We start from the raw sequence: 72,089 nt of genomic DNA, 5'->3' as shown, positions 1-72,089 counted from the left end.
ATGCAGGCTACACCCCACCTCCCTTTGTGTCACTGGCTAGAGAGGATTCACAAACAACCCAACTGTCAGTCTGACCCAGACAGGGAATACACAAGCACACAGAGTCACAGAATGGTTTAAGCAAGAAAATGCCTACTTTTTTAAAAGTGGCATTTTCAAACTGACAATTTAAAAACTCACTTTACCAAAAGATGTATTTTAAAATTGTAAGTTCAGAGACACCAAACTCCACATTTCTATCTGCTCTCAAAGGTAAACTCCACTTAGAAGATATTTAAAAGCAGCCCCTATGTTAACCTCTGATAGAGATTAGCCTTGCAACAGTGAAAACCACAGTTTACATTATTTCACTTTCTGATGGATACAACTACCTGTGGATTCCTCACCTTATGAATTCTCCCAGTGCGTCAGCATTCAATGGAAATTTTTCTCCTAGCTCTTCATGAGGACGCCACAATAGCACAGCTCAGCACACGACTCTGTCTGACGTCAATGGAGCCATAAGAAGTTCTCGCCGACATGTTGACGTCAGTTTCCTTTTTCTGCACCTTCGACGCTAACGGTTTTTTCCACCTCTTCGTAGTAAACTGTTTTGAGGGAATTGTTTTGGAGTGCTACAATGTCTCCACCGAAAAAATCGGGATGTAAACCTTGTTGCGAGTGCGGAGGCCACATGTCGGTGACGGATCAGCATGAAAATTGCCTTTGGTGCCTGAGCTCTGAACGTGACATGGAGGGTTGTGCGTCCTGCCAGCGTATGAACCCGAAGGCTTTGAAGGAGAGAGAGGCTAAACTTTTCTTGGCAAAAGCTAAGAAAGAGCAGAGAGGTCGCTGAGGATCGAAGACAACAGATAATACTTTGTCGCATAGATCCTCTAGGTCTCATAAAAAGCTACGCCGACGGCATGAGTCATGACGCCATTCATCCCGAGATCAGTCTCGGTCTCCTCCAAGACGGCGCCACACGGCGTGGGAGGTCAGCCCACCAGTGTCTTCTCAGAGCTCACAGGCTTCTCCCGACACCGACCTTGATTGAGATCTCCGAGTCCCCAGCAAGCCCAAAGGCTCATCTTTCTTCTGCATCCTCTCATGGTCAGGAGTCTGGTGTTAGAGCAACGGATTCAGCTCAGCCACCTCAAGGGAAACAAGGGTTTTCTGCCTTCTTCGCTCCAGGAGCGGATCCATCATCATTCCTCAATGCTATTTTTAGCATATTTAACAGCTCTGGTGCACCTACTGGTCCCACTGGTCCTTTGGCATTCACGCTGGGGTTGCCGGTGCCGTACAAGCAGGCCCCATTTCTGCCCTTTCTTCCAGTGACTGCTTGTGAAGGTACTGGCCTCGGCGCCGATGATGACACCACCTCTACCCCGAATGATGGCGCCAGCTGCGCTGACGAAGTCGATACTGGCCCCGGATGGATCCAATTCGCCGCGGAGTGTGGATTCGCCTCCCTCTCCTCCTCTGCCAGTGCTACCTTCTACTTTGAAGCCTGCGTCTTCGTGGGTTAACTCTCTGTCAACACCGCATTTGGAGTCCAGACTGAGTTCGATAAGGAGGGCCTTGAGACATATAGAGGAGCAAAAGTATCTAGAACAGCTTTTGGAGGAAGAAGAAATTCCAGAGCTACAGAGTCTGATGTAATTAACTCCCACTCGTGGAGAAAATATAACAGCCTTCCCCCTACGGGTGGGTCAGTACAGTCAGTACAAGTCAGTCAGTCAGTCAGTCAGTACAAGTCTTGACAGAAAACACTACCGCAGTATGGTACATCAACAAGCAGGGGTGGGTAGGGTCGTACCTTCTCCGCAGAGAGGCTCTTCAGCTCTGGTCCTGGGTGCAAGACCATCAGATTTGCATAGTAGCAAGCCATCTGGCAGGAGTTCACAACATATGTGCAGACAGTCTCAGTCGGCACTTCTCGACCGATCACGATGTGGTTCTTCACGTTTTCCAGATGTGGGAAGCTCCTCAGATAGACCTGTTTGCCACTTCAGAGAACGCATACTGCCCATTGTTCTGCAGCCTCCAGTATCCGGTGCAGGGGGCATTGGGGGACGAGTATCAGCTATCCTGGTGTGACCAACTTGTTTACGCATTTCCTCCCATGCCCAAGATCGGGCCTAAATCATATAAATAGCCCCAAAAAGGCCAAGAAAGGTGTGGTACGCAGACCTCCTTCAGCTCTCAATGTGCCCTCCACTCCGTCTCTCACACAGGGTAGACCTCCTCTCGCAGTCGCAGTCACAGGTTCTACACCCCCACCTCCTGAGCCTGCACCTACATGTCTGGAGATTAAACAAGGCAATCTAGTTCTTTTTCTCTCCCTCTAGAAGTGGTGGATGTTATCTTATCAGCAAGACAACACTCCACCAAGACTGTCTATGCCGGTAGATGGGCGAAATATGTTACTTGGTGTGGAGGGAGACAGATTGATCCCTTAAAGGCCCATATATCTGATATTTTGCTTTTTGCTCTTTCCTTGGCACAAAATTGTTGCGCAATTTCAACAGTGAAAGGCTATTTATCAGCGTTGTTGGCTTTTCTTTGCCTTCCTGATCAGCCTCCCTTATTTAAGTCCCCTAGAGTTCTTAGGTTCCTTAAAGGGTTAACTAACAAGTTTCCTCCCACTCTGTTTGTAATGCCTCAGTAGGATTTGAATTTAGTTCTAACTTTTTTGATGCGTTCAGCGTTTGAGCCTATGCATACTTGCCCGTTGAGGCTTTTAGTTTTAAAGACAGTTTTTCTAACAGCGTCACGTCAGCTAGACGTGTGAGTGAGCTTCAGGCTTTTGGTGTGAAACCTCCTTTTACTACCTTTCATGCTGACAAGTTGGTGCTGAGAACCAGGGCTGCTTTCCTTCCTAAGGTAATCACTCCCTTCCATCTGAGACAATCTATAACGCTTGTCCTTTTACCCTCCTCCCCATCCATCAAAGGAGGAGGAAAGACTGCACCGCTTGGATCCAAGAAGGACCCTGAGATTCTACATTGAGAGGACGAGAGATTTCAGAATTGATGATCAGCTCTTCATTGGATATGTGGGCAAAATAAAGGGCAAAGCCGTCCCCAAGAGGACTATTTTGAGGTTGGTCATTCTTTGCATAAAGATTTGTTATTCGCTAGCAAAGAAGATTCCTCTTGGGGGTATTACGGCCCATTCCACTAGGGCTAAGTCTGCCACTTCTGCTTTAGCTAGAGGTGTGCCAGTTGTTTATATTTTTAAGGCAGCAACTTGGGCTTCCCTCCACACTTTAGCAAAGCATTATTGCTTAGACTTGGAAGTTAGGAGGGATGGCCATTTTACCCATTCTGTTTTGCAAGACTTCTTGGTTTGACCAGTCTGGCACCCACCTTCGAGTTCAAGACTGCTTTGGGATTCTATTCATAAGGTGAGGAATCCACAGGTAATTGTATCCATCAGAAGAACAAGTTACTTACTTTCTGTAACACTTTTTCTGGTGGATACAGAATCTACCTGTGGATTCCTCACAGTCCCTCCCACCTCCCTGTTGCCTGTCTGGTCATACCAAGAGTTCAATTATTGTCTTAGATAGTATGTTTGTTTTTGTTTTTTTTAATGTTTATTTATGTAAACAGTTATTGTGATTTATATATTTGTAAATATATGTATGTAATATATATTTGTTGGATTGGCGCATGTTGTGCTTATGAGATCGGTATTCACCTGTTCTCCTCAATTGCATGGTAGAAAAAGTGGTGAAACTGACATCAGCACGCCGGTAAGGACTTCTTATGGCTCCATTGACATCAGATGGAGTCACGTGCAGAGACTTGCTGTTGTGAAGTCCTCTTCAACGTGAAGAGCTAGGAAGAAAATTTCCACTGAATGCTGTCGCACTGGGAGAATTCATAAGGTGAGGAATCCACAAGTAGCTACTGTATCCACCAGAAAAAGCATTACCGAAGGTAAGTAACTTGTTCGTTAGGACACGTAAAACACATCAGTACATGTCCCACCTTTAACATACACTGCACCCTGCCCATGGGGCTACCTAAAGCCTACCTTAGGGGTGCCTTACATGTATAAAAAGGGAGGGTTTGGGTCTGGCAAGTGGGCGCACTTGCCAGATTCAATTGGCAGTTTAAAACTGCACACACAGACACTGAACTGGCATGCCTGAACCATGTTTGCAGGGCTACTCGTGGGTGGCACAACCAGTGCTGCAGGCCCACTAGTAGCATTTAATTTATAGGCTCTGGGCACCTCTAGTGTACTTTACTAGGGACTTAGTAGTAAATCAAATGTGCCAATCATGGAAAAGCCAATTGCACTTGCACTTTAGCACTGGTCAGCAGTGGTAAAGTGCCCAGAATACCAAAAACAGCAAAAACTAGAGTCCAGAACACAGTCAAAACATGAGAAGCAGAGGCAAAACAAAACAGGGGAGACCACACCAAGGATGCCAGGTCTGACAGCGATGAATTCCCCAGTCGGCCCTCAGAGGGAAGAAAGGCTGTGGTGATGCTTGGGGGGCTTGGCCCAATGCTACCCTCACATATTTTTTTTTTTTTTTAAATAACAACTAAGCTGCTATAGAGCATTCTGATACTCAGCAGGGGTAAAGCTCCAATATACCTGGAAGAAAGACTGTTTTGTCTCTTGTTGGGGAAGGTTATGTCCATATACCAGGACGAGGCGCTCTATTCTCTTCTCTTAAAATAACTTCTCTGGTGGTCTTGTGGAATTTCTGCCTCTAGAGGGTCAGTAAGGCTGATGTGGTACTATTTGAGGTGTAGTCAGGCCCAATTTCAGCATGGGCAACCATGGTCACTTTTATTTAAATACAGTTTTTATTGCTCTAGAGCACTTTATGTACCACTAAGAGCAGTATCCTGGGGCTGATTGCACCCAAATATACAGGGACAGAAATACTGTTGCGTGTATTTTCGGGATTGAGGCCTAGCCTGATGCTAGAGATGACCTACATCAGTCCTTGTATTAAATAAATTCAATAGTGGTGTTCCCTCCCACCCAATGTAGTAATGTATGGAAATAAAGTCCTCTCCACCAGCCTCAGTCAATCAATCATTTGTAGAGCTCTTTGCTGTCACCCCTGGGGTATCAGGGCGCTGTGGTGCCCTACAGGTGTCCGAAGAACATTTGTCTGTCCTACAGGTGGCAGAAAGTCTTTTGTGTTGCTCTTTGGGCTGGGAGCCTGCCCCTATACAAGGAAAGACTACCCACACCTCTTTTTTTTAAATACATCCCCTGTTGGTCTACGTGGCTTATTGGTGGTAAACTCCCAGTCTGCCACAAATGGGTGTGGGCAGAACAAAACGTTTAGTTCCCTTTTTGGAGTGACGATATTTCCCAATGGCAAAGGCGGCCTCCCCTCCTTCTTTTTAAATAAAATCCCTGGTGGTTCAGTGGGATTTCTATGACCCTGGAGAGGACAGACTGGATGTAAAGCCAATCCATCATGGCATGCCTCAATTCAAGAATGGGCCTGACTCCATCCCTGGTGTTCCACTGGGATATCTGGCCTTCTCCACAGGCTACTGCTACATCTTTACTACTGCCGTGGACTGTCTGTTCACATCCATCATACTATAAAGCTAGACAGATGGCATGAACAGTTCATTCACCACATTTAAGGGGTGATTTAGTGTGCTTGCAACTTAGGATAAATGACTTCTTTCTCAGGGGGACATTGCTCCACGAGCACTCAAAACATTCCATGTTAATGCGGAGAGGCAAGGAAAGGCTCACCGCTCAAACTCTGCCACAAGATCAACTGGGGCAAGATTAGGGCCCTGCCAGTCTCGCAAGTGACTACCAGCACAGATGGATCTACCTACCCTGCCCTCATGTCTCAAATACCTGGGGATCTACATCAGTCAAGGCATGGATCTCATGGTGGCGGACATTCTTGACCCAATGCTGTAATGCACGATATAGAATTATGATAAGTGCTCTCACCTCTGTCTCTCATTATGGGCCAGATTGCAGGTGGTCATATTGTGCCTTTCATGCTCCTGTGTTTGGTATATAGGGGCATCATGTCCTTCGTCTGGGGGTCATCCTAGCCCAGACTGGCCTGTAGCCAGCTTGTAGCTCAGAGTTCATGTGGTGGATTAAGTTAACCTTCTGTTGAGCGTTACGCCCTGGCCTTGCACTTGGTGCAACTAGCATATATGCTCCCACAGACCCAGGTCCTGCCGCTTTTGCTCTTGATTGAGAATAACCTCCTGGAGCACGTTCAGGGGCTCTATCTCGTCTACCAGTGTGATGCCTCTGGCACTGGTGATCCCCCCATGAATGATGAGTGGCTCTTGGCCATGTACCAGACCAAGGAAACAGGAGCTGAATCCCCTACATTGGCTGTACGGTGGGTGGACCTGCTGGGTTATTGGGGTTCCCTGAGCTTTGTCATTGCATTTATGGACCTCTTTTTGGACCACATCTACACTTGTAGCCCTGTTTCCACTTCAGGCCCCTCCCTGTCTCCCTCTGCACTTTTGTTATCCTCTTCCCCATACTCTCTCCCTTCTGCTTCTCTACTTTTCCTTTCCTTCACCCTCCTTTCCACACTCTTCTTCTCCTCAGTTTCGTTTCTCCATCCTGCTCCTTCTCTCCTTGCTTTCCCCTCAACCCCTCCCCTTCCTCTGACCTGGGTCTGGTAAATTGTTTCATCTTCCCTTCCTTTTCTGTTCCTTTCCATCCAAATCAAAATGTACAAAGATAATATGGAAAGATTAGTGTGGAGAGATCATTCACTGGGATCAGGGGTACCATCTGCCATCTGGATATCTATGTTGATGACTCACTTGATTCTGTTCATCATTTCTTTCCATGCGATAAAGCTTGTATTGCACTCACCAAATTTCGAAACATCAGGTGTCTTCATTCTCCCATTCCATGCAATGTGAGTTCGCTTTTGGATGGAGCTTATAAAGTTTCAAAGATGTGAATAAATTCCCATGTGGGAAATCCTTTTTCAGGGGTGTGGAATTTATTAAAATATATACTTGTCCACGGCACAGGTTGCTTCTCAAATCTACTTGTCCTGTTAAAAGATCTACTTGTCCCTTTGGTGCCATGTAGTGTGGAGCCAAATTATGGCAGCAATCTCATTATGTAAGAGCTCTGATAATAGCCTCTCTGATTATGCCAGGGCAACTACCATAGTAGGGCTTGAATACTTGCAGTTTCAATCCCTACTGTAGCAATTTCCTTATTTTTCCACCTTTCTGCAGATCTGCATACTGGGGCTGGAGGAAGCGGTAAGCAATAGTTCCAGGTCTGGAATGCCTTTGAGTCTGCAAACCTACTAACCTGCATGTTTTAAAGATTTTCACCAGCTTCTCTCTAATATTTTTCCATAATAAGAAAGGTTGGACATTTACTCCTGACAATGGCAGAATTAGAACTTCTTCCAGGGTTGGGAAGAAAGTGGCTGGAGGGAAAATGAACTTGCAAATGCTCAGTAGATTTTCACATGAGCAAATCTACACATGCGTATTTACCCATGCTAAAATACAGTTCAAAAATATTTTATAGGGATACGACATATACCATGGGTGCACTTTTGTGACTTTCTTTTAGAATTTGGGACCACATGTAGGTAGGTTCAGATTTGCGAGTCGCAAATCCGAATGTAGGATGGTGTCCCTGACACCATCTATGATTCGCAAGGGCTTCGCAAATGCACACCTCATGAATAATCATGAGGTGGGTCGCAATTTGCGACCCCCTTGCGAATGGCGGCCTCACAGGGATGGTGGCCTGCTGGAGACAGCAGACCACCATGTCTGTGACTGCTTTTCAATAAAGCAGTTTTTTGTTTTTTTTTGTAATGCAGCCCGTTTTCCTTAAAGGAAAACGAGATGCATTACAAAAAAACGAAAAATGAAACGTTTTCGTTTCATTTTTTCAGAGCAGGCAGTGGTCCGCAGGACCACTGCCTGCTCTGAAAAAATGTTTACAGTGACATTCACAATGGGGAAGGGGTCCCAGGGGGACCACTTCCCTTTTGTGAAAGTGTTAGCACCCATTTGAAATGGGTGCAAACTGCGATTGGTTTGTGCCCGCGTTCGCGTTCACAAAACAATCCTACATTGCACTGCGAGTCGCAATTAGGAAGGGAACACCCCTTCCTAATTGCGAGTCGCAAACCCGTTTTGCGATTTGGTAACCAGGTTACTGAATTGCAAAACTGGGTTTGTGCATCGCAATGTGCTTTTTGCACGTCGCAAACAGCGAAAGTCGCTGTTTGCGACATGCAAAAAGCTACCTACATGTGGGTCTTGGTCCCTAATTAGGTCTGGTGTTAACAAAGACATTTTGTTTTTATTAAACTTCTATTTCTCTCTCTTTCGGCTGGCTTTACTGTGAGTGATCGCATTCTTCTCTTCCACAAGGAGCATATTGGCACACAAAGTAGTTTTGTTCAGTGTCAGGAACTACAGTGGCAATCAGTGACGTAACGAAACTGGAGGGTGCCCCTTTGCAAAGAACATGGAGGAGCCCCCTCTCCAGACTCACTCAGGGCAGCTGCTGTGCTGAAGGGGCCCCCTGGAGGGCGGCTGCGGGGCCTTTGTTATGCCACTAGTGGCAACGTGTGCTTTTAGAGTTCAAAAACGTTTTGGGGGGGTTTTGCCAGTGTTTGTTACAATGTTGAGGGCCTGGTAGCTCCCACAACAATAAAGTGTTACAAAAGCCATGTCAAAACAAGACACGCATTGATGAAACTAAAAGACTTATAAAAATATGTCAGATCAGTTGGCTTTGTCAGTGTTTGTTTATTTTCATGCTACCCATAATCGTGTTGAAAATGGTTACACTGATTTTCCATTAGAAATATTTTTGGGAAATACTAGCATGCATCAAAACATTTTACTAAATGACACTTCATTTGCATCTAATTAGAGAGCATTCTGGGAGCATTATACTTAGCCTCATAGCCTAAACTTTTCAAACATGTGTATACACGTTTTTTTTTTTGTACTGGAACCAATGTCAGTAGTGAAGTGTGACCTTCAAACATTTATTTACAGCACTCACCCTAATAATGAAGGTTTTCAAATAATGAACCATAAATACAAGTTCGAACAGCATTATCTTTTGGAAACACATTACCTCAACTGCAGAGAGTTCCACTCTTTGTAAACAGGCAGCCAAAGGGTTTGTGCTGCAGAGGGTTGGGCCTACTTGTCCCAAGGACAAAGTGAACATAAAAACTTGTTGCCCTTGACCCCAAACAAGATGTCCCGGGCATCGGGCGATAGGAATTCCACATCCCTGCTTCTTTTTTGGTGTGGTCACCGTAGATATTTTGCCTTTTACTGGACACTATATCTCCTGATATTAGAAATCTATGCACTCCTGCTATGCAGAAGTAAAATGCAAGTGCTCCTTCCTCAAACATGGTTACATTGGCAGATTCCTAATTGCTACATTTAACCTCCTTTTAAATATTATTATGTCATCTCAATATAGGGCTTGAAGTCTACAAGGCAAGTGCGTGCATTTAAAAGTGGGACAGATAAAAGTTATTATTACCATGTCCCCATAGTAGCAAGGACCTACTTGTCTTTTGTAGAAAATCAGTCAACAAAATAAACTACTAATACTATATTACAGTAATAAGACTAACTAGAGAAATATAAATTAAACAACTAATTTTAATAGTAAGTAAACATCCATTAATCGTGAAATAGGATTTTTAATAAATAGTAGGGAAAAGTATCTTGTAGAAAGTTATTGTTTCCCTGTCTGAAGTTCCCGAAGGCTAATCTGCATTAACTTTCCAGCAGATCGGTGGCTCAGCACAGCCTGAGAAGTGATGGGAAAGATGTGTAAAATTCCTCCCAGGAGCAAATAATAGGATGACCTGAACAGGCAGAGAAGGCTTTTTGGTGCTCAATAAAATACTATGGAGGGTGGGGGCTGTGGGAGTTTGTTTGACACCTCAGTGTCACATCCTGCTGGTCAGGTCGTTCGACATGGAACACTTTGTTGCACTTGAAAGGGAGAGATTAAGATGCCAGAACTATTCTTGTGCATACCCTGTCTAGATGCTGAAGGTCCTGTATTTGTACTACCAGACTTTCTTTTCAGGGCTTGTTGTGGGTATAGTACCTGCTTCAAACTGTATTTTAGCGTTAGATTTGGGAGCACACTAATGGTACCATAGTGCACTCTCCTACACACCCAAAAAAACTTAGAGACCAGGCTTAGTGAGGCTGAAAATTTTCACAATCTTGAAAATGCCCAGATACATGGCATATTGGGCCTGCCTGCAGTAAGGCAAACACTACTAAAATAGTGAGTGACGTTGCCCCTGGGAGCTTTTTCTTCATTGGTTAGGCAGTTTCTAAGAGTCCCCCCCCACCCACTAGCTGATGCTAGGCATAAATGTGGCATCCCAAAGAACCTTGACAAAAAACTTTCAGGACCTGCAGAAAAAGAGAAGAGGCCTAGACCTGTTTTTTATGACTTGTGAGGAGCTTTGAAGGAGTGGACCGGCTCCTCCATGTACCCAGAAAAAAGAAGTGGACTCCGAGAGTCAGTTGACTGGTCACATGTGTGGCTACAGGGACAATAAAGCTACAATAGGCCTGAGATGCCCTGAGAGTCCCTAGGCCCCCAACCTGAGGACCAGTGGGGGCTTGGAATGTGTTCTCCTGTGGTTGCTTGGCACGAAGAAAAACTATGGAAATGTTTGCTCTAAAGCTGCAGTTCCAAGGGGAACTACTGCAAAAAGTACCAGACTGGCAGTTCCACAGCAGTGCATTGAATTTCAAATGCTTCCCCCTGAAAGGCTACAGCATTACTGTAAAAAAATAGAAAAACCCTCTTCTGTTTTCAGACTCACAAAGTTTGTCAACCAAAGACCTCAAATGCTCCAGAGCCCAGGCAGTACCAACCTGAGGTAGTTATCCAATTGGCAGTATCACAGTGGTGACTACAATTTTCGATCTGTCCTACAGGGAAACAGCTTTTTCCTTAAAAAATTGCATATTCCCTTTTTGGATCAGAACTTTGAAACTTTTTCACATTTTTGACCTCTTGACTTTCACTAGGACTAATCCATTTGGTGTATTTGACCAAGGCTTCCATCTGGTTGACCTCAAATTGTGCCTAGGTCATGGTCTACTGCAACCGTTGACTACTGTTAGTGCTTTGTGGTACTATTTTATTCATGTAAATATTCTCTACTTATCTCTATAAGTTTGGGATTTTTATTGTTTGCCTTTTAGGTTTTATAACTGTTTTGGTACTGCATAAATCCTTTACACATTACCCAAAGTTAAAGCTATCTGCTTTGAGCCAAAGCTACCCAGTTTTGAGCTCAGGAGAATTTAACGATTTTGAGGTTTCACCCTGAGAAGAGTTCTGATTATTCTTTGAGGTAGACAGATGTCCACCCAGTCACAACCCAGTTGCTTAGACTAGGGAATATAGTTTATTCTATTATTATATTTCGAAAGGCAGGACTAAGTTGTTTGGAAAACTCCAGTGGTTACAACCATGATGTCACTCCTTTGAAAAAGTTTTTTCTAAATCTTATTTGTATTCACATTTGTTGTACTGCTGTTCTTTTTACAAATTCTTGCGCTTCACTTTCAGCAAGGATACTGAGACAACATTTCAGAAAAACACTTTGTTCCCTGATAATTTAGAAGGAACGTGATTACTTTCACTCACCTGAATGGGCCACAGGCAAACACATGTTTGACACACACGTTTACACTTGATGTTTTCTTGCTGGTGGCTGATGCGAGCTATCCATGACTATGGTCTGATCATTTCCACTTTAAAGGTGTAGGACCCGGGTGGTTACATAGCAGCATAAAATGCATTCACGTCAAACACACACTGGAACACCAGAAATATGCGATCATTTGTAAACTGGTGGAAGGGGGTGGGGGGGCAGGAAAGCCCTGTCTGTGAACAAAAATATACCTTATTAAAAACGTCACTATGACAAGTCACTAGTGAAAAATGTAAGGTGCAGTTGCACCTGTTTTATGGGAGCTGTATTCCTGTAACACAGACATGCATCCACGGAATTCATTAAAGTTAATTAGCATCTGTTCTAGGTTAAAAAGCACACATTGAGTGGCCCATAGAAGACCCCGTAATTCATTCCTTTTGCCTGGATATATCCTTACCGGTCCTAGAAAATGCAGAGGGGAAAACAATGAAATAATCTTCACTAAAGGACTGAGGGCCAGATGTAGACTTGGTATCCGATAAAAAGGGCCTCACATTTCAGAAGGCAAGTGCTACATTTTGAAAAAAAAACTCTGTAGCATTGTCCTCCAGATTGAGCACTTCCTCTAGATGATTGTTAGACCTGACAGCGTTAGGGTGGTCATCCCGCCAACTTTTTCTCACTTTTCTGACCCCGTCTTTGCCGGCTTTGGGTTCCATGCACTTCTCCACTGCTGTGAGGGAATCAGGGCTCTGCCCCTTCACTTTCACCTCCAGGGATGGCCATTGCAAAAGTGTAAAAAACAAACGTTCATTATCTGTTTTTTAATATAAAATGTACGCACACCTCTTGCTGTTGTGGTCTTGGCCTGTGATGACTGATGATGAGTCTCGTGTCACTGTAAGTGACACGGATCCGGTGCATTCCCTGATGCTGCCTGTGGGTGGGCCTGCTGAGTCTACAGTATTTGCTGGGTTGACGAGCTCACTGCCCTGAGGCCTGTGAATGAATCCACTTGGCAATAACTAGGACTAGTCTCCACCCCTGATGACGTTGAGATAAAGTTAGCCCCAGGAGCTTCATGCTGAGGCCTTGTTGTGCCAGGGGTTTCACAGCAGTCAGGGAGTGGAGAGGATGGTCACCTCACCCTTTCCCAACTCATCACAGGGTGGGGTGAGTCCCGCCCGGGTCCCGCCCTGTAATGAGTTGCAAAAGGGTGAGGTAGAGTTTGCAGGCAAGACAGGAAGGGTCTTCATGATTTTTGAACACACATTGCACAGTCTCGAGGGGCCTGGTTCCTGTGGTGCTGTTAATTGCAGGACTGTGTATGCCATTTGCAGCTCCAGCATGTGTGTTTGACTGGCAGCGGCAGCCAGAAGCTGAGGGGAGGCGTATAAGGGGGTACGCACTGCTGGTGTGTGTCAGTATCACCTAGAAGCGGCCTGATTCCTTGACACCCCCATTGGTTCCCTGCAGCCCCAAACCTGTGAGTGGACCAGGGATCAAGCAAAGGTAGGTAAGTAAAAAAAAAAAAAAAAAAAGGTGGCCCAGCAAAAATGAAGACGCGGCACCATGACCTCAGTCCGATCCTGCAGTGTCCATTGCGTATTTGGCAAATCACTTAATATTCACCTATCTCCATTCTGCTAACAGTTTGGCAGTTGACGTGGTAACTGCAGCACCAGTTTGGACCACTGCATCAGCGCAAAATCCTGTGATTTTGGGCAAATCAATTATCCTTCTATCTTTTCAATTTCTTTAATGAATTAATTAATTACTACGGCCAACATTTACCTGCAGTGCAGATGGCTATTTGCTTTTGTTAGAGTCCCGCCATGGTGGCGTGCGAACAATATGTGATCCTGGGCAAATCATTTGCACTGCCTTTTTTACTTCTTTAAAAAAACAGTCATACGGGCAGAGGTTTATCTTTTACTGCTTGTTGCCGTATATGTTGGTATCTGAGAGGCTGGACAATATCACTCTCTCACTGACTCAACCATTAAAGAAGTCGTTCCTCTGGTCAAAGTGTACTTTGAGCTGCACATTGACATTGATATTGATTGGCCATGCAAAATGCTGGTTCAGGTGACATGCACTGCTGTGTGGAGTTAATAAACTGAAACAAAGAGGTTAGTTAGCACAGTGATAACTCGGGCAGCAGACCAGAGCACATGCTTCTCTGCTCAGTGCCAGGCGCCTAGATTTCGTCCTTTCAGTATGGTGTAATTAGGGCCACAAGCTTGAATCCCACTGAGGGTGTGCAGCCATTCATCACCCATGATTGCAAAAAAGGGCTGCTTGTTAGCTCTATGGGACAAGCTTCACAAACAAACTTTGTGCATTGTGGGTCATTGTACTTGTGCGGGCCTTTGTAACCAAAGTTCAGCAGCTCGAGAGTCAATCACTGATGGCTGTACTGCAAAGATCCTGGGCTCTCAGCTGAAGAGTACGTTTTCAAGCTCACTTATTAAATAGAAAGGATGTGACCTTCGAGCCAGAGCTGCAGACTTTGAAATTGGGGAACTGGCTTTGAGTCTTGTCATCATCTTAACATCCTTTAATTGTGGGCCAATACCTAAAAGAAGACTGTGGGGTCATTACGACCCCAGCGGTTGGTGGTAATACAGTGGTAAGTACTGCCATATGATGACATTAGCAGGTTGGCTGAAGCCAACCCGCCAATGTACCACTCCACCCGCCACAGCAGTACCTGTCATTGTCATTGTTCCGGCTGTGGGATTATGACCCCGCCTACCGCCATGGTTTTCGTGGCTTTCTTAACAAGAACCATGGCGGTAGGCACTATCAGTGACCTGGAGTTCCTTCCCTGTCACTCATAGGGCCCCCCTACACTCAAGTTAGCAACTCACACCCCCCACCACTCCAAAGCCCCCCTCCCACCCCCCTATATTCACGCCCCCTTCACACACACACGCATACACACATCCATTCCCACATGCATCCACGCATTCATACATCCATTCACACACACATCCGCACACACTGTCACACATACACACAGACAACCATTCACATAACACAACATACACGCACTCACACCTCCATACATGCACATACACATTCAACACGCAACAAAAATACGGCTGGCGGCGGTCTACTGGCGTGGCGCTGCTTGTGGCAGCAGTGCCACCTTACCACCATCTGCTGCCATGGCCACAGCTGGATTTCTACCCTTCTTGTGGTGGAAATCCAGCTGTGGTCATAATACAGCAGACGGCTGGTAGCCGCAGTGACGGTCATTTGGCGGCCATCGCCGCAGCGGTAGGCGGCTTTTACCGCCATTGTCAAAATGAGGGCCTATGTCCTTGTGGTAATTTATCTGGTGCACATGCAAAGTGACTTTTGGGTTGGTTTGGGGTATGTAAATCTGCAAAAGTATCAAGTAACAATGATTATTTCAAAGGCAACAGCACTGAGATGCCAGGTCCCCTTAAAATGAATCCCAATGCAACCCGGACGTCGCCCAGCCCCACCACTCTCAAACTTCACCAGTCACCACTGTCTGGCATATGAGTCTTTAAAGTAAAAATCCAGTAGACTTCTCTTGACTTGCATTGTTTTATCCCATACACACCCATTGAGAGACAATGGGAGAAATTCCGACCCTGGCGGTCCAAGACCGCCAGGGCCGGGGACCACGGAAGCACCGCCAACAGGCTGGCGGTGCTTCAATGCCCATTCTGACCGCAGCGTTAAAGCCGCGGTCAGAAAAGGGGATCCAGAGGTTTCCTGCCGGATTTCCCCTGCTTGGGCTGAATCTCCGTGGCGGCGCTGCTGGAGATTCTGACCCCCTTCCCGCCATCCTGTTCCTGGCGATTTTTACCGCCAGCAACAGGATGGCGGGAACGGGTGTCGTGGGGCCCCTGGGGGCCCATGCCACTGGCATGGGCAGTGCAGGGGCCCCCTAACAGGGCCCCAGAAAGATTTTCACTGTCTGCTTAGCAGACAGTGAAAATCGCGACGGGTGCAACTGCCATTTGGAGGTGACCGCGCCGCCCGCCGCGGTCAGAATGAGGCCCAATATTTTCTAAATTTAGCCATTGAATATCATCTGCCTGATGGTTATTCTCAACAAAATAATTGATCATAGGGACAGCTACTCGATGGATTTTAATAGCTGATCTACGTTCGGTGAGGCAGGTTTGTAAGGTTCATCCTGCTCCCTCACATCCTTTTTCACATGGCCATACAAGGAGATAAACTACATTCGGTGTCCCGCAGTTCATCAAAGTTTTAAAAATAATGATGCAGCCCTTGTGAACATATCTTTACATTTCTATTTCTATATTACATGCGAGGCACTGACCACACTTATAGTTCCCCTGTTCCTGAGCATTAAAATTAATAAATGATGATACTGTAGGGTAAGGCAGGAGTTTTTCAGTCCATGCATGTGTCACCACCATGTGTCATAATGGGCTGTCAGCCAAGTATAGCAAAAAGTCGAGTTTGTCTGTGAATTTGCTTTGAAACAGCTTCAGCATCAGCAACCTATAGCTAAGGACTCTATGGCCCTCATTACAACCTTGGCGGGCGGCGGAGGCCGCCCGCCAAGGTTGGACCGCCGAGCGGCCGCAGACCGGCCCAGCCGCATTACAACATCCCTGCTGGGCCTTAACATTGCAGCCAGCTCCTAAAGGAGCCGACGGCGGTGGTGCAGCCGTGCGACGGGTGCAGCTGCATCCATCGCGCTTTTCACTGTCTGCTGTGCAAACAGTGAAAAGCATGGTGGGGCTGTGCCTGGGGGCCCCTGCACTGCCCATGCCAAGTGCATGGGCAGTTCAGGGGCCCCCAGGGGCCCCGCGACTCCCCTTCCTGCCAGCCTTTCCATGGCGGTCTCTACCGTCATGGACAGGCTGGCGGGAATGGGAGTCATAATCCCCAGGGCAGCGCTGCAAGCAGCGCTACCCTGGCGGATAATAACCGCTGGGACAACGATGGGGGGAAACCGCCGGTCCCGGCGGTGCGACGCCACAGTCATAATATGGCGATTTGTACCACCAGCCTGTTAACGGTGCAATTGCCAAAACAACCCTGGTGGTCTTTGACCGCCAGGGTTGTAATTAAGTAGCAGTTATAATTTGCAAAGAGGACAGGTCAAGGATGGAGGAACTCTAGTTGCAGGTGTGACTGGCTGGAGAGGTGAGGGATTACTGAGTGTATTTTCCCTCCATTGTTAGAATAAGTGGACACAAAACTGGTTCTAACTGATGTTTGCCATAGAAGTTTCTTGAAACAACTCTCATTGTCTCAGTCACTAACCGCTGGTAACAATACTCCCGGAAGTCACATCTTGAGTGTTTTGTTTTGTAGATTGTTTATCTTCACTTCTAGAATTCACTAGAGTGGTCATAAGGAGAAAAAAGGCACACCTGCCTTCAGAGCCCATAATTCAGGAAAGGTTATTCAGCCCACCAAGAAAACCAGCCTAAGTCCAGTTAGTAGGTTCTCTCAGGGGAGTTGGCAATTCACAAACCAGAATAACATAGCTTCAGGTAGGAAGCTAGCGATATTTGACAAATTCCCTGTCCAAGTGCCTGTGGCTAAGAAATAAGTGAAAATTCTATGTCTGTGTATCAGTGAAAACCTATCTGGAATTGAAAGAAGCACTATGTAGAACAACCAGTTAGCCCACTCTGCTTTGTACTGTAACTAGGTCAGTCAAAAGCTTGTAGACTTCTGTTCTAAATTCCCAATGTTTTATCTTTGCCAGTGTGTATGTATATATTTATATATATTTTTATATATATCATACAAATATAAGCCTCTTCACCCAAGAGACAGATACCTGCTATGAGAAAGTGGATTATTAGTTGAAGTGGGTGGTAGTCCACTTCAAGTAATAATGCATTGTTTCTTACTAGCTATAGTTGGATCTCAATAATCTAAACCTGAGCACAACTCTGGGAAGCTCTGACACAGAGCAAGCAGGCGCCCCTAACTTAGGTGAAATGTGTAAAGGATTTATCAGTTTCAAAACATTTAAAGAGTAGAAAACACAATCCAATAAAAGTCACACCCCAGTTTATAAAAATAGAGACAATTCTAATGAACAAATATACAGTAATAGGACAGAAATCGAATGCAGAGGACCAGACAGATGATTTTTCATAGTTTTGGATATTTACAGCATCAAAAAGCACAAACACCTATTGCAGGTATCTGGTCACGCTACACCTAGTCAAAGTCAAAAGTTAAAAATGATCGTGATGGAGCACAGGTTGGCTACTAAGAGCAGGTTCCATTCAGTGGAACATTTACCTCCTGACTTAGGGCCTAATTTAGATCTTGGTGGTGTTTCCTCCAAACTGCTACAGCGGCGAGCTCGAGAAGACCGTCAAGTCGACGGAGTTCCACCGATCAAATTGAGATGTTACAGTCCTGAGGGTGGTGTGCTGGTGGTGGTTTGCTGACGGAGAAAGGACTTTGCTGGACCCAATGGACACTTTACAATGGCAGTGGCTGTGGAATAAAGGTAAGTCACACACACACACTGTACCTACACATATGGGTCCCTCTGCATCACACACAACACATCACACTACATACACACCATTATCCATTTCCATTCCACCAAACAACACGTACATGCCGCAAACACACATTGATGTACATCCATGACACAACATACACACACTATTGACACTGCACTCACACACAACACAACAACTCAACTACACACTCATCTACACAAATATATGAACACACAAACACAACTACACACTTCACGACAACGTCCACTACACAACAGTCCCCTGAATGTTGCACTCAGCAACACAACACACATACACAACTACATCAAAGACATATGCAGGTGGCACACACACAGACAGTAGTTCATCAGGTTTAAATGATAATGACTGACTTAGTGCATCATCCAAGATCTTTTTAGCTTATTCATCTTTGGTTCCTGCTTTGCATGATGTAGCTGTTCCTAGCATTAGTGTTTTCTCTGCTCCTTTCCCTGAGTCTGTTAGTTCCTCTACCTCTGACAGCTCTTGCCAGATATCTTAAACCAGTTAGTTAATTGCCCTGCCAATGGTGTCACTATCACATCTATATTGCACACAGCATCTCATAGGGGTATGTCTTGTCACTTGGAAGGTGGCAGGTTTAAGATCCACTTCCTCCTTGCCCATTTTTGATCAATTTATTGAGGGTTATGATATCTGGCTCTTTCAGGAAACATGGGCAGTGGATCCGTTTTTTGGTCTGGTTTTCTGTATTTTCATATGGTAGACCCTCTGGTGGTTTAACTACATGGGTCAGAACATCATTAAACTGTCGTATATTACAGTTACCCATTGACTCTCCTGACATATTAGGCATTCATTTATCATTTGGGTCAAAGTCCGGAAGAATTATTATTAATATTTATGCAAGAGGGGTTAGGGGGGGCCTGTCCTCCGGTATGCTCCTCGTGTTGGAAGCGTTTCTTAGGCAGTGCCCTTGGTATGCAGGGGACTTCAGTGTCACTTTCGAGCCTTTAGACTGGGTGGATTTCGGCTCCACGTATGAGGAGGATCGGATGTGGTCTGTTCCATCCTTAGACATCCCTCCCATCAATAGGTGGTCACAGGTGGCTGTGCAGTTAAAAGCCTTGACTATGGAATTTGGGCTTAGAGTACTTATTGGCAGAACTAAATCAGATACTAAGGGCTGTGATACATATAATAAAATAAATCATACAAGCAGAATTGATTACCTCTTAGTTGATTTGAGATTGTGGTCCATGGTCGTTGACATGATAGTTATTGAGAGGTTAGAGGGTGATCATAACCCACTTTCTGTCCAAATGCTTGCCATATGTAATCAGTTGTCTATGTCTAGCATTCTCACTGTACCACTAATGGATATCAGTATGACCAACGACAAAAGTCATTTTAAGTGGTATCAACTAGCAACCACACCTTTGCCTGATATTTTAAGTTCTGTCAACGCTGATTTGAGGTCTTGGTTGGCACAATTAGAGGCGGGCTCCATAACTAATAACGCACAACTGATTACATCTCATGTTATATGTTTTGACAGCATTGCGGCACATATCATGGTATGTGGTAATTTTGGTGGCAAAAGACTCAAAGAGAAACATCCTTAGTATAATAAGGACTGTTGGGCTTCAAACAAATTACTGATTAAAGCTATCAAAACCAAGGATATAGCCTCTATCCGCATAGCCAGGAAGTCTTACAAGGCTGCTGCCTGTAAAGCCAAGTGCATGCAGGATGAGAAATGGTGGGCTGCACTGAATGAAGCTGAATCTGATAAGGATTGTGTAAGATTTTGGTCCTTGGCCGCACAAGGCCCTGATAATGGTGTATTGTGCATAAAAACAAAGATTGCTCCATCTGAGTGGATTAAGCATTTCAGTCAATTATACTCCGCTGATTCCTTTAGTGTGATTTACGAGCAGAACTGGGCTCTTCCTGCTATTATTGATCAAACCCCCAACTTTCTAACTCCACAATTGTTCACTCTTTCTGATGTTATACATTGTGCTTGCTATGCCACCAGATTCAAGCTAGCCTGGCTGATGAAGGGTGATACCCCGAAACCGTTCCCAGGATGCTTGTTTCTGGTCCAGGGAGGACCCCATGTCGCAGTTCGGGCTGGACTGATCCCATGGCGAACAGGATCCAGACTGATTTGCATATGGCTGGGCCCAAACTGGAATGGCATGGCAGGCACAAAACTGCTGGATTAAACCCAGATCTGTGACTGGGGGTGAATGTTTGATTTGTTCTGCATTCTGTCCATCATCTTTTGTTTTTGCATTTGTTGCCCCAAGTGGGAAGATTATGCCCAGACTTGGGTCCCGTGCTTTCTGTGCAACCAGATTCAAGCTAGCTTGGCTGATGATGGGTGATACTCTGAAACTGGTCACAGGATGCTTGTTTCTGGTCCAGGGAGGACCTGAACTGGCAGTCGGGCTGGACTGTTCCCATGAGGACACCTATGCACGTTTCAGGTGGGGTGATCAGGGGCAGCTTACTGACAAAATCCCAGTTCAAAGGGGAGTACGACAAGGATACATCCTTGCTCCAACTTTGTTTTCATTGTATATCAATGATATTGTCCCCTTTTTATCCAAGGTGGAGGCAGACACATCATGTATAGGTGCCTGTAAAGTCCCTGTGTTGTTGTTTGAGGACGACACTCTTTTGATTTCCAAGACACCGAGTGGTCTACAGAAACGCCTAAATCGATTTGAGGGGTTCTGTCTCTCGGGGACTGGAGATCAGTACCTCCAAAACTAAACTGATGATGTTTAATCCCCACAGATCATTCAAAGGGAAGATAGTACTTAGAGGCACACCACTTGAAAAGGTGAACTGTTTTGGTTACCTTGGTTTAACCATATCAGAGAATTTGTCTTGGAAATCCCATTTCACTAAGCTGGCATGGAAGCAAAATCAGTACATTGGGGTCCTAGTCAGGGACTTTGGCGCCTCATATACTAAACCAATCTGCCCGGTACTTCAGGTCTATGAGTCTAAGGCCGTTAGTTTCGCCCTTTATGGTGCAGAGCTATGGGGTTATGAAAAAGCTCAAGCAATATCTATAGTTGAAAATACCTTTTTGAGGAAACTTGTTTCTCTTCCATTGAGCACCCCTCTGTTTCCTCTTTTTAAGGATTTGGGTATCAAGGGAATAGGCCCCAAAGCCTGCTTGCATCCTCTCTTGTACTGGAGATGGCTCGGGACTGCTCTTTAACTCGCCTCTTATGCTGAAGCCCTTCAGTAGTTGAAGCTGATTGCTTTCTTAGTGTCCCCTGGCTTAGATATGTTAAAGCATCATTGTATTTGCTTGGCTGGTGCGAGCTCTGGGATCTCCCAACTACTGCTGCCTTTCCTTCAAAGCTTGACTTACTTTAAAAGCAGGTATTGGAGGATTGTAGATTCTGAGGAGTTGCGTGTAGCAATTTATTCCAAGCTGTCTCACGCCTTTGCTGATTTAAAAGATGCACGCAGTTATGAGGCATTTTGGGACATAATTTTAACCCCTAAGGACAGGAATCTGTATTTTCAGTTTTGTCTAGGAACCCTACCATTAAGATCATTCACTAGTAGTTGGTCATCTGATGGGACTATTGTCTGTTTGCTTGTAACACCCCTATTGAAAATCTGCCCCACGTATTATTTGTCTGTCCTGCAGGTGGCTTGCTCCTACCTACAGACTGCTCTGCGTCCACAGGACTGCTATAGCTCCGAATTCGTGGATCAGACACCCATTATGTCTTGATTACTGCTGTCACTACATTTCTTGGAGCTATGTTGACCAATAGAGCAAAGATTTGTCTTCACTTATGTGAAACTGCCTTGTATGTATAGCTTTATGTAATTGCAGGTTGCTCTTATGATGATGAATGTAGTTTAGCCCACTCCTGTGAAATGTATTTATAATACTACTGTGCTGATGTGTGTTTATATAGAGGGAGGTCCGGGAGGGGGATATCGTTTTAGCCCTTGTGGCTTTTTAAAAAAAAATCATGACCTTCTATTTAATCTTAAAAAGGGCGATATTGCAGCTGGTGGTTACATGATAACTGTTCCCTTGTGGAAAGAAATCACTGCTTGCATTGCTTTGGGGCCAAATAAGCTGTGCATTGATGTTGAATCTGTGGCCTTAACTGTGAAATTGTGTTATCGATTTCGTAAACTATCTGGGAAAGCGCTTGCTGTTTTTTTTTTCTTCTAGTACTGTATTTGCCGTTGACCTCTGAACAAACTATTGCGCTTTGCAATGATTTATAACTTTTCATATTTTTATGTGTGTGGTGCTAGAGTACTTTGTGTGCAAACCTTATGTTTTGAGACTTGGGCCCAGTGGTATTTACTATTGTATGGATTTTATTCTTGTCTTTATGTCTTTTTATCATATGAAATGTGGTGTTTTTTTGTCGATATTTTGTGCTTTTTATGGTTACCGAAATAAAGCTTATTTGAAATGAAATTTGACATAGCAGGTCTGTTGGACCTGGCTTTTTGACAGGGACATCCCCAAACTTTTTGCCTCCTTCCTCCTATTTTTTCTGACCTGTTGTTGTTGGCTTTTGACCTCTGAGCACTTTACCACTGCTAACCAGTGCTAAAGTGCATATGCTCTCTGTGTAAATTGTACTATTGATTGGTTTATCCATGATTGACTATTTAATTTACCTGTAAGTCCCTATTAGAGTGCACTACATGTGCCTAGGGCATGTAGATTAAATGCTACTAGTGGGCCTGCAGCACTGGTTGTGCCACCCACCTCAGTAGCCCCTTAACCTTGTCTCAGGCCTGCCATTGCAAGGCCTGTGTGTGCAGTTTCACTGCCACTTCGACTTGGCCTTTAAAAGTACTTGCCAAGCCTAGAACTCCCCTTTTTCTACATATAAGTCATCCCTAATGTGTGCCCTAGGTATCCCCTAGAGCAGGGTGCTGTGTAGGTAAAAGGCAGGACATGTACCTGTGTAGTTATATGTCCTGGTAGTGTAAAACTCCTAAATTCGTTTTTACACTACTGTGAGGCCTGCTCCCTTCATAGGCTAACATTGGGGCTGCCCTCCTACACTGTTGAAGTGGCAGCTGCTGATCTGAAAGGAGCAGGGAGGTCATATTTAGTATGGCCAGAATGGTAATACAAAATCTTGCTGACTGGTGAAGTCGGATTTAATATTACTATTCTAGAAATGCCACTTTTAGAAAGTGAGCATTTCTTTGCCCTAAAATCTTGTGGTGCCCTTCAATCCACGTCTGGCTAGGTTTAGTTGACAGCTCCTTGTGCATTCACTCAGACACACCCCAAACACAGGGTACTCAGCCTCACTTGCATACATCTGCATTTTGAATGGGTCTTCCTGGGCTGGGAGGGTGGAGGGCCTGCCCTCACACAAAGGACTGCCACACCCCCTACTGGGACTCTGGCAGACAGGATTGAGCTGAAAGGGAACTTGGTGCATTTCTTAGAGACTCTTTGAAGTCACCCCCACTTCAAAGGCACAACTTAGTATAAAACAGGGCCTCTGCCCTACCTCATCAGACACTTGCTGGAGAAGAAACCTGAACCAGAAACTACATCCTGCCAAGAAGAACTGCCTGGCGGCTCAAAGGACTCACCTGTCTGCTTTCTCCAAAGGACTGCTGTCTTGCTGTTGCCCTGCTGCCTTGCTGAACTCTTGTCTGGCTGTGAAAGTGCTCTCCAAGGGCTTGGATAGAGCTTGCCTCCTGTTCCTTGAAGTCTCAGGACCAAAAAGACTTCTTCCTTTCACGTGGACGCTCCGTGCGCCGAAAATTTCGACGCACAGCTTGTTTCGCGGCGAGAAAAACGCCGCACACCGACGCTGATCAACGCGACGCCCTCGGGACGATCGAGACTTCGACGCACAACCTCGCAAGGACAAAGCCGCCCGACTTCCAAGGAGAAATCGACGCGACGCCTACCATGAGTGCGAAACTTTGACGCACGGCCTCGCAAGGACAACGCCGCCCGACTTCCAAGGAGAAATCGACGCGACGCCTGCCGTGAGACCAAAATTTCGACGCACGGCCTCGCAAGGACAACGCCGCCCGACTTCCAAGGAGAAATCGACACGACGCCTACCGTGAGATCGAAACTTCGACGCGCAGCCCCGCAGAACGACGCGCAGCCGGAAAATAAGCAGGAGAATCCACGCACAGACCCGGGACATCTGGTAATCCTCGCGATCCACAAAAAGAGACTGTCTGCGCGCCGGAAAACGACGCCCGACTTCCCCGCGTGGAAAAGAACGACGCAAGTCTGTGTGTGCTGAGCGGAAAACGACGCACACACCCCTTTTTCCACGCATCTCTTCTCCTGTGGCCCTCTGAGGAGATTTCCCACCAGAAACCAGGTACTCTGTGCTTGAAAGACACTTTATTGCTTTTTAAAGACTTAAAGACTCTTAATATCACTTTTCAGTGATATCTTTACAAATTCGTATTGCAACTTTGATCGTTTTGACCTACAATTATCCAGATAAATATTCTATATTTTTCTAAACACTGTGTGGTGTATTTTTTGTGGTGTTATACTATGGTGTTGTATGATTTATTGCACAAATGCTTTACACATTGCCTTCTAAGTTAAGCCTGACTGCTCGTGCCAAGCTACCGGAGGGTGAGCACAGGCTGATTTTGGATTGTGTGTGACTTACCCTGACTAGAGTGAGGGTTCTTGCTTGGACAGAGGGCAACCTATCTGCCAACCAAAAACCCCATTTCTAACATTGGTGATCAGCGGTGAGGATAGGACTTGTGTTTGTGCAGTGACATACAGTAGCTAAGTATTTCACTACCTACCCACAGTTGAAGGTCAACTTGATTTTTCATCTTTTTTGGCTTTTTGTTCTCTGATGTCCTCCTGGATATACTAGTGATATTTTGGACTTTTGGATTTTGGTTTTTGCTGATAAGATCTTATCAGAATGGGATTGCTTACCAACTCATGCTTTGTTCGTACTGACCACCTCACTAAGGCTGACCTAAGGAAGCTTTGCAGACAATGGGGCCTTCCTGTAGCAAGGAGATCTACTAAAGCGGAGATGCTCCATCACTACATAGTCTGGGGGGAGGAAAGATGGGCAGAGAGAGAGGCAGCAAGAAACCAAATGACTAAGTACCCCTCAGATGAGGAGGAAGACTACTCAGATGAGGAGGAGGGCTACTCAGAGTTGGACAGTGACCCAGAAATAGATGAATGGCTCCGAAGTCAAAGGCGACAGGAGCAACAATTAGAGGAGTATCTTGCAGAGGTTGAGGCAAAAAGACTTTTAGCCCTGGAAGAAGAAAAGATTGCAGCTCAAGAGCTGAGCGGTAAAGAGCTGAAACTGGAGGCCGGAAGGGCTGAGTCCAGTTCAGATGGTGGCAGCAAAAATCTTGCATCTAGTACTGCTGAAGAAGGGCACAAGCCCAGAGATGTGGTGCCCAACTTGAAGAAGGGAGTTGACACACCCCAGGTAGTTCAAGGGTATGAGGTAGTTCCCGTTATGCACAGGGTCCCTGAGAAGGATTGGGGAACTGGCACAGGGAGTCATATTCCTACTGGGGGGAGGGACACTTTACTGACTCTAGCAGAGAGTGACAGAGAAAAGGGTTCCCCCCTGGTGGACGTCCTGGATATAGAGTGTAGAGACATCCCAGAAGAGTATGGGTTGAGTGTCAGGGACAGGCAGATACTGTCTCACCAGTCTCAAGAGGGTGACATAGAGTGCTTTTCCAAGGCTGAGTTACTGGGTGGTTGGGTGAAGGGTACTGTGGTTAATACATGTGAAGGGCAGAGTGATGTAATTGCTGGAGAGCATATGTCTAGTCCTTATTTTCCAGAGCTACGCCAACACCAGGTGGAGTGTGAGTTCTCTGACCCAAGGGAACTTACAGTGGAGGCAGACTTTTGGGTGAGTACCAGAGAGTCTGAAGAGGCATTTGGGGGTGCTCCTGAAGGGAGTGGTCTAGGTGGTTCCCGACCAAGTGAGGTGGGAGAGGATTGTAGTGTCCCAGGTAGGTCTCAGAGCCTAACCTGTACCGTAGGGCCACCTTTTGAGGGAAGCCCCGCAGTGTCAGAAGAACTTGGGGGGATGACTGTAGACAGCATCCCAACAGTTCTGGTGTCTGGCAGTACCACTCCTAGTGAGGGGGTGCAGAAGTCCAGACATAGGGTTGAGAGGGGGTGGCAGACCCCAGTGGAGGATCTTGAAAGTCAGGGGTCAGCTCTGAGAGCAGAGCCCCCCAGGAATGACCCAGGTGAGACCGTTTCTGGTTTGGGGGAAACCCAGACTCTGCCGGATGGGCAGAGGTCGGGAGACCTGCGCCAACCAGACTCTTGTGTGGCCCTTGGGGACGGCGTGTCCCTTGTGGGGGGTGAGAGTGCCCCCCAGGAAGTCCTGGCATGCCAGGCAAAGATTCAACCTCAGGGTGGTGACTCTGGGTTGGATAACCGGGTTCAGAGGTTAAACTTTGACCTGGTGGGGGGTAGATGTGCCCCCCAGAAAGTCCTGGAATGCCAGGCAATGGCTCAACCTCAGGGTGGTGACTCTGGGTTGGCTTACCAGGTGAAGAGGTCAAACTCTGACCTGGTGGGGGGTAGGTGTGCCCCCCAGGAAGTCCTGGCGTGCCAGGCAGTTGTCCAACCTCAGGGTGTCGACTCTGGGTTGGATGGCCAGGTTCAGAGGTTAAACTCTGACCTGGTGGGAGGTAGGTGTGCCTCCCAGAAAGTCCTGGGATGCCAGGCAATTGCCCAACCTCAGGGTGGTGACTCTGGGTTGGCTAACCCGGTTCAGAGGTCAAACTCTGACCTGGTGGGGGGTAGGTTTGCCCCCCAGAAAGTCCTGGCGTGCCAGGCAATTGCCCAACCTCAGGGTGGTGACCCTGGGTTGGAGAACCAGGCTCAGAGGTTAAACTCTGACCTGGTGGGAGGTAGGTGTGCCTCCCAGAAAGCCCTGGTGCGCCAGGCAATTGTTCAACTTCAGGGTGGTGACTCTGAGTTGAATGGCCCAGTTCAGAGGTTAAACTCTGACCTGGTGGAGGGTCAGTGTGCCCTCCAGGAAGTCCTGGCGTGCCAGGCAATTGTTCAACTTCAGGGTGGCGACTCTGAGTTGAATGGTCAGGTGCAGATGTTAAACTCTGACCTGGTGGGGGGTAGGTGTGCCCCCCAGAAAGTCCTGGTTTGCCAGGCAGTGATCCAGTCTGAGGGTACAGACCCTGGGCTGGAAGACCAGGTTCAGGGTGTCCCCCCGGACCTGGAGAGAGGGGCTACTGATAACAGTGCCCCTACCCTATTGTCTTCTGAGGAGGCCACTCCTAGTTGGAGAGTGCTGGACCCCAGAAGGGAGGGCAGGGGGAGGGAAGCCTCACCCCGGGCCCTAGTCCAACCTGAAGGTACAGACCCCAGGTTGGAGGGCCAGTTGCAGGTTAACAGCCCTGCACTGGTGGAGGAATGGTACAGGGCGACTTCTATAAGCACCCTGACCATGGTGGACTCTGGGGGTACCGCTCCAGGAGGGAGGGTACAGAGCCCCAGAGGGGAGGACCAGGTTCAGGCTGTCATCCCTGACCTGGTGGAAGGGAGAGTGGTTAAAGGGTGCCCAGCACCTGGGGCTACCGCCCCCCACTCTCCACAGCCACAGTGGTGGGAGAGCTTTGAGAGGCCTGGGGCCTGGCTCTCATCCCTGACAACTGTCAGTAACCACAGTGGCTTGCTGTCCGGGAGGACAGAGTTATCCCTGGGGAGGGGACAAGTGTCACACCCCGGGGATAGAATGGGTAACACCACTGTGTTGGTCCTGGTGGTACTATCCTGCTCCTGGGATACATCTGTGAGCAATGTCAGGTTAGGTGCTGCACAGATGGGATCCGCAGGAAAGGAGAAAGGTTCCCCATGGATGGGCTTAGTGGGCCCTGAGAGTATGGACAGAGGGATCCAATTGGAGTCAGGAAGGCGAAGAACTGGAGCATGCCCCTGCTGTTGTGGGCCTGGGTCCTTGTTCTGTCGCCTCAAACAGGGAAGTACATCAGGATAGTGATTGTTCTCCCCTGGCTTTAGGCTGGTGGGGGGTCATGTTGGACCTGGCTTTTTGACAGGGACATCCCCAAACTTTTTGCCTCCTTCCTCCTATTTTTTCTGACCTGTTGTTGTTGGCTTTTGACCTCTGAGCACTTTACCACTGCTAACCAGTGCTAAAGTGCATATGCTCTCTGTGTAAATTGTACTATTGATTGGTTTATCCATGATTGACTATTTAATTTACCTGTAAGTCCCTATTAGAGTGCACTACATGTGCCTAGGGCATGTAGATTAAATGCTACTAGTGGGCCTGCAGCACTGGTTGTGCCACCCACCTCAGTAGCCCCTTAACCTTGTCTCAGGCCTGCCATTGCAAGGCCTGTGTGTGCAGTTTCACTGCCACTTCGACTTGGCCTTTAAAAGTACTTGCCAAGCCTAGAACTCCCCTTTTTCTACATATAAGTCATCCCTAATGTGTGCCCTAGGTATCCCCTAGAGCAGGGTGCTGTGTAGGTAAAAGGCAGGACATGTACCTGTGTAGTTATATGTCCTGGTAGTGTAAAACTCCTAAATTCGTTTTTACACTACTGTGAGGCCTGCTCCCTTCATAGGCTAACATTGGGGCTGCCCTCCTACACTGTTGAAGTGGCAGCTGCTGATCTGAAAGGAGCAGGGAGGTCATATTTAGTATGGCCAGAATGGTAATACAAAATCCTGCTGACTGGTGAAGTCGGATTTAATATTACTATTCTAGAAATGCCACTTTTAGAAAGTGAGCATTTCTTTGCCCTAAAATCTTGTGGTGCCCTTCAATCCACGTCTGGCTAGGTTTAGTTGACAGCTCCTTGTGCATTCACTCAGACACACCCCAAACACAGGGTACTCAGCCTCACTTGCATACATCTGCATTTTGAATGGGTCTTCCTGGGCTGGGAGGGTGGAGGGCCTGCCCTCACACAAAGGACTGCCACACCCCCTACTGGGACTCTGGCAGACAGGATTGAGCTGAAAGGGAACTTGGTGCATTTCTTAGAGACTCTTTGAAGTCACCCCCACTTCAAAGGCACAACTTAGTATAAAACAGGGCCTCTGCCCTACCTCATCAGACACTTGCTGGAGAAGAAACCTGAACCAGAAACTACATCCTGCCAAGAAGAACTGCCTGGCTGCTCAAAGGACTCACCTGTCTGCTTTCTCCAAAGGACTGCTGTCTTGCTGTTGCCCTGCTGCCTTGCTGAACTCTTGTCTGGCTGTGAAAGTGCTCTCCAAGGGCTTGGATAGAGCTTGCCTCCTGTTCCTTGAAGTCTCAGGACCAAAAAGACTTCTTCCTTTCACGTGGACGCTCCGTGCGCCGAAAATTTCGACGCACAGCTTGTTTCGCGGCGAGAAAAACGCCGCACACCGACGCTGATCAACGCGACGCCCTCGGGACGATCGAGACTTCGACGCACAACCTCGCAAGGACAAAGACGCCCGACTTCCAAGGAGAAATCGACGCGACGCCTACCGTGAGTGCGAAACTTTGACGCACGGCCTCGCAAGGACAACGCCGCCCGACTTCCAAGGAGAAATCGACGCGACGCCTGCGGTGAGACCAAAATTTCGACGCACGGCCTCGCAAGGACAACGCCGCCCGACTTCCAAGGAGAAATCGACGCGACGCCTACCGTGAGATCGAAACTTCGACGCGCAGCCCCGCAGAACGACGCGCAGCCGGAAAATAAGCAGGAGAATCCACGCACAGACCCGGGACATCTGGTAATCCTCGCGATCCACAAAAAGAGACTGTCTGCGCGCCAGAAAACGACGCCCGACTTCCCCGCGTGGAAAAGAACGACGCAAGTCTGTGTGTGCTGAGCGGAAAACAACGCACACACCCCTTTTTCCACGCATCTCTTCTCCTGTGGCCCTCTGAGGAGATTTCCCACCAGAAACCAGGTACTCTGTGCTTGAAAGACACTTTATTGCTTTTTAAAGACTTAAAGACTCTTAATATCACTTTTCAGTGATATCTTTACAAATTCGTATTGCAACTTTGATCGTTTTGACCTACAATTATCCAGATAAATATTCTATATTTTTCTAAACACTGTGTGGTGTATTTTTTGTGGTGTTATACTATGGTGTTGTATGATTTATTGCACAAATGCTTTACACATTGCCTTCTAAGTTAAGCCTGACTGCTCGTGCCAAGCTACCGGAGGGTGAGCACAGGCTGATTTTGGATTGTGTGTGACTTACCCTGACTAGAGTGAGGGTTCTTGCTTGGACAGAGGGCAACCTATCTGCCAACCAAAAACCCCATTTCTAACAAGGTCCATGATAAGTTTGCAGCTTCATGATTTCCAATAGGGTCAGTAGCAGCTCAATTGAGAATTATAGACCATTCAGACGGCCCAAGTGTGCTTATCTAAATTACGGTTTTCTCAAACCTGACTCTCACATTATGGCAGCATATCTTATAGCAGGCAGGAACAATAAGCTGTTGATCTTAAGACTATTTGACTTTATTCTTGCCACCTGATTGCCTGCCCATTAGGTACTGCTTGGAGTTCATCTCTGGCCTCAAAAGGAGGATGTAACACTTAGGAAAAAAAATACAAAACAACAGCGCAGAGCTAGAAGACAAGATGGCGAAAATCTCCATGGCCACCATGTACTTGCCCTTGGTGCTTAAGTAGGTTGGGATGAATGACAACCACACGCTGAGGAAGGCGAGCATGCTGAATGTAATAAATTTAGCCTCATTAAAGCTAGTAGGTAATTGTCGTGCGAGGAATGCTACTATAAAGCAGATGGAGGCCAGAAGCCCCAGATATCCCAGCATGCTCCAAAAAGCAATAGAAGAACCTTCGTTACATTCAATTATTATCTTTTCAGGTTCAGAATGGGTGTTAAACTCTGAGGAAGGAGGGGCGACAAATAACCATGAAATGCACAGACAAACCTGTAGGAGTAAACAGACACTGATGACCTTGTACAGTAGCTGGTGCCCACCCCATCGCTTGATATCACTGTTTGGTTTGGTTGCTTTGAAGGCAATAACTACCATGATGGTCTTAGCTAATACACAGGAGATACAAAGAGAAAAAAATATTCCAAAGACTGCTTGACGGAGGAGACACTTCACATGGGTGGGATAACCTATGAAACTTAAGGAACACAGAAAACAAAGCGAGAGGCACAGGAGTAGCAGGTAGCTGATGGAGCGGTTGTTGGCTTTTACTATAGGTGTATTCCTGTGATGGTGAAAGAGCCCCAAGATTGCAATAGGGACTGTTGATAAGAAGATGCTGATTGATGCCAGGGTGACTCCCAGAGGATCCTGGAAGGAAAGGAATTCCTTGATCTTTGGGATGCATTGGTCTTGTCTGCTGTTAGGCCACTGGTCCCATTGGCAGTGGAAGCAGCTTGCAGAATCTGAGGTACAATACAAGAAAGAACACAATAAAACAGAGCAGATGTGTCCTGTGTTCTTATAGTGGCCATTATTCACATTTCACCTTATATATTAATAATAACTCTGTGACTATGAATAAATTACATACTGTAGAATTCTCTGTTACTTGGACAGTGCCACATTTTTTAAATACCCTATTTTGAAAGATTCTGATGCTGATATCCTTTACAAAGCTCTCTCCAACTGTTTACAGACAGGAATACATTTGACTGCTTCTTTCCTCATTATATTTGGACCCAGGCATGTCTGTACTTCACTATCCTAACATTCATATTTTTTGTCACAATATAATAAAAAGATCTGTCCCGATATGTTAGATCACTACTCACTCACAAGGTGGTATCTATCAGAGGAGGAGAAGTTCAATCTCCAAATAGTGTCACATCACCAAGTTGCTGCCCCCTTCAGTAACATAACCCTGTCTGAAGATTATAGCTCAGAATGTCTGTAGGACAGTCATCTGTTCTAATTCCACCGGTCTGCTTCTTTGTCCCAGTTCTATGGTGGATCTCTTGGAGGTATGGTGGTGCTTAATTTGTAAATAAAAACGTGCCGGTGCCCAAAGCCCTCCTCTTAAACACGTGGCTGCTGCAATTAAATGTGCGAGCACGGAATACTGAAGCAGCGTAATCCTAAAGCCATCTCGGACCTCTTCAATCCATGTACAGCCACTCCCTGCCCCTTCAGCTCGCTCTAGCAACTCTCTGCTTTCTACCTCTGTGTCGCTTTTTCGTTTTTCTCTTCCTAGTCTTTCCCATATGTGTCTTTTGCTCGCAGTAAATGCTTGAGGTAGAAGACTAAGCACCGGCCTTCAAAAATAAGTGCCGGTGCTCAGCACCGGAAAGAACAAGCACAGATTAAGCACTGGGTAGAAGACTTACAATCACATGGTTTTGGCCCACAGTCTGATAACAATTGAGCACCTGAAAATACTGTGAAATTACTAGAATAATGCCAGATCAACGCATCTCACAGGACAACACCCCACACACAAGACTACTAAACAACACACACAGGAGAGAAAATATATCCAACCTGGTACCGGAATATACCCCAATGCATGTTCCCTGTACTTTCTCTCTTTTCTCCGATGTAGTTATAAGTGCAAACACAAGGTTCAGTAGGAGCTCTCCGAGCAACCTTTGTCATTGCGAGATTCTCCTTAATTTACAGTCAGTTTACCAGCCACCTGAACAATATTTCCTCATGGCAGCACTGACTTTAGTGCTGCAAATAAGGTGCTGTCTTTTATAGGAAAAGAAGTTTCATCCCTATACAGCTGCTCACCTGCAGCCTGCTGCCCCTTGAGTTACCAAAACCTATCTGAAAGAAGCAGCTGAGGCGTCCTGTATGAGTTCCAGAGCTCTAATGGCCCATGTCTGCTTGCTGGAAGAGATGCTCATATCTGTCTCCTTGGCAAGTTTAATAAAGTTAATCACTTACAAAATATCTCAGTTTTATACAGCATAAAGACGTTTTGCTATTATACTTGCTGTCTCTGAATGGTTATTTAGAAAGTCACTATTGTAATGAATGCATCTTATCCCCCCCCCCCCCCCCCCCCCCCCTCCCCCGTGTACTTGTGCCATTTTAGATGGTGCCGAGACTTGGGGTTGCATTCAGCTGGATGTTGCGCCCCTAAGGCTTTTGAACCTCAACGAGCCATCGAGGTTTGGTAAATGATACTCTGGGACGAAACATACAATAGAAATAGGGTGACCTCCCTTCCGTACTTTTTACGGAGTGCCCGTAATTTAGCCCTGCAGTCCGCTGCCCGTCATGATTGGATTAACGGGCAGCATTTGTCCTTTTAGTTAAAGGCAGTGCTTTAAATGGGCCGGTACTGTCCGGTACTGAGTACCGGCACTTTTTTATTTTGAGAGGGAGAGTACCGGCACATTTCAAGAAAAACGTAATACTTTTAATGGGAGAGTACCGGCACTTCTCAGGAACAAACAGGTACTCTGGCACAGAGTACCGGCACTTTAATTTTTCCATTTCAAGCACTGGTTAAAGGAGAAATGTAATTAGAAAAAGTCAGTGTCCCCAGCTGGTGCTTTGATCTCGAGGGAAGGGCAGATAGACAAGAAACCGACCTTCTTGCCAGAGTACCTTCTTCCCAAAAGAAATGCAAATGTGTGCAACTGGTAAATCTACAAATGTAAAGGGGCTTAGAAACCGGCATTGGCTTGAAACTTTCTGAATCAAAGACACTTCCTTTTAGAGAGGTACTGTAAGGGTGTTCCAAGCTGAGTTGTGGATCAGTCAACTGTTTTAGATACCAGCTTTTGGTGATTTCACTAACTTTTGTAAGGGCCATGGGGATCTCAAAATCGTTAGGTGGAAACTCCATTTGTACACCGCATTTCAAATTTAACTGCAAGCCATTTGGCTTAGACCCATGTTTTTTCTGTTTCATCCTTCATGCATTTTGAGGTTTACAAAAATAAATCAAGGAAACAAACATCTAAAAATCTGATTGGTGAAGCAGGCTGGAAATGTTGCTCTGGCTGTCCTTAAATCAAGTAGTTAATACATAAACTGCTCACAAATCCTGTGATGCCAGATAAAACCCACAGAGACGGAGGACAAAGAACCCAAATTCCAGCCAGTGGGAGGAACAGGGGACCCGTTCATCATCTTTGAGGGTACAAAATCCACTGCGAGCTGCTTAAAAAAACAGTAAGTCGAATAAACAAAATACAGCACATGGGTCGTGGACCATATTTAGAGGGGAGTTGGGTAACAGCGCTTAGGAAAAAAAGGTATGCATATCACCGAAAATATTCAAATTCACAATCAAACATACAATACATTATGATATGTCTGAATCTAAGCATCACTTACCCTATAATTTGCTAGTTATTCTTACTGTTATAGCCAAAACCATAAGGGGTCTGTGGTCCAGCTCCTATGGCCAGAACCAAGTATCTGACGTGCATTAGGATGAGGAGGTGAGGATAACAGACTGTTAATATTTCACTGAACTATAACTTTATGTCACAATAAACATTAAACCTTACAGTAGACCCCAAAAACAAACATGTGACCCCAAACTAGATGCATGGTTTGGACGACCTGGGACCCACTCCCGCACTGACAGACCACTCCCGCAACCTCTGTGTCATCCTGATGTAGTGATTTTAATGGAAGTTATAAAAATTGTATGCGCTAGGCATAATGTGTACATTATTGAAATCTATACTTTAGAAGCATTTTTTTTTGTTAACCTAAACGTGTATGCTCATTTTGTGGCAGCCTATACTATGCTGTGGGTTAATGCGTGTTTAAAATAATGACATAGACATTCACAGTGCTTTCAAGGATCTCATAGTATGGATGAACATTGGCAAAGCCTATAACTCTTGTCTCTGCAAGAGCTGTTGGCTTTGGCAGTGTGTTTTAGCCATGTTATACACCAGAGTGGCTGCTGTTCGGCATGGCTAAACATTAGTGGCATAGAGGAGAGTAGCGCAGAGTGTCACAGAGCGGAATGGCAAAGAGTGGAGTAAAGTGTTGTGGAGTGGCAGAGAGTGTTGTGTTTAGGAATGGCATACTGTGTAGTTACATAGAGTGGCACACAGTGGGGTGTCATACAGTGGAGGTGGCTGGTGTAGAGCGCATTGGTGTAGAGTGTTGAAGAATATAGTGGTGTAGAGTGAAGCAGCATAGAATTTAGTGCCGTAGAATGCAGGGTCGTACTATGCAGAAGCATAGATTGAAGTGGTTCATAGTAGAGTGGAGTGGTACAGAGTAGAGTGGTATAGAGTGCAGTGGCTTGGAGTAGAGTGGTATGCAATAGAGTTGCAGAGTGTGCAGCAGTGTACAGTGGTGTGGAGTTCAGAGTAGACTAGATTGGAAATGTATGAAGTGGCATACAGTGGTGCAGAGTAGTCTAAAGTGGTGCTGTGCAGAGGAGAGTATAGTGCTGTAGAGTGCAGTGGCGTAGATGGGAGTGATGCAGAAGAGAGTGGCATAAAGTGCAGAGGCGTAGACCGTATTGGCATAAAATGCAGTAGTACAGAGTGCAGTGGTTTGGAGTGCAGTGGCATAGAGTTGACTTGGGCAGAGTAGAGTGGCATAGAGCGCACTGGCTTACAACAAAGTGTCAGAAAGTGCAGTATTGTAGCATGGTGCATAGTTCAGTGGCATACAGTGCAGAGTAAACTCGAGTGGCACAAAGTGCAGTGGCATAGAGTGTATTTGTATAGAATGCAGTAGTACAGAGTAGAGTGGTGTAGAGTACAATGGTGGAGAGTGCAGTGTTGCAGAGTAGAGTGTCAGACTGCAGTGGCGTAGAGCGGCAGAGAGCAGTGGTGTAGACTACAGTGGTGCAGAGTAGAGTACAGTGACATACACTGCAGTGGTTTAGAGTGCAGTGGCATAGAGTGGAGTAGAGTGCAGTGACACTGTAGACAGCTTCAGAGTAGAGTGAAGTGGCATAGAATGGAGAGGGAGAGGTGCAGGGTAGAGTGCAGTTGCGTAGAGTGGCACAGATTGTAATGGCATAGAGTAAAGTGGTATAGAGTGCTGTGGCATAGAGTGTAGGGGTGCGGAGTAGATTAGAGTGACGTACAGTATATTGGAGTAGAGTGCAGTGGCATAGAGTTGAGTGTTACATAGTAAAGTGTATTGGCATAGGACGCAGTGGCGTACAGTGCAGTGTTGCTGAATGGCAAATAGTGGAGTTGTGTAGAGTAGATTGGTGTGACCTATACTGGAGTGCCCGAGCATGCAGAGGCACAGAGCGCAGTGGTGTAAAGTTGCATAGAGTGCATTGGCATAGAGTAGAGAGGTGCAGCGTGAAGTGGCATGGAGTGCAGTGACATAGAGTGGAGTAGAGTGCAGTATACCAGATTGTAGTGGCACGGAGTGGTGTAAATTAAATTGGTGCAGTGGTGAAGAGTAGAGTGGAGTGGAGTATGCAAGGTGTGGTAGCACATTGCCATTATAGACAACACGTTTTTGATTGAAAGGACCATTACATTGGTGCAGACATACAGTTCTACTAATAAAACTGTACAATGCACAGATTAAGGTGTGGAAATTGCATCACCTATTGTAATGATTTGTTTTAATCCTGTTAAGGTATAAGTTTCCAGCACAGTTCAGAATTAGCAAATAGTGTGCTTCATTTGTGTTTCTAATTTAGATATATTCTGAAATCCTTCACAGTTCATTTAAATGTTGTCAAGTGATAAAAAAAAACTCTTTCCCAGCAGCCGCAAAATACTTTGTTTGGAAAGTCCAGTGTTTTTGTCGAGTCCACATCTTGCAGAGGTTTGGCCACATCAGTCTCCAAGGTAGTCTGACAAGAAGACATGGAGTGGTCTCCATGTAGCAGTAAAGGTCTGTACACCCATCTTATAATTTTGCCACCAGTCCCTGTGATGCAGAGCCTCTGGTACACCTCATGTGGGTTTTGTGCTAGGTGGCAGACATAAAATAGGGCATTTAATGATTAAGGTGTTTTTAAGTAAGGAGTTGATCCGGGTGAAGATGGTAGTCTGCACAAGGGTTTTGAAATCTAGTAGCTCACTGTCCACAAACAAAGCCCCCAGTTTTAAGATGCCTGTCATGAAGCTGCCCTGAGTGCAGCTGTCCTGTGTGAGTGGGAAGGCTTTGCAAAGGTAATGCAGGAGCATTGGGTTTCTTCATTTAAGTGAGGTTACAGGTTCTACATGGGCAAAAGAAAGCTGTGCAGGATAACCCTAGATGGTATTCCATAGAATGGCGCCCCAGCAACTAAATATGATGTGTGGCGTGTCTGAAGAAGGAATGAGGGATGATCAGGGGAAGGTATGCAAAATATTACAATAATCGGGTAGCACACCATCTTCACTAGTGGCATGTGGCCCATTACTGAAAGCGGACGAGAAGACCAAAAAGAAAATTGGGCTTGAAGGGAATGTCACTCCGCCCAAATTTCCATTGTGCAGATCATTGGGGAAATGGTAGATATTAATCCCTAGGTATCAAAAGGTATCTGGTTCCCAGTTCAATCTGAGGTCTAATTGCATATAAAGGGGAAAACAGTACCTTATTTTGAAGAAACACTACTTACATTTTAAAATCTTTCTCATGTTCTTATATTTTGTTTGAGCAATTTACATCCCAAATATTTTGAAGATTCCAAGTGTACTTTGACACCTAAGGATAATCTAGATCACTGGTTTTACTTTTGCTCAATTGAAAAATCATTTTAAGACATGGAGAGAGTGGGCAATTGCCTAGCACAACCTTGCAAGGGTTCTGGCTGCTGCTCACCCTTCACAAGCATGAAAAGCGAACCATTGCACCAGAAGAGTTTGTAGGGGTGTGTGGGTGCTGCGTGTTCAACTACTTGACAGTGCCTTTTCTGTTTCTCTCATCCCTGCTGAGACAACCCCCAGGTATGAAATACATTACTAGCATAAGGTTACTTACCGTAATGTTTCCCAAACTGTTTAACATGAGTTTTAAAATGTTTAGAAACAATCAAAATATTGCTGTTCTTTTCCCTCCATTAAAGATAGGGTAGATTTGGGTAGGGTTGATGGCCTTGACACAGTGCTGAAGGGCATTAATTTACTACTGAACAAGGACACGATGTGACATATGAGTGTAGCATACCTAGAGGCAATCACAAAAAGACCATAGTGAATAAACAGTGCTATGTAGAAAAAAGTAAATAAATGCCCTGATAACGTAGTGGGGTATGGCCTCTCTTGGATGTGTCTGTAAAACTGATGTTTGTTCCTGAATTTTTGCCCTTTGTCCCGATTTTTTGTCCTGAATTTTGACCCTTTGTCCTGAATTGTTTATAGTCCTGTCCAGCATTTGCCTCTGTGCCAGGTCATCCCACTATATAGAAACAGTGAAGAGAAATGCATCTTTCTTTACACCAAGTTTGAAGGTGCACGAATTCATGAAAGATTCATAGACTTGGAACTTCTCAGTATTGACCTGCTATGGAAGCCCTGGCATAGGTTACACATTGGAGAGCTGGTAGATGTCTGGAAAAATCACGGATTTTTGTACTCTCCACTGTACAGCTTGCTTTTTCCAAAGGAAACCATTTATTCACCATGGACAGGTTGGCGGGGTCTGTGGTGCAAAGAACAATTCTGAATCTTGAGTCCTCCCAGTTTGTGTTCTAGATGTAAAGAACCTAGTGTTGATAACATGCATACATTTTTCAGCTTACCCTCATTAATACAATTGTGGTGCCTAATTTGTGAAGGTAATGTACCCTTTTAAGTAATTTACACTTTTGAGTAAGCTTACTAGTTTTTGGCTATCTACAAAATATGAGTATAAGTTAAACTTATGGAGAAAATGTGCCTTTGAATTTTGTAAATAGCCAACAAACAGTAAACTTCCTAAACATTGTAAATCACTCAAAAGTATAAGTTACCTTTGTGAAATAGATCTCCATTTATTTAGTTGGGTAACAGGGGAAAAGCTTGTGGTGTTTAATATTCTGGTTTTGCTACAAATAACAACTAGGAAGCATGGACCTTTCTGCGGTTATGCAGGTGTTCTGTTTTGTATTGCTAACTAGAGTACAAATCAGTACTGAGTGGACTGGGGTAGCACCCGTTCATCTGCTAAATAGCTCCACAGTGATAGTCACTGCATGCTAAAGAACATGCTGTAGGATACATTTGGAGAGCCAAGATATGGGGCTCCTTCCCTGAATATTTGGATTCTGAAGGAGAACCTCTATAATGAATTATGTACAACTAGGGCCCGACAAGTAAACCAATAACATTGGTGTAGGAAACTGCCACTGTTGGCATGGTTACCCCCTAACCTTATGCCTTTTGTTGATGCTAGTTATGATTGAAAGTGTGCTGGGACCCTGCTAACCAGGCTTCAGCACCACTGTTCTTCCCCTATAACTGTACCTTTGTCTCCACAATTGGCACAGCCCTGGCACACAGATAAGTCTCTTGCAAATGGTACCCCTGGTACCAAGAGCCCTGTGGCCAGGGAAGGTCTATAAGGGCTGCAGCGTATATTATGCCGCCCTGGGGACCCCTCACTCAGCACATGTACTCACAACTTGTGTGTGCTGGTGGAGAGAAAAAGACTAAGTCAATATGGCACACCCCTCAGCCACCCACAACCCACTGCCTGTGGCAAAGATAAGTCACCCCTCTAACAGGATTTACAGCCATAAGGCAGGGTGCACTATACCACAGGTGAGGGCATAGTTGCATGAGCGTGTCTAAGCCAATTCTTAGACATTGTAATGCAGGGTAGCCATGAGAGTATATGGTCTGGGAGTTTGTCAAACACGAACTCCACAGTTCCATAATGGCTACACTGAATACTGGGAAGTTTGGTATCAAACTTATCAGCACAATAAATCTACAGTGATGCCAGTGTGGGATTTATTAAGAAATGCACACAGAGGGCATCTTAGCGATGCCCCCTGCATGCCAGCCCAATTGCTAATGCTAGGCTGGCCGGTCTCTGCCAGCCTGCCACACCAAGACGGGTTTCTGGCCACATGGGGTGAGTGCCTTTGTGCACTCTGTGACCAGGAACAAAGGCTGTACTGGGTGGAAGTGCTTCACACCTCCCCCTGCAGGAACTGAAACAACTGGCAGTGAGCCTCAAAGGCTCAAGCCTGGTGTTACAGCGCCCCAGGGCACTCCAGCTAGTGGAGATGCCCACCCCCCGGACACAGCCCCTACTTTTGGGAGCAAGTCCGGAAGAGATAATGGGAAAAACAAGGAGGAGTCACCCTCCAGCCAGGACAGCCCCTAAGGTGTCCTGAGCTGAGGTGACCCTTCCCTTAGAAAATCCTCCATCTTGCTTTGGAGGATTTCCCCCAATAGGATTAGGGATGTGCCCCCCTCCCCAAAGGGAGGAGGCAAAAGGAGGGTGTAGCCACCCTTGGGGACAGTAGCCATTGGCTACTGCCCTCCAGCTCTAAACACCCCCCTAAATTTAGTATTTAGGGGCGACCCTGAACCCAGGAAAACAGATTTCCTGACAACCTGAACAAGAAGAAGAACTGCTGACCTGAAAGCCCTGCAGAGAGGACAGAGACGACAACTGACTTTGCCTCCAGCCCTACCAGTCTGTCTCCAGACTCAAAGAAACAGCGACGCATCCAGTGGGACCAGCGACCTCTGCCGACTCCGAGGACTGCCCTGCAACCCAAAGGACCAAGAAACTCCAGAGGACAGCGGCTCTGACTGAACATCTAAGAAGAAACCAACTTTAAAAGGACTACAGCCTCACTCCGGAAGCGTGAGTCCCCCAGCACTCTGCACCCGAAGCCCCCAGCTTGTGTCCAGAAAAACCAACACTGCAGCGAGGGCCCCCAGGTGACTCCTATGACATGGACACTCTGAGACGACCTCCCTGCACCCCCACGGCAACTCCTGCAGAGAGAATCCAGAGGCTCTTCCTGACCGCAACTGCCCGGTAACAAATAACCTGACGCCTGGAAGAAGCACTCCACCTGCAGCCCCCACCCTGAGAGAAACCAACTACCGGTGCAGGAGTGACCAGAAGGCGGACCTCATCGTTGCCCAGTCGGTGGCTGGCTGAGAAGCCCCGCTGTGCCCTGCCTGCATCGCCACAGTGACCCCCTGGTCCCTCCATTGATTTCTATTAGAAACCCGACACCTACTTTGCACACTGCACCCGGCCACCCCTGAGCCACTGAGGGTGTATTTTGTGTGCCTGTTTGTGACACCCCTTAGTGCTCTTCAGCCCCCGTCCTGGTCTGCTCCCCGAGGACGCAGGTTCTTTGCTAGCAGACTGGAACCGGAGCACCCCTATTCTCCATAGGCGCCTATGTTATTTGGGCCCTACTTTGACCTCTGCACCTGACCGGCCCTGTGTTGATGGTGCTGTGTGTTTGGGGATTACCTGAACCCCCAACGGTGGGCTGTCCATGCCCCAGAGACTGAACTTGTATGTGCTTTACTTACCTGACAAACTAACCTTTACTTACCTCCCCAAGGAACTGTAGAATTTTGCAGTGTCCACTTTTAAAATAGCTTATTGCCATTTTATGCCATACTGTGCACATTACTGTTTCCATTCAAAGTTCTATATTTACCTATGTCAAGTGCCTTACAATTTATGTACTTACTTGAACTCTGAATCTTGTGGGTCTAAAATAAATTAAGAAAATAATATTTTTCTATATAAAAACCTATTGGCCTGGAGTCAAGCCTTGGAGTGTGTGTTCCCATTTATTGCCTTTGTGTGTACAACAGATGCTTAACACTACCCTCTGATAAGCCTACTGCTCGACCACACTATCACAAATAAGAGCATTAGTATTATCAATTATTGCCACTGTCAACCTCTAAGGGGAACCCTTGGACTTTGTGCACACTATCTATCATTTTGAGATAGTATATACAGAGCCAACTTCCTACATTTTGGATTCATACGTGGTGAAACTAAATTTTCACAAGAATAAGTTCCTTTTTTTAGTGGAACATATAGATGTTCAAATACAAAGTGGGTAAATATGAAGACAAAAAAACAAACAAATGTTGAGGACATTAAATTTTTCATCCACCATTGCTGGGCAAAGTAAATCAACTTTGTTCAGCTTGTGAACACTTTTAATTAAGAGAATTGTTTACTTTTGACTCATCATGCTAATCACCTCCACTTACCAGTGTGATTTGATATCTCTCCGAGAGGACAAGGAGTGCATCGGAAACAGCAAATAGGCTCTCCTGGTTTTGCAGTCTTTCTGAAGCCAGGTGGGCAGCTGGGATTGCACAGAGAGGAAGGGACCTGGTGGTAGGAAATAAAACTCTTTGAAAAACAGGAAGCGTTACCAGTCTGGTGGTTCACTGAAACCTGCATTATGTGGACTTATGTACAGTATAGAGGATACATTTTTCTTCATACTACATATTTCATCATTGTCTGTGCATCAAGATTTAAAGTCTCGATAGTAGCAGCTTCACAATTTTTTAACACTTCAAGAATTTCATGAAGTTGAAGCACTTCAAGTTAACAAAAGCCACTTACATTTTATTAACACTTTGTGGCAGGAGGAAAGCCTTCCAGCTGCAGCAAAGAACTGATGGTCGATACTTGCCGCTCAGCAGCCAATCAAAGGTTCTGATCCCCCCACCACTGCTGACGAGCCAAATCTGATACCTCAGGCTCCACCAACGCACCATTTCTTACCATGCTGCACCCTACCACATGTACCCTTGGAGTAATAAAATGGTCTCTCACTCCTCTTACACTTTTTCATCAACCTGTGCCATCCCATGCTCCCCTCCCCAGCTCCTTGTCCTTCAGAGCAGGAGTGTTGCAAGCTCACACATTCCTTCTACAGGATATCTTGTCCAGACGACATCATATATCAGGAAATCATGAATGTTTTTGGACTGAATATAACTTCGTCGCCTCGCATGAAGTCACACAAAACTAGAAAACAATGCCTGATTTCTCAGTGGGCACAGTAAAGGAAAAACATTGCACTCCCCTTAATTTAATATCGTTCCACATATTATTTAAAGGATGCAAACAGCAGCTAACACATGGAAGAAGCTCTTATGACTAATGCATAACTATGCTCTAATATTGTTTTTAAAAAATCATGGCAAAAGAAAACAGCCACCCAAACATTATGTACTGTTAATACCTCACCCCTCTGTTGTGAGTCATGTAGCCAGTGGTGTAGCAAAACTTGAGCCCCCAGCCGCAAAGTACATGGAGGGCCCCTCTTCCAAACTCACTCGAGCGCTTAGGGTGGGGTACCGTGCTGAGGGGGCCCTATGGGGGTTCCGTGGGGAATATGGGGCCTTTGTTACCCTTCTGCATCTAATGTAAATGAATCCATCATCATTCTTCCAGATCAGAGTTCTTCACTTTATGAGGTATATCTACAAAACTGTGCAGTCATAATCCTGGCTTTCGAAGATACCTTACATGGTAGCAGTTACCCATGGAAGTATGACACAAAACCAATGCTTTTTCCTGGCATTCCTTTCCTTTGTTTATGCCTAAACAGCCATCAGAGCAGTCTGACATGGTTTCAGCTGCCAAAATCAGCATCGTGGATAAAAGGAAGAGAGCACAGAAGTCATAGATGGCAATGGCAATTTCATACTGTAGGTGTTTGGGCAAAATATTGAAAAAAAGGTATTTTGGTACAAAAAATGTAATTGCTCGATTATTGTGATATCAAAAATGTATTTGTTGTTTTTAGTGTTTTTTGTATTATCATTGTAAAATATTGTCTATTTAATGTCACTTTTTACAATATTTTAGTTATATAGTTGTATTTAAAATGTTTTACTTATTGTTAAATTTGGTTTGGCTTAGTGTGAAAGAACCCGTTCTGCATATTCCCTAAAATGGTGGTGGTGATCCTCCATATAAAAAAATTAAACAACGATGATGTTCGGATGAAAGAACAATGAGCATATCACAAACACCCAGGCCCAATGTCCTCTACCTGCGGGAGAAAAACTGAAAAAATTGGAGCACAACAGAATTCTGATGGTTCATGTTTTATGAGCTTGTGGGTTATGGACTCATTTATGCCGCCTCTTTTTCTCATAACTAAATAAACTCCTTCAGAATTCTTCCCCATTTGCTCATTAGGACTGGGCAAAGTTTGCAGAGTTCTGCTATGCCGAACTCCAAGAAGTGCCCAAAAATCTCTGCTGCACTATACGGAGTTCTGCATGTGTGGAATTTGGGTAAGTCGCACTGTTTGTGCTGATTGTCAGCAGCAGGAATTTCTCCTGCACTATAAAATCAGCGTGAACAGCATCACGTGGACTGCCAGAGGGCGCTAACTTCTTTCTGCTGCTCGAGTAGATTTTCTACTCAAGCGGCAGCTTCCTCAATGGGAGCAGCCGCTTTCTCAACGTTAGAGGCAGAGACCTGCCTTGACCACCAGTGTTCCGAAGTCTCGCTTGTGCTCGCCAACTTAGCGATTTCTCTCGTTCACCAACTTAACACTGGCGAGCCACACAAGAGATAAAATAATTTTTCACCCAACCCTAATTAGGATCAGTGGAGTTAAAATTACCAGGGTACCCAGAATGATCAATGACTGCAAACAGCCTGTATCTCGAGGAGTTGTAGCTGATTCTTGCACCTGCCATCTTTGTGAGTCTTGTTAAACTTCCCTTCAGCCTTTAGGAGAGGTTATTTCGCTCCTAGTACAAGCATAAGGCTGGTTCACGCTCGATCCGCTCCTCATTGCACTTATAGCAGATTCGGGCATATGTAATTCACTCAAATCTGCCTCTGTGTATAAAAATGTTTCCCACTATGATATGACCTCATCTTTCCCTCTGCGTGGGTCACGAGAGTGGACAAATGTGGTCACGGGGACAAAAGAGGAACCATACTCCTAATGCTTAGCCGGTTAAGAATGATTGCTGGGTGAAATCGGCTCCTCCTTCCAAAAGCATGCGTCGCTCATTTCAAAAAGTTCACAAATAGAGACACTTGCAATTGGAGTTCCATCAATTTCTCACAAAATGTGCCCAGAAGTTGACCTATTTGGGGAATCCTCACTATGAAATGTGTGGGGGATACGTCTAGAAAACTGACTTTTTATGAAAGCAATATCCTACAAAATGACTTCGTGGAACAGTTATTCATGAAAAACAGTTTTAGCAGAGCTTTTTGCTGCCTAAGTGTTGTACTCCGTATCTTTCTGACTACTTCATCAGCACAACACAATTGCAGCCTAAAGATCGCAAAAATAATTCTGTTTTCTGACTCCGCATATTTTTTGCAGAACAAAGGTTGCACACTAAAAATGATAAGTGTAATCTTTAAATAGTGCATCACCAGAATAAATTATCCATTATAGTATCTAAGTAAACACCTTTAACACTCTGCTGTTTCATGAAATAAAAAAATCCAGGATTACACAAAATCCCAACAGAGGAATTAAATAAGTATTTGACCAAGCTGTAAAATCTAATATCTAATGAGATTAAAACCTATCGTTTGAAGAACAGAAGTTGATTTAAACACTAAGCCCTAATTAATAATATAGCACTAAAGGCAGTTATTCAGATTTAACATATTGACTTAAATTTATTTTCTCCCTCTTGTGGAAGTCTTTATAAGACCTATGGGGCAGTTCACAGTTAAGCGCTCTTAAGTTTTATTTCTACAAAATATATCCAGGCCAACTTTGTGCCTTTTTCCTACAGGTTTAGAATTTCAATGGACCATTTTGCGGTTTTCTATAGGAGTCAATACTATTGGTCTAACGACTAGCAACTTGTGAGAATGGAAGTGTAAAACACACGTGTGAACAGGGAAAGGTATACATTTCCAAATATTTGACACTTCTGTATTCCTCAAGGGTTCATTTGTGTAGCTCGCCTGTGGTATTCCCAAAGAAGCAAATTGCTAAAACAGAAAAACAGTGGTACTAATGCCTGATTAGAGTTTGACGGACGGGTTACCCCGTCACAAACGTGACGGTTATTCTATCCACTGTATTACGATTTTCATTAGATATAATGGAATTGTAATACAGCGAACAGGATGTCAGAGTAACCCATACCACCACAATCTAAATCAGGCACTTTTCATCTGTAAGGGATATAGGACTGGCTACTACTCTGTGCTCCCCTAAATGCCCCTAAATTGAGTATCTAGGTGGCCCCCTGACACCAGAAGAACAGATTAGTCTACCCAAAAAGAAGAGGACAAAGAAGAACTCAAGAAGCAAGAACTGTGGAATGCTGGTGGACTTTTGGCTCAAAACCCTGCCTGGCTACCTGCTTCCATGCCGACCATCGCAACAACCCAACTCTTTTTGCAGCTATGCATTCTCCAAAAGTCTCAGAGGGCCTCCAGGACTTTACTACATTTTTGCCATATTCCTTGGAGTGGAGGAGCCCCTTTCCGGCATCCCACAGGCACCAAACGCAATATCTGGCACACTGTTCTGCTGACCACCCGGTCAACTGATGCAGCTGCAACCCAGGAGGAGGTCATCATGCTCCAGGAGGTGTCACCTGTCTCCCCATCAAGTGTAAAGACACCAGGACCCACCAGAGCCGTCCTGCACCAATACCCGGATTATCGGATCCCTTGCCACAAACAAGGCTTGTTTGTAGTCCAGTCTGGATTCCAGCACCATAACCGAGGACCATCCATTGTGGGATGTCAGTAATGCAGAGGACATCACTGAGAGTGAGCTAGGTGCCCTGTTCTGTACCTTTTTTTGCGAGCGCAGTGGGTGCCTCTGACACAGGAGCACCCAGTGACCAAAGCCTGCTGCACCTGAGCTCCATAGTGTGGGTCCATGGCAACCAATGGTGTTCCCTTGGTCCCAGAACCCCCACCGACCGAGCCCCCAGTTGGGCGCTCCTGGACTTGTCCGCAAGTCCCCCTCTGCAGTCTTTTTCTAGGTGGCCCACCCTCTTTGCCATCTGTGTAGTGCGCAAGGCACCCGACTTGAACAGCACCACTGCACCTGGACGCCCAAGGATCAGTAAAACTGTACTACTGGTGTTTCTTTAGTGACCATGCACCCGTAGCACCCTGCCACCTACATGGGACCCCTGAGAAGTGTCTGCAAGATCCCCAGTCCAGTAGACGTACCGTTGGGTCTTTACCACTTAAAAGCATATTTGAGTAAACTTGTTAGCAACTTACTAAATTGATACAACTGCAACAGTACTTGCCTTCTTTGAAGATTTCTGGTATTGAAACTGTGGCAGGCGGAACGGTATAAACACAACTGAGAGCGGTTATGGTGATAAAGTAAGTGATTTATTTGTGAGGTTTCTTTTTCCTTGTCTTTCAGTTACACAGTTTACAGGGTTCTTAAGGTCTCAGGATGGTTTCTTCTAGTCTTCTAATTGGGCTTTTCTCCTTCTTCCTTGTCTTTTAGGTCGATGGGTCCTAGGTCTCCCGTATGGCTCCAGCGGATTACCGGGAAAAGAAGGAGAACGCCAAGGTAAGTAGTGAATTACGTCTGGGTTTGTGTTTTTACAAAAGAAAAGGAAAAGGGAAAGGTCAGGGGGGTGTGCTGGTAGCGTGATGGGACACCGTGTATAGTATATACACTAAAGTGCACGTGATAGGTGACCGCCTGTGCCCAGGTACGCACCTTTCAGTTGCCTTTCCCGGCTCCCCCCCCTTTACTCCTCCCCAGTTCCTTTCCCCAGTGCCTTTTTAAATTGTACCCTCTCTCTTGTTCCCCACAGGGACCGTACCTTTGTTAACCACGACCCTCCTGGGTCGTGGCTGGCTCCTGGGCGTTGTGCCTCCGGTGCTCCTCCGTGAGCACTCTCCTTCTCCTCGCACCCGTCTCCGGTCAGGGTCTCCTCTGTACCGCTAGGCTCCTCCGTAGTGGTTGATTCCTTCGTGCTTTCTCCGGTCGCTCCTCTCTCTCCGTCTCCGCGCACTGCCTCCTCTTTCAACTCCCCGGCCCGGAAGTCTTTTGGTGTTTCCCAGGCAACCGGGAAACGCTGCGCTTGTTCCGAGAGCGTTCCCACGGAAACGTGGGAACGCGGAAGTGACGTGTCGGGAATACCCGACACATCAGTGACTGCCGCTGTTGGGGACGTGCTCGGGTCCACCCGATCACACACCCCATCCCAAGAGCGGTCCTGCTCGAGGACCGCAGAAGAGCAGGGAAATCGGGATAAATAATCCGCAGGGCCCTGTTGCGACCCAGGTATATGGCGGACCTGGAAGGAAAAAGGCTGCAGTTCAAGGAACCATCGTAAAATCCTTGAGTTGGAATCCTTATGAGCGGCCAGCCAGGTAAGGGGAGCGTGATCAGTATACAGAATAAAAGGCCTGCCCAAAAGATAATATTGCAAGTTGTCCACTGCCCATTTAATGGCCAAATACTCCCTCTCGATGATGGGATAATGACATTCCCGGGGAAGGAGTTTCCTGCTGATAAACACAATAGGGTGATCCCTGCCGTCCCCATCAGGTTGAGCCAGAACCGCCCCAAGTCCCACATTAGAGGCGTCTGTGTACAGATGAAATGGTTTAGAGAAATCAGGACATTGCAATACAGGTTCCGCCGTAAGAGAGGATTTTAATTGCTCAAAACTATTCGTTTGACATTCTGTAAAGGGCATCAACTTGTTAGGGTGAGATTTTGACAGGAGGTCCGTAAGGGGGGCCGCAATAGTAGAATACCCCGGTATGAACCTACGGTAGTAGCCCACTAAACCAAGAAAAGAACGCAGATCTTTCTTTGTTTTAGGGGTAGGGGCTAGTTTTATGGCTTCCACCTTTGTGGGTTGTGGTTGTAGCGTACCATGGCTAATTTTGTATCCTAGATACGATATGTCTGTTTTCCCTAATATGCATTTCTTGGGGTTGGCTGTTAACCCTGCCTCTGCCAGGGTATTAAATATTTGACGGAGGTGGTGAAGATGATCTCCCCATGTCTCACTAAAAATGACGACATCATCCAAGTAGGCTGCAGAGAATGTGTGAAAGGGTTTTAGTAACCTATCCATTAGTCTCTGAAACGTAGCTGGGGCTCCATGAAGACCAAAGGGTAACACTGTAAAGTGATAGAGACCGGATTGGGTAGAGAAGGCGTTTTTTTCTTTGTCGTCTGGGGAAAGGGGAATTTGCCAATACCCTTTTGTGAGGTCCAATGTGGACAAATATTTAGCTCTTCCTAGTTTCTCGAGGACATCGTCTACTCGGGGAATAGGATACGTGTCGAACATAGATATCGCATTAAGATTACAGAAGTCAATACAAAATCTGACGGACCCGTCAGGTTTTGGAACCAGGACTACTGGAGAGCACCAGGGGCTATTAGAGGGTTCGATCACTCCCAAGGCTAACATTTTCTTTATCTCGTCTTCTATGATATGTTTCCTTGCCTCGGGAATGCGATAGGGACGCAGTCTGACTGTTTGACCCGGGGTTGTTCGTATTTTATGACAGATTAGGGAAGTTCTTCCGGGCGTCTCTGCAAAGACATGTTGATACTGACTTAACAGGAAATACAACTGCCCTTTTTCAGACCTTGTCAGAGAAGCATTGACAGAGGGCGTATTTTCATTATGTTGCTTGTCATCGGGGAAGAACTCTACGTCTAATTCCTTACTGGGATATAAAAACCGGCCCATCTCTACGGGGTTGTCTGGTTCATCCGCGACTTCCCATTTTTTAAAGAGATTCACATGATAAATTTGTTTTTTTTTAGGATTAACATTTAGTTCTATGAGATAAGTGACAGGGGAGATTGCTCTAATAACCCGATAGGGTCCCTGCCATCTCGCGAGTAGCTTTTGCTCGGACGTGGGACGCATTATTAAGACTTGGTCATCTGGGTGAAAGGTACGCAATTTACTTCCTTTATCATAATAGTGTTTTTGTGTCTCTTGGGCCTGTTCCATATGTTGTCGTACATCTTCCCATAATCCTTGTAAATGGGATTTCAAGTTTTGGACATATTCTAACAACGGCCTTCCTTCTTCCTCCCCTTCTTCCTCCCAGGTTTCTACAGCCATATCTAAAAGGGAACGGGGTTGCCTTCCGAACACTAGTTTGAACGGGCTATGTCCTGTTGAAGCCTGTTCGTGGGTTCTAATGGCGTAAAGAACTAAGGGTAATTTTTTATCCCAATCCCTCCCAGAGTCCTCGACTACTTTCTTTAATAGGGTTTTGATGGTCCAATTGTAGCGCTCAACCAGTCCGTCCGTCAGGGGATGATAAACTGAGGTTTTTATTTGGGAAATTCCTAGTACCCTACGTACCTGTTTCATGAGATTCGACATAAATGGTGTACCTTGGTCAGTGAGTATTTCTCGGGGAAACCCTATTCGAGTGAATACGGTTATCATTGCCTGTGCTACTGTTTTTGTTGTCATACTGGCCAGTGGGAGGGCTTCGGGGTATCTAGTTGCATAGTCTACTATAACCAATATATATGTATGGCCTTTAGAGGAGGGTACTAAAGGTCCAATTAAATCCATCCCCACCCTGCTAAACGGAATGTCAATGATGGGAAGCGGTAGCAGAGGTGCTTTCTTGGGCCTACCTGGTTCTGTAAGCTGACACCTGGGACATTGAGAGCAATATCTCCTAATATGTGCAAAAACTCCTGGCCAATAGAACCGTCGGAGGAGATACTCCTCAGTTTTTTCTCTCCCAAAATGACCCCCTCCTGGTTGGTTGTGTGCTAGGATAAGGACTTGGTTCCTATAGGATTCTGGGACTATTAATTGACGTTTGCGATCCCCTGCTCGTGTAGTGGTAACCCTATAGAGGACGTTTCTGTGTACCAAGAAATAGGGACCCACCTCATCTGTTTCTTCGGTTTTCGCGGCTCTCCAAGCCTGAGTGAGGGTAGGGTCCTCTCTCTGTTGTTGACGGAAGCTTAAGGGTGCTTCATGATTCTCAGCTATAAGTCTTAGGGGATGCTCATTCTTTTTGTGAGCCCGGAACTGTACTCTCTCATCCCGTTTCTCTCGGCGAGAAAGTTTTCTGCGGAGTAGAGGACACTCAATGGGAGTACCAGAAAAAGGAGCCTCGGCCCACCACTCCAGGTTCTCACTCGGATTTTGAATACAATTTAGAAGTTGTTGGAAATGTATATAGTCGGTACCAACGATACACTCCTCAATGAGTTGGTCCATAACTCCCATAGGAAGAAAGTCCCTGTATTTACCCCACTCTAGTTCCACTACCATAACAGGGTATTGTTCCTTGTCGCCGTGGATACAGCAGATATTGACCCATTGACTAGCTTCCCTATCTATAGGGCCTATTAGATCTTCGCGAACGACGGACTGGCTGCAACCCGAATCTATGAGAGCACATAGGGACCGTCCATTGACTTTTATGGTTTGCTTAAACTTAATGTCTCCCCCTCCTGTACATAGGACTCTACGTCGGGTCACTCCTATCTCCATAGGCTCGCCTCCTTCTACTTTCCTGGGGCACATGCGAGCTATATGACCCCATTCTCCGCAGTTAAAACATTGTGGTCCCTGCATGGGATGACCTTCTCCGGGTTTCCGGGGAAACGGGTCTTCTACAGGAAACCTCGGTGAGGGTTTGGTGGGTGGTGTGATTGCTTTTATGTTAGACCGGGGCTGTATACGTCTTACATCGGTGGACCGGTGGTATGCACAGGCTAAGTCTATGGCCATGTCTGTATCTACCTTTGGATGTTGTCTTATCCAATTTTTTGTAGGAGTAGGTAAGGAGTCCAAGTATTGCTCGAGTACGATTGTCTGTATGACCTCCTCTCTGCTATTTCCTATAGGTCCCAACCATTTCAGTGCTAAATCTTTAACACGAAAATAAAAGGTTCGGGGGTCCTCATTCTGTCCCCATTTTACTTTACGGAACTTTACTCTATAGTACTCTGTATCGTGTCCCACCCGTTCCAAAATACTATTCTTTATGTCTTTGTACGGTGTTGTTCCCCCGGGATTAGCTGCTTGGTACGCGGCCTGCAGGAGTCCTGTGAGTAACGGCGCGATGTATTGTCCCCATCTTTCCTCAGGCCATTGGGCGGAGGAAGGCACTCTTTCAAAGTTGGTAAAGAAAGAGTCTGGGTCTTCCCCCTCCTGATATTTTTGTAGCACCGAACTTGGGACATTAGGGTGAACTTTACTGGCAGCTATTGTCTCCGTTAATTTTTTCATCGTCGTTTCATGTACCAGTTGGTTGTTCGCCAGTATAGTGGCTTGACTTTTTAGGGCGGACTGTAAGGCCTCCCTGTCCTCCTTCGCCTCTTGCTGGTGAGCTTCCCACACCAACTGTAAGTGGCGCTGGACTTCCGCCAGCTGTTTAATCATGTCCTCTAATGTAGGACTTTCGCTCATTGTCTATACCGTTCGTTAGCCTTAGGGCTCTCGAGCCTGATCCCACTTCTGACACCACTGTGGCAGGCGGAACGGTATAAACACAACTGAGAGCGGTTATGGTGATAAAGTAAGTGATTTATTTGTGAGGTTTCTTTTTCCTAGTCTTTCAGTTACACAGTTTACAGGGCTCTTAAGGTCTCAGGATGGTTTCTTCTAGTCTTCTAATTGGGCTTTTCTCCTTCTTCCTTGTCTTTTAGGTCGATGGGTCCTAGGTCTCCCGTATGGCTCCAGCGGATTACCGGGAAAAGAAGGAGAACGCCAAGGTAAGTAGTGAATTACGTCTGGGTTTGTGTTTTTACAAAAGAAAGGGAAAAGGGAAAGGTCAGGGGGGTGTGCTGGTAGCGTGATGGGACACCGTGTATAGTATATACACTAAAGTGCACGTGATAGGTGACTGCCTGTGCCCAGGTACGCACTTTTCAGTTGCCTTTCCTGGCCCCCCCCCCTTTACTCCTCCCCAGTTCCTTTCCCCAGTGCCTTTTTAAATTGTACCCTCTCTCTTGTTCCCCACAGGGACCGTACCTTTGTAAGCCACGACCCTCCTGGGTCGTGGCTGGCTCCTGGGCGTTGTGCCTCCGGTGCTCCTCCGTGAGCACTCTCCTTCTCCTCGCACCCGTCTCCGGTCAGGGTCTCCTCTGTACCGCTAGGCTCCTCTGTAGTGGTTGATTCCTTCGTGCTTTCTCCGGTCGCTCCTCTCTCTCCGTCTCCGCGCACTGCCTCCTCTTTCAACTCCCCGGCCCGGAAGTCTTTTGGTGTTTCTCAGGCAACCGGGAAACGCCGCGCTCGTTCCGAGAGCGTTCCCACGGAAACGTGGGAACGCGGGAGTGACGTGTCAGTGACTGCCGCTGTCGGGGACGTGCTCGGGTCCACCCGATCACAGAAACATTATTTAAAAAAGTAACAATACTTTTCTAAACATTGGTCTTGAGTTTCTTCTTGAGTGTGTGTCTCATTTATTAACTGTGTGTGTGTGTGTGTGCAACAAATGCTTAGCACTACCCTCTGATAAGCCTAATCTGCTTAGTCACATTACCACAAAAGAGCATTTGGGATTTTTACTTCAAACCCTGTAAGTCAATAAAGGTCACCTGGACTATGCTCATAGTGTCCTCTTACATTGGTGCACTATATAGACAGTCAGCTTCCTATACCTGTCATATGTAATAGTCCCACTCATACATATAAGGAACTTTATCCAGTCGAATTGTGGGAATACAGAAATGTAATACATCTGTTTTTTTTTCTATCGAATTCCTCCATATTTTGGCATCCAAATATAAGTCAGTGGTCACAAAAATCACATTTTATAAAAATGTCTACAGAATCAACTGATATTATGGGTAATCAAGCTGCAAAATTGCAAGATTAACTTAAGTTTTGAAACGTAGACTCTTAGCCACATTTAAAAAAATGCATAGCTGTCTTCATAGCTGTTTCTACCCATTTTTATTTTTCCTTATGAATTGATGCATGCTCAAAACACAGTGGAAGATCATTGTAAGCTGCATCAGATAGTGGCTCTGAGTATTGCATGTTTTTGGACAACCTACAAACACCATACATCTCTGCGACCGAATGAGACAGGTAGAGGTAATGGTATAGTTTTTCTTTAGCTCTGCCTTCAGGGAAAAAACTTACAGAATACAGTCAAACACACTGATAAACAGTCTAAAAAGTGGGGGTAAGCATGCTAGAAAGAGGCTACTTTCCTACACCAAGAGCTAATATGAAAACTGTAGTGCGCAAGGAGAAACCAGGGTGGTGTGGCTTGCCTTGATCTCAGTGTATTTTCTTAATTATAATGCTTTGCAAATGTCACACTATTTAAAAACAATATCCTCTAAGTATTTGGTCCCATGTTATGGTAGCATCCATTGACCTCGACGAATCATGTGTTTCTGAAAACAAGATACACAGGGGAAACCAGGGCGATTTTACTCGCATGTATTCCTCTAAGTTTTGCCTCTTGACAATACCATGTAAAGGTCATAACTGTGTCTGAACTAACAATTCCACTCACTTTCCAAACGGGATGGTTGCATTCTTTGTCTTAGAGTCAAACAGGGAAACTTACCAACCCATTGTATTTCTGAAAACACATATGCAACGGAAATCCAGGGTTGGTTGTTTTGCTTGCATTCCCTTACTTTTTCGTACCCAGAATGGCCTTCAAGTTTATTTATCATACCAGACAGAAACCAGTCATAACTGAGACCACATGAAGTCAATGTAAGATCAATGTTGTTGCCACATCTTTCCAAGCTGTGATCCTTTCTCATCAGGTGAGGTAGGCCCTCCCACACATTAGAGTTGGGGCCAGATGTATGAAAAGTTTTTGCACTCGCAAACGGTGCGAATCGCAAAAATCGGCTGTTTGCGAGTGCAAAAACGTGGTCTGCGATGCATGAAAGGCATTTGCCGACCAAAAATAAGAAATCGCAAAAATTTAGATTTTTTGCAGTGCGACAGGGTTTTGCGAGTCGCCTTTAGAGATTCGGTATTTCCGGTAGGAAATTGAGAGGTGCCAAATGCAAATCGCAAAATCCAAATCGCAAATAGATGCATCAAAAAATCGCAATTAGCGCATTTTCGCTGAATGGTTTTTTGCACATGCAAAATACCACGAAGTGAAAGCAGGTGGTAACCAGGTGCAACCTATATAAAGAGGCCCAGAATGCCTCAGATTCTCTAACACAATGGCTGCACTCTACGTCATGGCGAGGAGGATGAGGATCCTGGCAGGTTTGAGGAGAGGGAGGGGGAGACAGGAGCGCATTTTCAGAGTGCGCATTACACTTTTTGACCTGACAGAGGAGGAAATATATGAGAGGTATAGGTTGAACTCAGCCATGATTCTTGACCTAATAGCTGAGCTACAACCCCTACTGCAGCGCAGAACACTAAGGACACATAGTATCCCCACCCATGTGCATGTATTATGCTCCTTACACCTACTTGCCTCAGGGAGCTATCAAGGGGTCATAGCAGCGGCTGGGGGGGGATGTCACAGAGCACCCTCTCCAGATTCTTCAATGCATTTATCAACGCCATGCTAAGCAAACTCCAACAGTACATCCGATTCCCCCACACCCCACAGGAAATACAGCAGACAAAAATTGAGTTTTATCAGATAGCACAGTTCCCCCACGTCCCAGGTGCCATAGATGGCACACATGTGGCAATATGTCCACCTTCTGTCACAGAGTATGTGTACCGAAACCGTAAACACCAACATTCCATGAATATACAGGTGATATGCAATGCCTCCTATATCATAACTGATCTTGTGGCCAGGTACCCAGCGGAATTCACACAAGACTGCTAGCTGGGGAGTTTGGTGAAGGATATCTACTAGGTAATGTCACTCTTTACAATGGCGCATAGATAGCAAGCCCTTGTCAGATGGCTGAGGTACTCATCAAACCTTCTGTCCCTTTCAGGAGACAGTGCCTATGCAGTGCGCACCTACATGATGACGCCCTACCTCAATCCCAACACACCGGCAGAACGTAGATACAATGCAGCACACAGGGCAACCCGCAACATGTTGGAGCGCACATTTGGCCTCCTGAAGAGTCGCTTCCGTTGCCTCCACAAGAGTGAAGGGGCACTAGAGTACAGTCCAGAAACCACATGTAGAATAGTGGCTACTTGTGCAATCTTGCACAATATAGCTACAACCAGGGGCATACCTATAGAAATCAGTGACACTGAATCAGATGAGGATGACAATACCATACCACCTCTACAGCCAGCAGACAGGACCAGTGCAGCAGAGGGACGGCAAAGGCGTGCTGACATCACACACAACCATTTCAGACGTGAGTATGTATAACAAAACTCCACTGACAACTGTACCTGTTATGATAGAAATGTATTACCTTACGTCAGGTAATTAATTGTGATGAAAGAAGTAAAAAGGTGAATAACAAAAACGAAAATAAACAAAAGAACTGAGTCCCACACTATTACTTCATAGTGGGGACACCAGTGTCAATGCGGCAAGAGTCACTTCCTTCTCCCTCGCACACCACTGGGGTGCCCAGTTGACTCACTGGCACCCTGAATGTCACCCTCTGTGGCAGTGCTGCACCTGTCACTGCGCCGTCTGGTGTCTGAAGCAGGTACTTGCACACTACTGAGGCTCGAACTGTCCTCCTTGTCCCCCAAGGCAACCTCACTGGGAGTGGCCGACCTCTGTCCCATGACTAGTTCAATCACATTGGTGATTTGGACAAGGCCCTGGACCACATCCCTGCTGGTGTGTGCAGCCTCAACCTGGGCCGCCACAGCACGACAGGCGATGAGGGCGGTGGAGTTGGCCATCCTATTTGAGGACCTGCAGAGTTCGCAAACATGGTTCGGAAACGGTGATCATGTCTGCGTCGACTCACTCTTTCGTGGCGCAGCTCCTCACACAGGTCACGCACTGCACTGGTCAGCTCCCTAGTGTCCTGAGAGGCCTGCACCTGTCCCTCACGCAGCTGGGTGATATTGTCATTCAGGGTGTCAATTCGCCGATGCAGGCCAACCATATGTCTGTTGTGGACTCTAAGGTTCCTGTCCAGACTCAGAATTCTCCTGTTTTGCCTGTGCTGTTGCTGCAACATAGCAGCCCTAAGTACACCAAACAAGGATGTACCCTCAGCTGCCTCCTGCAGTTGTTGCTGGGACACTGTGGCACTTCTGCGATGTGCTGAATGACCCCTGTCCTCTGGTATCTGGCTGCGTCTATCGGGTGCAGATGGTGTGCCTAGCCCCTCCTGCTGCACATCGGAGTCACCACTGAGGTCTGGAAGTGGCAATGGCCTGGGCCTGCGGTGCACAGTGGAGACATTGACTGACCCACTGGTGTTGGTGTCAGAGGGCATCTGTGTGTCCGTCTCCCCAACACACAGAATTTCTGTGGCTGCTGTGCCAGGCCCACCTGCAACAACAATATGCAGCATGTCAGTTCTGTATTTTACATTATCTGTCCAGAAATGGCAATAAAGCTATAGGTACTGCTCTACATGGTGTAGTGTGTGTTGTGTTACCATGGGAGTCACTATGCTTGCTTACATTGTCATGCCACTGTCTGTACTAGTTTATGGACCACGACTCCCATAATGCATTGTTGTGCTGCTACTAAGATGTGGAGTGGACTACTTCACACACTACTTCACATTGCATGCTAATTCTCAAGGGGCTTTTATGCATGCACATATTGGGTTCACACGACAACATTGCACTTACTTTGGCTGGTACTTGGTAGAGCGGAGGTGTCTATATTTGTGACCCCTGTCACTGCTTCCGGTAGGAGTGTCGATTCTACCAGGTCCTCCAGTGGTGTGGCAGGTGGCTCGGTTGGTGGTCCTCCTCTTGTGCTCCTGGCCTCTGCAAGTCTCCTTGCCACCCTCTCCTTTGCCCGGGACCGCTGGTCATACCAGCGTTTCTTGATCTCTTCAATGGAGCGCTGTGCCACTCCATTAGCGCAGATTTTACTTTGGATCTCAAGCCATAGTCTTCTCTTCTCACTCTCTGGCACCTGGAGGGATGATTTGCCAAACAGGCGGTCATGGCTCCTCACCACCTCTTCTGTTAATACCTCCAGCTCCTGCTCACTGAACTTCAGTTTGCGCTTCCTCTCCTGCTTCTCCTGTGCTGGACCTTGGGGCTCCATTGTGGCTCAGGTGATGCTGCTCCTTCAGAGTGCTGCTCAATGTGGCTGGGCTGCTCTCACTCAGGATTCTGGTTTGGGTGTGGCACCTGTAACTGCCTGGGATGACTCATTTCCTGCTGGTGATGTCATCAGGCTCCTCCAGGTGTGCATTCTCGAACTTTCTCGCATTTTGCAATTTTTTACCGAATCGCTAAAAAATCAAAAATTGCGAGAATGCAAATTGCAATTCGGTAAATGGGCCTTGCAAACCACAAATAGCGATTTTTAAGAAATCGCTAATTCCGAATCGCAATTTTGTTACATGGCCAATTGCGACTCGGAAATAGCAATTTCTTAAAAATAGCATTTTGCGATTCGCAGACCTCAGTTTTCATACATCTGGCCCTTGATGCTTTACCCTAGAGATGTGGAATACAGACCATCAAGGGTTTTGCAATCAGCTGGAAGTTCCAGAGACTTCTGCCACATTAATGCAGGGGAATTATTTTTCAGACCCGTAATTTGACATTTGCAGGCAGTGCCAAGATGGTCACCAGGTGTTTAGGTCGGCTGGTGGGTTGGGAGCCAGTTTTATTGCTGAGGGGACTGTTAATGTTTCCTACTTGCAGCACCTCTACATAAATGACGCAAAAACAAATGGTTTAAAACATGCATAAAGAGTACTTTAACCACAGTTTTAAAAAAAAAGCCGAAAACTGCCTGTGGGCCAAAGTTGATAGCAGTTGCTGAATCCTGTCAAGAGGTTCTCCAAAGGCAATTGCTCTGATGCATGTACTAAATAGATTTCCAGACATGGACGTTTGAATTTGACCTCACCATTCACAGTGCCAGTGGGTTGCACTGTGTAATTAGAGGTCAAGTTCATAGCACCACAAAGGATAAGTTTCACAACTGGAATAAAAACAATTCACATAGCCCATAAAATAAGTAACATGGTGTAACAAGTAGCCCATACAATTACAACCCATAGATTCATCGGAATGTTAGCTACCTTAAGGAGCTTTAAATATCCTTCTGCCAAAATATCAACTCCTGGATATCGAATTCTACATTATAATAAGCATACATATGCAAAGGTAAGTACAGATGTACTTCTCTTAACTTCACATTGCCCTCAGCAACTTACAACAGTCTCAGTTTTCCCCATATGTTTCCCTTTTAGTTTCTAAAATGTAATGTGTTTACTTTGCTTGGTGAACTTTACCTGGTTGTCCTTACCAGGCCACTGTATCAGGCTGGCATTGATGATGAGGAGGTGTTGGCCTGGAGTTGCACTGGGATCATAGGTGCCCACCTTCACATGCTGAAGAGTACCCTGAGGACTCAGCTGCCAGTTTACAATGTCATACCTTGCTGGTGGGTTACCATTCGTATCAAAGAATGCTTCAGTACCAACTTCAGTTCGGAAACGTACATTCTTGACATAATGGAGTAACTAGTGGTAAAAGAGAAATAGAAGACATGAGGTTTTTTCTGATTAACTTTTTTGGTCAAACATCTTTTTTATAAGGTTTTTTGAAAATTTCCATTAACATTACAGGAAAGGTGTTTCACAAAATCCTATCTAAAGCATGATGCAGGTTCTTACAGATCATCTCAACCAGAACTCTCCTTTCATTCCCAATGGGGCTTAATGCCATTTTTTTTCAAAGTTGTAAACTTGCAAAATAATGAATACAACAGTGTGGAAACATATGTACCCGTAGCACCATTATCACCCCCAATTAGAAAAGTTAAGTTAAAAAGGCCCACCTTCCTGCATGTTGGAGGAAAGAGGGAACCTGGAAGCCCCTGACATAAAACCCCGATTAGCAGTTTCACCATAACCTCCAATCACATTGCAACAAATAATCTGCTGACATGCATTCAAACAGAGGTAAATAATGACTGATAAGAAAACCAATGCAAAAGGAAAAGATATTAAGATTATGATATATTTTGTTCTCTACATTCAGATCCTCATGATAGAAACAACTGCTTCACCTATACTATTATCATTCAATAAGTTATTGATGCTCCAGGAGGGTCAATTCATTGGAAATGTGCAACCTAGGTTTCACATAATCAGCAAAGACTGTTATGCAGCACTAAAAAAATATGCAAAATTGGGTTTCTTCAAGTTCTCAGTTTGTAGATTCAATTAAATGTCAAAGTGAATATTACAGAATAATAAGAAACAGGTTTATAGATCGGGGTGCGTGGCAGGGGGTGGAAGCCCCACTTAGGCCACAACCACAATTCTTGTCAAGGTGAACCACAAAAGTCACTAAATTAACTTGTGCCTAAGTCTCTGGTAGCTCGGAACGAAAGTAATCAGGCTTAACTTAAAAAGCATTGTATAAAGGTTTTATAAAGCATACAACAGTAGCAAAGTGAAAACACTACACAAGAAAGCCCAAAACCAACTTATAGGAGAAAAATTCAATTACTAAAATGGTACCAACATGAATTAAATCCAATCATTAGAACCGGAGTTATGAGTTTTTAATGTTTTTGGTGAAATCTTAGTACCTACCAGATTAAAGTGACAACCACGGGTATCTGGTTGCATGATACGGGGAAAAGTAAAAAATTAAGGTGGCGAGCAATGGAGCATGGTCAGATACAAGAGAGGACTGGGCCCGGTCTTGTCTTTCCCTTGGAAAATGTTTAGAAGAAAAGTCCAGGAGAAGATAGAGTTCAGTGAGGAAAGGCAGGAGGCAGTGTCCAATGAGGTGTCATCTAGGAGCCACTGGTCATGCAGATGATAATGGCGGGAAAAAGCTCTGAGTAGGAAAAGCAGTAAAAGAAGATCATCATCAACAATGGGGTGCCTGTTGCTGTCGATCCTGGTGAAGATTTTTACCTTTGGCCTTAGAGAACATTTTGGAAGTCAAAAGCCTCCAGTGGTATGAAGATGCAAGCCATAGCTGAACAGAGCTTGACATAGCTGGAATCAATCCCAGAGAGGTCCGTCTGAACAGGATTTGCTGTTGCAGAAAAGAACACAGCGGGAGCTACTGAGAAGTCAAGCTGACCTGTGGATGCACCTTGGGAAGATCAGTTGGCAGGTAGGTCCCAGCCAATTTCTGAGTGATTGTTTTCTATGTCCCGAGTTTTAAGTTAGGCAGGAGCAGCACCTCTAACCCTACTTCTGGGAAACGGGGGGCATCACTTGGGGGCTTAGGAGCCACTCCTTAGGGGGCCAGGTGCAGGATTCAATATCTCTGGAGCTTGTTTTGTCCTTTTAAAGCACACAGGAGGTCAGCCAGTTAGCCCTCGGAGTCAATTCTGCAAGCCCCAAGTTTAAGGAGATGGTCTAGTTCTCCTTTAAGTAGCAAGACAGGCTTTTAAGCAGCAGGGCAGCCCTCTATGTACAAGGCGGTCCTTCTGAAGTCTTCCACAGGTCCAGGGCTGTACTGAAGAGGTATTCTGATGGTCTTATATTTATACATTGTGCTAGCTTTTGAAGTAGCTAGTCTCAGGTTCCTTGGTGTGTGTGTGTGTGCTTGAGGCAAGCCCTTTGAAATTTAAGTGGGGCAGGGAACAGCTCCACCCCCAGATGTCCCGTCAGCCCACACCTTGTCCCCTTTTGTCCCAATGTCTCAGAGGAATACACAAAGCCCAGCAGCAATGCCATTCACAGAAACGTTATCAGGACATAGGTAGAAGGCACAAATTGTAAGTTAACGAAAATGCCAACTTTCTACAAGTGGCTCTTTCAGTATTGTGACTTAAAATCAGACTTTACCATCAAAGAGGATTTTAAATTAAATTAATTTGAGTCTAAACATGGCATTTCTACCTGCTCCTGATCAAGATTAGCACTTCTTAAATGTTATAGGGTAACCCTGTGTTACCCAATGGCAGAGATAGGCCTTTCAGTAATGAAATTGTTTTTTAGGAGTTTTCACTATCAGAACATGTAAAACCTAAACCCACATGTCCTGAGTGTCCTACTTTTCAAATGCAAAATACCCTGCCCTATGAGCCTTTAGGGCCTACCTTAGGATTGACATATACAGTATATTAAAAAGGATGCAATGTCGGACCTGAAACATGTTTTAAAGTGCTACTTAAGTGGGTGACACATTGACTGCTTAAGGCCCTGGGCACATTTAGTACCATATACTTGGGATGTATAGGTAAATTAAATATGCCAATCTGGTCAAGTGTACCATGTTTTATGGAGAGAACACAAGCACTCTAGCACTGATTAGCAGGAGCAAAGTGCAAAGTGCCCGAGTGCCAACAAAAACACATTCAGAAACAGGAGCAGTAAAGGCAAAGTGTTTGAGAGAAGACCACACCAATGATGTCAGGTCTAACAAGAGATTAAAAAGTTAGCTAGACTCAGAAGCCAGTTAGATATTAAATACAATAATGCCAATGCACTTATAAGTAGCCACAATGCATTAGAAAAAAGTGAAAATAACAATAACTATCCCCAACACAAAAGGACTTCAAGGCATCCAGCCCTCTTTAGTACAACAGCAGAATTACTTGCAAACTATTTCCATTGGAAACATAAGAAATTCAAATTAATGCAATGGACTACTCAGCATTAACAACTCAGCAACTGGGGTTTGGCAAATGGTCTTATAATGATTCAAGAGTACAACCCTTCTGCTGAGGAAGTTAGTAAAAAGTTACTTACAAAACAATGCCCCTGTACAACATTTAAACATGCACTTTTCATATTGTGTTATATTGTGGCCTGGTTTGGCTAACTGAATCAAACTTACGTTTTGCCTTATTTTTAAAAATAAAGTCAATTTCTCAAAAGGCCAACAAATCAACAAATGCAATAATGTTTGATGCTACTAAACACACAGTTCTTCTCTTATTATAATCTAATTTTACATCTAAAGATTCTCCATTTTAGAGAGAGAACTGTTTTAGACACGTGTATATCCTCATGAGCCATAATAAAGGGCGGTAACATCCCAATATATGTTATTTTAACCTTCTGGGTATGTCACATTTTCCCTGTAAATATTAGAATAGCAGTCAGCATATGTAGTTAAATAAGTAGACTTTTTTAAACACATGGGCGTAACCATAAGTATATTTATTTGAGCACAAGGGAGTATGCCCAGTCACACATGTGAGTGGCTGGAGGAACTACTCATGTTATTTACAGAAACAGAATCCAACATAAACAAAAGGCAGGACCTAGTGGCAAAGGTGTGTTTCAGTGAGGAGGGCAGGAAGAAGAGTAATGTGTGTCTTTAGTTCTGTCAGAACTTCAAGAGTGGAGGAATTCATTTGAGACTCTTGGGGTAATTATGTCATTAAATAAAAATAGAGACAGCATATCTACAAACCTTTTCCTCTGCTCATGTTGTGGTTTTTCTGCCCAGCCAATGATCTAGTGTGGTCATGCAAGCTTGCCCAAGGCTTACTAGTTAATGTGCTTGATACTTTTATTTCTTGGTGTTGACAGCTGGGTAAATTAAAGTGTCCCCATTACTCTAGCTTATTATGGACATTGTCTCACTTCTTCACCTTTTGACCTACAGATCATTGTTTTCAGATATGTTAGTCTAAATATTCCAAGGGAAGCAAAGCAAAAATGCAATATCCAGAATGCATGAGATTATCATATAACTGTTCAGGACTGGAAACCGTGTTAGTGATGACCTGGAATGAGGTGACCACCCTAGTGTACATGGTATGTTTGGCCAAGATGCTGACTGGTAGGGAAGGCAAGTAGGTCTTGAAAAAGGAGATGTGTATGTTCATTAATTCTTTACCAGGGCTCACACCCCAGTCAACCAACAACCCAATTTCTCACATGTGATGTATATTTACATCACGAGGATGGGTAAATGGTCTTTTGTCTTGGTTCTTGCCGATTATGTCCTTTTGTCCATTGTTTGCACATTGTGTGTGCATGTGTTCTTTGGTTCCAGGATTCCAGCGAGTTCATGCTATTTTGCATGCCATTAGTTAATCTGCCCATTGCTCAATACCACCATCCCTTAGGATCCTAGAGATGTCTGTGTTGTGCTCGCCCAATCAAGTTCACTTTGCAAAGGATCTTAGGGATTTTGGGCTATGTGATATATAATGCAAAGCTGTTTCAGCAATGGTCCCACTACAAAATTATTTTTGTCCACAAAATTTGATTGACACCATCTTTTGTAATGCTTTGCATTGAGGACCATCCCTTGAGTTCATGTTAAAGTCAGCCACTGCTACAAGAACATAGGCCATAAAAGTATGCCTAATCTGCAAACCATACACGGAAATATTGTATATGTTATATTGTAACCCCCCAAAACATATTTAAATGATCTCAGATGTGGTCTAATTAAAGAAAACATTCTCGCTGCAACTTTATACAACATAATGTGTTTTCAGATCGCCATTCACTGGAAGCGCCCGAGACAAGTGTTAATTCTATGAGTTAAAATAACATTATAGACCTTGCCTCTAGAATGCACAAAATGTCTTACTTGCCAAGACTGGAAATCCAAAATGTCTGCACATGCCCCATGGAGAAAAGGGCTGTTCCCTGGATGACAGTTGATCAAGTCCTGCAATGCCAAAGCAATGGCATAGACGGCAGAATAGATATTATAGGTAATTCTCAGGTCAGTGATTTCATTGTAATTGACTTTAAGGTTAACAAACTTCTCAGCTCCTGTGCATGGGACAGTGTTGTTATCCCAAGAGTTCAATATACTTTCCTCATAGAGCCATTTGCAGCCAAAAGCTTCCTCCCAAAACTTTCTAATCAATGTATCGCCAGGATATTGTGAAGGCTGGACACGCGTGAGGTAGTCCTGAAAGCCCATCATCTCACCACTGTGTATCGCAAAGCCAAGAGATCCTAGCAGGGCACCTGCATATTTCTCCATGGGAAAGAATGTAGAGGTGGACCAGCCCTCACTGCCTATCCAAACCTTGCCAGTCATGTTCTGCCTCACCATTTCATCCACAACAGGTGCTACATCATAGTCTGAGGAAATTATGACAATAGCTACCGCTAGTGATTTTTTGATCACTTGGACAACGTGAAAGGCATTTCTGTCTGCTCGGCTAGTAAGGATGCTCTCAGAGAAGGCAATGCAGACCCCACCCTGGATAAGCTCTTGCTGTAAAATGTAGATCACTTGTCTTCCATAATCACTGTCTACAGCCAGGAGACCAACCCAAGTCCAACCAAAGTGCATCACCAACTTGGCCAAGCCACGAGACTGGGAATCATCACTTGGGATGGTCCGGAAAAAAGATGGGAACTGAGTCTTGTCACTTAAAAGTGGACTTGTTGAAAAGTAGCTGACCTGTTGAGAAATGTGTTAAGATGTTATCAAATTTACAATCGGTTTAGTGACATATAAGACATAACTAACAGAATAGTTAACACCAAACATGACTAACACCAAACAGAATTAAATTCTCTAGTGGCAGTTCACATGTTATTTTTTATGTTAAAACTGTTCAGTTTTATTATCTGCTTCCAGTAATTTTCGAGGATTTTTACATTGTATAGAACACTCCAAAGGCCAATTCTGTGTTTAACATCCATTAAATGAATTCTCAAAAAGCACTGTTTCAGGAGCCATGAGAAATGTAAAGTGGTTCTCGAGTCCTTGGAGCGTTTTGAGTAGCCCAAGTGAACATTTTGTTTCCTAGAAAGGAACTCTTCACCCCACCACCTCATCACAGCATACGTTTTTTACTTTTGGAACAATTAATATAACACTGTTAGCCGACCACTATGACATAGTGGTGTATGTTTTATGAAAGATGCTTAAAGTACTGTGTCCCTATGTCCCATGTTGCGTGGTGTGCCTGTTATAACCTTACATTTAGCCATCTTTTTACTAGCAATTGGAGTAACTTTTATTTCTAGTTCAGCCAATATGTCGTCACTGCTGCCTCTTCAAAATTGCTAAAGTGACCCACTTAGATAGCTTGCCATCATGTCACAGCCAGCGCCCATATTGCGTATGGCATTAATTTGTGTGTTTTTGCTATTGTATTTATGATTTTGTTCAAATAACAGTTTTTCAGTTTTAACATATGAAATAGCAAGTGTCATTTCTACTATCTGATTCCCAGAAAGCACAAACTAGTTATCTGTCCTGTATCTGGCAACAATGTTTACCTGTTACATCACTTTACGTAGACATCAACAATATGGGGTTAAGGGGTTTGAATGCAGGGCTTAGCCACAGGCCCTACACAAACCCAGCATGTAGCCAACCACTGCTGCATGTAGCCTTTGGCTGAGTGCAGCAGTGTTTTTTGCGCATGTAATCAACCACCCATGTGGCCAGCTGCACATGCAGTACGCACTTTACACCCAATTCTCATATCTCAGTGTTCATGCAAATCAGTCAGTTAGTGTCAAAATAATTAGCAAATCAAACTTGGGATTTTCCTCACTGGGCTTAACTTCACATAACCTCATAAAACTAAACCTGTAAATTCCTGGTTATTTGTGCGCACATTTGCGAAAGGTCGCCGAAGTTAGGAAATTCGGACACCCAGTGTGTGTACTTAAGCTGTGGCAGCAGCTATACACGGAGGGTATCAACTGGCACACTCAAAGGAAGGCGTTTTCAAATGGCTTCTACAAATGAACTGTCATTAAACAATGCCACACATACTGTATTTAACCACAATTAATTTTACAGAGTACTGAGTTTACTAATAAATATCTACTTGACTATTTACCTTGCCAATTAAAATTGGCCTTGAAAAGGGTTATTCTACAAACAGTTTATAAATTATATAGGGCACTATAAAATATTATCATGCTATTGCTAACTCTGACTCAGTAAACAAAGTGCAACGATATCTTGAAGTTTCAATCAAACATAAAGTTGAAGAGCTGTATTTCTGTTTAGAGCAGATAATCTAACACCAAAAGCAGTGCTTGGATATTAGGATAACCCACGTCCTTGACCCTTCCAATGTCCCTTGTGTAAAACTGGCATATAGAATCTTAAATAAATATGTAATATATTTGCTCTGGCAATACAAATAAACCAAATTTCTGTACCCCCGTTTTTTCAAAATGAAGCGCAAACAGATCAATAGACACAAGTGCTTTATTTTGTTACATCTAATGCACACGCCACCTTAAATGTTTATTAACTGAGCATATTTTTTTTCTTAATTTGAAATATATTTTCTCTCTTTTTATTCTGGAATGCCTTATCAATTTTATACGAATTATTTCATGGACAATTTATAATATTGTTTTCTCTTTTCTAGTCCTTATTAGTCCTTATTAGAGATCCACATCAGTAAATGTATGGGTAAATTATTACTTTTAGACCCCTCTTACCTCTAACCCTCTTACCAAATCTGCATGAAACACAAAACATGAAAAAGTGAGCCGCAGAATTACGTACTGATCTAGATAGTGGTACCAAAGGTGTTGTCAAATTTAAGATTGATAGTCTCTCCTTTAACTCTGTTCCCGACTAACAGATCTCATTGAAACATGAAATCCATGCACTGCCCATATCTTGCAGGTGGCCTGTAGAATTACGAGCAAATTCTTTAAAGTGCCAAAGTTATGAGCAAATGAGCACGTTTTTACTCTCCTTTTAAATTTGCCCAACATTGACAGATTTGCATGAAACTCAAACAATCTAAGGCAAGCTAAACATGCTAAGTAATTGCCAAGTGCAGAGCCAAAGTTATTAGCAACTATATGTTTTTTTAATTAGCTTCCCCCTCCTTAATTTTGCCCCCTTGATTTCCACCATCTGCATGAAAACCGAGATTCACTCATTAGCCTGAACTTGCTAACAGTCTCCTCGGTTGTGATCTTAGCTTGCAATGCCAAGTCTAACCGGATAAACCTTTTTTTGTTTTCTTTATGATGATTTGTCAAACAGCTATGCCAAAGCTATTAGCAAAACAAAAAAAGAAACCCTGACCAAAGCCAAACTACGTACTTGCTATTTGCTTATGAATATATATTTGTGAGTCTCATACAATAAGTAATTGTCCTTCACTAAGCCACCCCATTACATCCCTCTTACAACTGCTACCTGTGGGAGTTTGTACCGACCCAACAGGTGGGCCATGATGATGGACCGCGTGGATGCTGAGTCACCGATAATAGCAGCCAGCTGGGGGCTCCTATGGTATCGATAATTTGGCACAGGATCCTCCCTTTCCGTCAGCATCCAGAAGGTCCCTTCCAGTGTCCTCTGAAGCACGGTGCAGGAGTCATATATCCGATAGCCCAGGGTGACATTTGCTAGAAGGTGGGGGTTGTCATTAATTTCCTTGATGGCAAATACCATGCCCTGAATGCGCTGGTAATTCTGGAAATGGAACCTAAAACAAAAGTATATAATAAATATTCATTTATATTTACATTAAAAGCCAATCAAATGCACTTCTTTTCTTCTCCCTCTATCTTCATGCCAGAAGTTTGCACTGTTCCATGTTCCTGATTCTGACACTCAGTCCTCCATTTAATTATTTTGTTTTTTCTCAATGCAATAGTCTCTGTCAGTATGTCTGTATGCCTGTTCTAATGTACGATGTACAATTTGTAAGCTTTTATGGTAGAGGTAATTTCATTGCTGCTCAATGGAGGAAGATGAATTTTTCTTGCACATGATAATTATTCTTTTGAAAATGGCCCTCTATGAAGGGTCACCCCAAACTTTTTGCCTTTTACCTTCCACTTTTTGCCACATCTTTTGTTGACCTTATGACTCTGAGCACTTTACCACTGCTGTGCAGTGCTAAAGTGCATGTGCTTCCCCCTAAACATGGTAACTCTGGTGTATCCACAACTGCCATATTTAATTTACTTGTAAGTCCCTTGTAAAGTAGTATACCACATACTTAAGGCCTGTAAGTTAAATACTACCAGTGGGCCTGCAGCACTAATTGTGCCACCCACACAAGTTCCCTTTCAAACTTGTCTCAATCCTGCCATTTCAAGGCCTGTGTGTGCAGTTTCACTGCTACTTCGACTTAGCATTTAAAACCGCTTGCCAAGCCTTAAACACCCCCTTTTATTACATATAAGTTACCACTAAGGGACGCCCTAGGTAGCCCATAAGGCAGGGTGCTGTGTAAGCTAAATGCAGGACATGCACTTTTAAGTTTTACATGTCCTGGGAGTGAAAAACTCCCAAAGTAATTTTTCACTACTGCAGGCGTACTCTTCTCATAGGCCAGCATAGAGCATTCCTTAATATTTTTTAAGCTGTAATTCCTGATCAGAAAGGAATGGCTTGGTCATGTTTTATATCCTTGGAAAGGTAATGATAAATCTTTTTTACTGGTGAAGTCAGATTTAACATTACGATTTCAGAAATGGCACTTTTAGAAAGTGGGCATGTCTCTGCATTTAGTGGTCTGTGTGCCTGACAGCCTCTCTCCAATACACATCTGGGCTGGGCCGGGTGACAGCTACATTCCTCCCAGACAACCACAACACGGGACACTCAACTGCATCTACATACATGTGCATACTAATGGGTCTTCCTGGGCAGGAATGATGGGAGGGTCTCACACTTCACTTGAATAGGTAACGTCCTGTCCCCACACAAAGGGCTGATTTGCCCTCCCCCCATAGCTAGACTGGCAGACAGGACTGGGTTGGAAGGGATACTTGTGCACGCCAGTGAGATACTTGAAAGTCATCCACTACATCAAATGCACTTTTTTAGTATAAGTACTGGGTCTCTGACCCCTAAAATCAGACACTTCTGTATCTTGAACTGAACCTCAGTCAGAAGGCCTGCTGTGCTACATAAAGGACTCAATTGGACCTCTTTCCTGGAAGGGCAGCTTTTCTGCTTGCTGCTCTCCTGCCTGCTGTTCCCTGACCTTGCTGGAAGGAGAGCTGGACTCGGCCTTCCCTCTAAAGGGATCTCCAAGGGCTTGTTGACTTGCCTCCAGTTTCATGAAGTAAAGATTTCACCTGCTTGCTATGGGGCTCTGTCACTCATGATTCCGGCAGTGGTACCTTTAACAAATGTTCAGAGTGTGCATGATCTGCAGCATCCCTTGTAAAATCATAAGCACTTTATTTGAGAACAACTGAGCACCTTGGTTCTATCACAGATGCCACTGCAGTGAAGGAAGCCCTCCCATTGTGGCCCCACCTGACTGCCAGAATCAAGATTGAGAGCATTCTTCTCTTTGTACTGAGCACCCTGCCTCCTCACAAGATGCTGCACTTCTATGCTTATTACATATGCGGTCCAACAGCGCATTGCCTTGGCAACCCTGGGACTCGTTGCCAATGTCGCACCTAAGCACCCTCCCCTTAAGGGGTTTCCTGACGATGCTGAGCCACGCTCATCTGGACCCAGGACGTTGCATCACAACCACCCTTATGGGGCTCAACAACATGGGGGACTATTGATGGGGTATTCCCCTTGAGATCATAGCCTTTCCCCCAGATACTGTGTGAGCCACTGGACACGAAAGGTCCTTGAAAGATGAGACACATGCTTGCAGTCAGCAGAGGTCCTTAAACCATGCTGGTCCCAAAGAGCCCTTGGAGTGCCTTCATGTAGGCACCTGCTTTAACTACTATTTTGGCCTTGATAGAAGTCTGAGTGGACTCAAACCCTCCATATTTTGAACTATTGATCGCAAATATTGCCAGAGCACCGTATTTGCCAAGTATTCATCAGATCTTCATTGTTTTGGTCTTGTTTGGTTGATAATATACTAAGCTATATTTACAAACCCATGTGAAGTATTTTTGTGGTGTATTCATTGTGTTACTGTGTGTGTGTGTGTGTGTGTGTTTGTGTGTGTTGCAAAAATACTTTACACATTGCCTCTGTGCCAAGCTACCAGAAGGTGAATACAGGCTAACTTTTAGAGTGTACCAGCTTACCCTGACTGGAGTGGTGATTTCTGCCTGGCCTGGGTGCATACCTCAGCCAAACAGGAATCCCATTTCCAACATATTCCATAAAATCAACTATAATGTCATTTGAGGAAGAGAGTGCCCAAACCCTAAGCAATCGCGTGTCTCACAACAAGTTTCCTGAAATGATGACATTCACAAATCTCTATGACAATGAAAAAACAGTCTTACTTCTGACAAGTGATTGGTGAAGGCAAATCAGTGAAGGATGTAGGGGTGACCGATCGATCGCCATGGACTGCAACAATTGCGCCAATCAGAATCTCTCCATCTCTTGAGAAACCAGCCACCCTTAGTCTGTGGAAGATACATCCGGATGCAGAGGGAGTGGACATCAACAGACCCAGAAACAATTGTTGAATGCACATCTTTGTAATTCATAAAAGAGACAAATTAATTTTATGGGACATTGTGATGCTCTCTTAAATTGCAGTTCTTGGATATATAAAATTGATCATGATTTTGGCTCATTTTTATTGCTAAATGTGAAGCTTACATAGTAGGATCAGCAACCTGAATTTTTTTTGTTAACTGAGGTTTCCTGAGTTCGATGCAACAGCTTTGCCAATATCCTTTTTACAGGTACAGGTTATGGGTAGGGGGGGTTATCTGTCAAGTTCAGAATGCCTCACAAATTGCACAAATCGTAATTGCTTAACAATAGCAAAGAATTTAGAGGCTGATTTCTAAGACAACAGACCTGTCCCTTTCGTGATAGATCTAACCTTCAGGCTACAGAGGCTCTATAGTTTCAACCATTACATAGCAAATGTAGGCTTTCAGTTATATCGCAGATCTATGGTTCGAGGCATACTGCAGATCTATGCTTTGCGTTATAGAGCAGAACTATGCTTTGAGTTATACCACAGATCTGTGGTTGGAGTTATATAGCATCATCTATTCTCTAAGTCCTATAAAGGATCTATGGTTGAAGATATGTACCAGAACTGTGCTTTGAGTTATATGAGAGATACCTGCTTTGAGGCATATACCAGACCTATGGTTTGGGGTATATAGCACGTCTATGCTTTGAGTTATATATGAGTCTATGGTTTGAGTTA

This window comes from Pleurodeles waltl, chromosome 12 (genome assembly GCF_031143425.1).
Source record: "Pleurodeles waltl isolate 20211129_DDA chromosome 12, aPleWal1.hap1.20221129, whole genome shotgun sequence".
Taxonomy (NCBI): Eukaryota; Metazoa; Chordata; class Amphibia; order Caudata; family Salamandridae; genus Pleurodeles; species Pleurodeles waltl.
Note: the sequence above shows the minus strand (reverse complement) of the source record.